Source organism: Salvelinus alpinus, chromosome 29 (assembly GCF_045679555.1).
Source record: "Salvelinus alpinus chromosome 29, SLU_Salpinus.1, whole genome shotgun sequence".
NCBI lineage: Eukaryota > Metazoa > Chordata > Actinopteri > Salmoniformes > Salmonidae > Salvelinus > Salvelinus alpinus.
The window spans coordinates 28,139,832-28,211,920 of record NC_092114.1 but is presented as its reverse complement, the minus strand read 5'-3'; the positions used below and the strand labels follow the sequence as shown (position 1 = coordinate 28,211,920).

The 72,089-nt window shown below is 42.2% G+C and overlaps 2 protein-coding genes and 1 long non-coding RNA gene across 6 annotated transcripts; 1 reads left to right on the top strand and 2 right to left on the bottom strand.

Annotated features, from left to right (window-relative positions):
* Window positions 1-29,457: 29,457 nt before the first annotated feature.
* LOC139559450 (sclerostin domain-containing protein 1-like) lies at window positions 29,458-32,262 on the bottom strand. The gene is made up of 2 exons (XM_071375496.1): window positions 31,935-32,262; window positions 29,458-31,319 (listed from the first exon to the last, which is right to left on the bottom strand). The coding sequence occupies exons 1-2, from the start codon at window positions 32,128-32,130 to the stop codon at window positions 30,829-30,831; spliced, it is 687 nt and encodes a 228-aa protein (XP_071231597.1). The 5' UTR covers window positions 32,131-32,262; the 3' UTR covers window positions 29,458-30,828.
* A 7,986-nt stretch (window positions 32,263-40,248) lies between these two features.
* Window positions 40,249-40,860, bottom strand: LOC139559449 (uncharacterized). Its single transcript, XR_011671760.1, has 2 exons — window positions 40,669-40,860; window positions 40,249-40,462 (listed from the first exon to the last, which is right to left on the bottom strand). It is a non-coding gene; the product is annotated as an uncharacterized lncRNA (long non-coding RNA).
* Window positions 40,861-40,913: 53 nt separating this feature from the next.
* Window positions 40,914-63,394, top strand: LOC139559448 (eIF5-mimic protein 1-like). Of its 4 annotated transcripts, XM_071375495.1 has the most exons (12): window positions 40,914-41,215; window positions 56,566-56,636; window positions 57,925-58,101; window positions 59,866-59,969; window positions 60,514-60,579; window positions 60,752-60,887; window positions 61,029-61,138; window positions 61,395-61,565; window positions 61,754-61,900; window positions 62,071-62,209; window positions 62,406-62,528; window positions 62,745-63,394. In XM_071375495.1, exons 1-12 carry the CDS (start codon window positions 41,097-41,099, stop codon window positions 62,771-62,773), a joined length of 1,392 nt encoding a protein of 463 aa, XP_071231596.1. In that variant the 5' UTR covers window positions 40,914-41,096; the 3' UTR covers window positions 62,774-63,394. The 4 variants fall into 4 exon arrangements, with proteins under 4 accessions (XP_071231596.1, XP_071231593.1, XP_071231595.1 ...); XM_071375492.1 differs by having other exon boundaries at window positions 40,920-41,215; window positions 60,752-61,138; XM_071375494.1 differs by lacking the exon at window positions 40,914-41,215 and adding an exon at window positions 41,369-41,447 and having other exon boundaries at window positions 60,752-61,138.
* The last annotated feature ends 8,695 nt before the right edge of the window (window positions 63,395-72,089 follow it).

The window sequence follows — 72,089 nt, the reverse complement described above, 5'->3', positions numbered from 1 at the left end:
CATGATTCCATATGTGTTATTTCATAGTTTATGTTTTATTCTATAATGTAGAAAATAGTACAAATAAAGAAAAACACTTGATTGAGTAGGTGTGTCCAAACTTTTGACTGTTACTGTATACACAGCACCTTCAGAAAGTATTCATAACCCTTGACTTCTTAGTTACAATGATGGCCATTTTAAAGTGTTGCCATAGATTTTCAAGCCGGATTAAGTAAAAACCGTAACTAGGCCACTCAGGAACATTCAATGTCATTTTGGTAAGCAACTCCAGTGTATATTTGGGCTTGTGTTTTAGGTTATTGTCTTGCTGAAAGGTGAATTTGTCTCCCAGTGTCTGTTGGAAAACAGACTGAACCATGTTTTTCTATAGGATTTTGCCTGTACTTAGCTCTATTACGTTTATTTTTATGCCCCAAAACTCCCTAGTCCTTGCCGATGACAAGCCTATCCATAATATGTTGCAGCCACCACCATGGTTGACAATATGAAAAGTGGTACTCAGTAATGTGATGTGTTGGATTTGCCCCCAAACGCTTTGTATTCAGGACATAAAGTTAATTTCTTCACCACATTTTTTTCAATTTTACTTTAGTGCCTTATTGCAAACAGTATGCATGTTTTGGAATACTTGATTCTGTACAGGCTTCCTTCTTTTCACTCTTTCATTTAGGTTAGTATTATGGGGTAACTACAGTGCTGTTGATCCGTCCTCAGTTTTCTCCTATCACAGCTATGGTGAAATCCCTGAGCAGTTTTCTTCCTCTCTGGCAACTGAGTTAGAAAGGACGCCTGTATCTTTGTAGTGACTGGGTGTACTGATCCACCATCCAAAGTGTAATTAATAACTTCACCATTTTCAAAGGGATATGCTTATTTTATTTTTACCCATCTACCAATAGGTGCCATTCTTTGCAAGGCATTGGAAAACCTCCCTGGTCTCTGTGGTTGAATCTGTGTTTGAAATTCACTGCTCGACTGAGGGACCTTAAAGATAATGTCACGGCCTGACCATAGAGAGCTGTTTATTCTCTATGTTGGTTGGGGCGTGACAGTGACGAGGGTGATTAATTATCTATGTTGGCCTGGTATGGTTCCCAATCAGAGGCAGCTGTTTATCGTTGTCTCTGATTGGGGATCATATTTAGGCAGCCATTTCCCCATTATGCTTTGTGGGATCTTGTCTAGGTATAGTTGCCTGTGAGCACTACTTTGAGCTTCACGTTTAGTTTTTTCGCTTTATTGTTTTTTCCTCTTCCAAATAAAAAGGATGGAAACATACCACGCTGCATCTTGGTCCTCTCCTTATAACGATCGTGACAGATAATTGTATGTGTGGGGTACAGAGGCGAGGTAGTCATTCAAAAATCATGTCTAACACTATTGCACTCAGAGTGAGTCCATGCAACTTATTATGTGACTTGTTAAGCACATTTTTACTCCTGAACTTATTTAGGCTTGACATAACAAAGGGAATAAATAATTATTGACTCAAGACATTTCAGCTTTTCATTTTTAACAAATTTGTAAAAAATATCTAAAAACATAATTACACTGACATTATGGGGTATTGTGTGTAAGCCGGTGACACACAATCTCAATGTAATTCACTTTATATTCAGGCTGTAATACCCCCCAAAAAATTAAATGTCAAGGGGTGTGAATACTTTCTGAAGGCACTGTGTGGTTCTTATAAATGTTATACAGTTTGTTTCAGTGTTATGCTATTCATCATTTCAAGCAGATTTCTATTCCCTTCTCACCATTTCATCAAAACAATTTCTACATAATGACCACTATAACAAAACTAGCACTTTAGATTTGAGAAATAAATGCACTCAAAATGGTGGTTACTTGGTAATAGTCTTTGTTTTGGGGACTTTGATTATGTCTATGATTCAATTCTTTCCAGACTATTCCCTACGATAATTCACTCAATCTCACTCAAACAAACTTTAGCATTTGAGTTAGAAATATTTCCTTTGCTGGTTTGCTTTTAAAAGCATCTACTGATATATATCTGCGTTCTGGCTATTTTAAACATATAGGCGACTGCGGTGCAGGAGAAACCACACACATGAAGCCGGGTATTGGGAGAGGAAATTAGATTCATTTTCAAGGAAATTGTTTTAACAGAAGGAGAGGGAGTGAGAGCCATCCCGCCATCCACTGTTGGAGTAGATCTCTCAGAGCTGTAGCGGTATACAATGAGTCTTAGGCTGCACCAGCACATCCGGTGGTCCTGTAGCTAGGGGTCCTGGAGAAAAATACTGTGTTTACTTTACAAATTAGGCCAATTAGTAGCTGTGTAAAGTAATCCGTGGGTTTAGGACCTCACTTATATGCTCATATGGTTTCGTTTTGGTCTGGGGTATGGAGGCCGGCTGTAGCATGGAGGTAGGTTTCCCCAGGGGTAGATGTTGCTCTCCAGCCCAGTCCGGGATGCACTTGCAGCCCCTCTCGCAGAACGACAGAGACCCCTAACCCTCCGTAACTGACACCCGGTTGATCATTTGACTGCTCCCTGGGGGAAAGGGATTTTCAACAGGTGAGTCCTTTGACTTTTTTCACACTGTGGGCTGTGGCAGGTGTGTGTCAATGTGTGTGTCTGTGCATGTGTGTGTGTTCCTGTGTGTGTTTATATAGCGTCTATAGTGAATATGATGTTAGACATTTAACTGCAGCTGTTGCTCACCCTGTAACCTGGCTTTGTCAATCAGTCTGGGTTTACACTTTGAGAAGGATAGCCTGTGGTATACCGCTAGCATACGATGCATTACAAACAGTTGCGCCTCACTAAACTTCATAGTTTAGTTTTGTTGTGATGATAATTAAAATATAAATATGAATAACAATTGTGCTTGTGATTTATTGTATCATTGTCAGATTTTACTGTCTTAAAATGTATCGTATTAAATAAAGTTAAACTGAAATAAAACATACATAATGAGTATACCGTTTTCTTGTGTGCTGTTAGGTTTCTATATTTTATACTGGGATTCCTCTGAACTTCAATTTCAATACTTTCAAAAGTCTGAAATTGCTACATATTAATTTAATGAGTTTTCAAACGACAACTTACCAAATGAAGAACCGTAATGAAAGCCTAACTTTGGTCTGTCCTATCCCTTTATTGTGGTGCTTTTAGTGTTGAGCCTCAAAGATAGTTTCCCTGGATAATTTCTCACAAAATTAGAAACTACTGTAACTCTGTTGTTTTGTGATAAAAGAAACGGAGTAGGCGTGTGTGTGTGTGTGTGTGTGTGTGTGTGTGTGTGTGTGTGTGTGTGTGTGTGTGTGTGTGTGTGTGTGTGTGTGTGTGTGTGTGTGTGTGTGTGTGTGTGTGTGTGTGTGTGTGTGTGTGTGTGTGTGTGTGTGTGTGTGTGTGTGTGTGTGTGTGACTAACTGTAAAACCCTCCGTCAGCCAACGTATCAGATAGATTCAACAGCCGTTGCGTCTTCCTTCTGCAGATGCCAGCTACTGCTTCACAGAGATACAACTATATCAAAGCATGTAAAGACATTTCACATTCTTTCTACAACAACATAATGATTAATAGTTGTCATGGTAATAGTCAATTAATCATAACAAAGGGATAATGTACTTTCAACGCATGCAAAAGCAATTCAGATGCTTTCTATATAACAATATACAGTATAATTTGGATGGGTTTTGATGTCATACACAAAGAATATCCCATACTCTTAAACCTGTTGTATTACTGTATAGCATGGTGTTAGAGGTTTTATTATAGGGTTTGAACTGTCAAACTGTACACTATGTGTCTGTTGAGTGAAAGGGAAAGTCTGAAAGTTAGTATGACATGGTGAAGAAAATGTAGATTACTATTCTATACTATAAGTACAATAATGAACTGCAATAGCTTTACAAATAATTTCCCTAGATTTGAAGAAAATGTGTCTTCATAAAATCAGCATAATTTGATTAGATCAAGGATGGGATGGGAGTTAGAATACACAAGGTGCAATTTCGAAATTTGTAAAAAATTTGTTCAGCAGTTTTTTTCTTGGCAGGTTTCCATTGACCAAGGTTTTTCCGACAAAAACAATGTTTAAAAAAAATGTAATGGGAGACATTTTCTAATGATCGACAACATTTTTATTTGTTCGACAGAGGTGGATTTTTCTTTTGTCAAACGTTCTTAATTGCGACAAATGATGATGGAAACAGTGTTTTTCTAATAAATGATGGTAACAATATCGCTCCACTTAACATTTAATTCTAAATGCCTACTGCATCCAAAATAAAATAATTAAACTATAACAATTATGTTTCTTTGCAGGACAAGGATTGTCCGGACTTTCAACAATGCCTGAATTGCTTCGCCTTGCTTTTCTGTTTGACTTGCAAGTTTCTCCATCAATTATTTCAGATCTACAGGAGTTCAAGTTTCACCATGGCACAAACCTTGACGATACGTTGGCTACCTGAGACAAGAAACAGACAAGTGGGAGGGCATACAGGCTGTCGGCAATTTATTAATACGCAATTTGCCTAAATGGGTAATGGAAACACTTCAAGCACTACATTTTTATTCAACAATGTAGGTATTTGCGTAATTGTGTTTTCCTTTAGGTGTGACGTCGTTATGTCCAGCTGTTATTATCGACACACACTGAACAAAAATATAAACGCAACATGTACTGTAGTGTTCGTCCCATGTTTCATGAGCTGAAATAAAAGATCCCTGAGAATTTTTCCACATGCACGAAAAACGTATTTCTCTCAAATTTGTTTACATCCGTTAGCGAGCATTTCTCCTTTTCCAAGATGATCCATCCACCTGACAGGTGTGGCAAAAAGCTGATTAAACAGCATGATCATAACACAGGTGGACCTTGTGCTGGAAACAATAAAAGGCCACTCTGAAATGTGCAGTTTTGTCACACAACAAAATGCAAAATGCAAACTGCAGGAATGTCCACCAGAGCTTTTGCCAGATAATTAATTTACCATAAGCCGCCTCCAACCGGCCTTACAACCACGTGTAACCACACCAGCTGGACAGCTGATGAAACTGTGGGATTGCACAACCGAAGAATTACTGCTCAAACTGACAGAAACTGTCTCAGGGAAGCTTATCTGCGTGCTTGTTGTCCTCACCAGGGTCGTGACCTGACTGCAGTTCAGCATCGTAACCGACTTCAGTGGGAAAACGCTCACCTTCGATGGCCACTGGCACGCTGGAGAAGTGTGCTCTTCACAGATGAATCCCGGTTTCAACTGTACCGGGCAGATGACAGACAGCGGGTATGGCGTCGTGTGGGCGAGCGGTTTGCTGATATCAACGTTGTGAACAGAATGCCCCATGGTGTGGGTGGGCATAAGATACAGAAAATGAACACAATTGCATGATGGCAATCTGAAAGCACAGAAATACCGTGGTGAGATCCTGAGGTCAATGTCGTGCCATTCATCCGCCGCCATCACCTCATGTTTAAGCATGATAACGCATGGCCCCATGTCGCAAGAATCTGTACACAATTCCTAGAAACTGAAAATGGCCTGCATACTCCCCAGTCATGTCATCCATTGAGCATGTTTTGGATGTTCTGGATCGACGTGTTCAACAGCGTGTTCCAGTTCCCGCCAATATCCAGCAACTTTGCACAGCTATTGACTGGTTTTCTGATCCACTCCCTACCTTTTTTAAGGTATCTGTGACCAACAGACGCAGATCTATCTGTATTTCCAGTCATGTGAAATCCATAAATGAAGGCTTAATGAATTTATTTAACTTGACTGATTTCCTGAACTGTAACTCAGTAAAATCTTTGAAATAGTTGCATGTTGCGTGTATATTTTTGTTCAGTCTAGTTAAATGGAAACGTACCCTAGCTGACAATTGTCTATTTTCTATGCAAACTTTCTAAATGTCAACAAAAACAACATTGCGCTTAGGGTCCCCAAAAGTCTAGGGCCAGCTCTGACTGCATGTGGGTATGGATGTGGGTACCCAGATCCGAGAACCACTGCAGCCCCTCATGATGATTTCAGATTTTTTTGGTGGCCCCCACTCCAAACAAAGTTGCCCATCCCTGGTTTAGATAGTGTAGTTGTGTTATATACATATTTATAGAAGCATGAAATTAAACACCATATTTTACTGGGGAGAATTTGCGGTGTATTATCAGTAATACAGCAAAAATCCAGCAGACATTTGACACTGTGCAGAGTGTGTATCTGTGAGACCATCTGACTCCAGTCGGTGACTCAGACTCTCTTCACCAATATCAGGAATAAAGTATTCCATGCTGTGTACATCACACTGTCAACCCTTCTTAAAAGTCAATTGGTTTCTAACAAACACAAAATCCACTGGCACTTTTCAGCAGTCACAATCCTGAATTACAGAGAAATCCTCTCTCTCTCTCTCTCTCCACATGTTGTTCTAATATTAGCTGTATTTCAGAAAAGTGAAGCTGACATGTCATGGTTTAATGGTTTCCTCTCCTTCCCTTCTAAAGGTCTTCGGGCTCTCTGGCCAACATCCTAACTGCTATTTCATTCTGCCAATGGCTTTGTACTGAGCAAATTCCCGCATAGATCTAAATGTATGACTAATGATCTTTAAATGTATGATTCATTCATCCAGCTGTTTTCCTCCTGCCACAGAATTTAACAAATGTATTTCTCCTAAATGTGTTGCACGCATTCACTGCATTTGTGATCAAGTCCAATGATTAATATGTTCCAATATGTCTCGCTGCCACTGCGGTTCAATGGAGACTGGTGACTAATCAGTGCCTATACTGTACATACCAGACCATGTACTCTGAGACTGGATCCCAATTTACTAAATGTTGGGGCGTCATGCCCATAGAAACTGAATGGGTCACATGTCCATTCAATTTCAACCCTACAGTGTATCCCGCTCAAGGGGTGCAGGCTACTGTTTGGACACACTTCCCTCTACTGTTCTGGAGTGATATTACACAATGAGGTCCAGATAATACAGGTGTGGGGTCTTACTTTGATCACCCTGTTGCAGAATAACCTTCCTACAATGCAAGACATGTTTTGTGTGTATTTGAGGTTTAAAAAGGCTTCTGAAGTTTGTAATTTCCACTTCGAAATTTCAAACTTGATCAAATCCTACAAAAATTAATTAATTATAATCCACATTATAATTCACATGTCCTGTTACTGCAGGATTATATTCCTGCTGTAGCAAACTGGCTCAAGTGAAGATCCTACATCTGTACAGTAACATCAGCTGGAGAGTATACGGTCTGAACCCCATCCATTGTCCTATAGGCTGATCCTTACATCAGGGGTGACCAACCGGGTCAACTGTGTCATGCAGGCTTTTGCTCCAGCCCTGCTCTAACACACCTGATTCCCATAACAAGATCCTGAGGAGCAGCTGATTAGTACAAGAGGTCAAGAACAAAAGCATTGCTCGGTTCACCCTCAAACCATCACAGAGTTTGACACAAAACCTACTGTAGAATCACTTCAGTTTATACATGAGGTGCTTCAATCAGCCTGTTTTAAACAACAAACCAGTCGAGGCTAAGCGTTTAATTCTGCCGGTAAATCACAGACCCACATTCTGGGCCACATGTTCACGCACATGCACATGTTCAGTCCTGGTTGTTCTCTAATCAGGGACACAGTTTCTGATTTTCCCCCAGAACCCTGATCCTGTTGGAGGATGAACTGTAAACAGAGGGAGCGCGCACACATACAAACACACACAGAGTCCTGTCTGCCATGCTTGCGTTGTGGTGTGGGTCGTAAATACAGCATGTACCGCTCCTTTAAAAAAGCCACAATTAAACGGGCTTGAATGCCGCATTTTCTTAGCTAATGGGCCATGTCACAGCGCTGAGCCATGTTTACATGGAGCCAGACTGGCCTCTTTACAGAGCTGATTAATCCCAAACACTGTAGGCCTAATTAAGGGAAAACCTTAAACGTTAGATAGCTACACTCTCTCTACTTCCCTGTTACAAGTGTACATGGGTAATACAGACATGGACACACACACGTATGCAAACAGACACAAAACAGACACAATTTTTCTCTCTCTCTCTCTCTCTCACACACACACACACACACACACACACACACACACACACACACACACACACACACACACACACACACACACACACACACACACACACACACACACACACACACACACACACACACACACACACACACACACACACACACACCCCAGACCCTGTCAAGGGTGTTTATCTGACAGAATTACTGACAGAATTGTAGGAGATAATCCTATTTATTGTGATGATGAAGGGTAAATAGTACATCTGTTGTGTTTCTGTGATCACACTGGCTGTCATAAACACTGTGATAAACAGATGTGTATAAACCATCAGGTGTTTTAGCCTGGCTCTGTTCTCTCAGTTCTGTCTGGAGGACAACACAATATGTGGATGTGTTCACCGTGTTCATGTCAATATCCTGGCAGTCCTATTTTCAGTATGACTGTAGTGATTGAGAGGGCAGAACCAGCACAGCTTGAGAGGGACTTGAACCAGTGACCCTTGTGCCATAAAGGTCAATACCTCTTCAACGACTATCTATCCCGCCCAGTCATACAGCAATGATAAAGAAGAGACAGACAGACAGACCCGTCTGAGAGAGAGAGAGAGAGAGAGAGAGAGAGAGAGAGAGAGAGAGAGAGAGAGAGAGAGAGAGAGAGAGAGAGAGAGAGAGAGAGAGAGAGAGAGAGAGAGAGAGAGAGAGAGAGAATCGCTGGCCATTATAACATTATATCTCTCATGGTGAGAGTCTAAACAACAAGAGAGAGAGAGAGAGAGAGAGAGAGAGAGAGAGAGAGAGAGAGAGAGAGAGAGAGAATCGCTGGCCATTATAACATTATATCTCTCATGGTGAGAGTCTAAACAACAATCCGATTAAATCTGACTGAAGGAATGAGATTATTTGGCAGGCTGTGATAGGAGCAAAGATCACTTTCACTAGTCCCGTAGTCTCTGGCCTTCATATGCTTGCCTCCATATAAGACAGAGTGGAAGAATATAAATCATGCTTCAAACCCTGAATCCAGCCGGTATAGTGCCAAACACTGCCTCTTTCTAAAGTCAGGATCCTGAGGCATATGGAACTAGAGGTTGACCACGGCTGAATCATCCACACGCAATCAGAGCTCTCTAATTGAAGACAAGACCAACGTGTCATGTAGGGCAGCCATTAAGCTGAAGGATGAAAGATACAGCTGCTCCCTCTCTCTGGGTGGAAAGTTCAGTAAGCAGGCAGTTCTCCTCCACCAAGAAAGCTGTTTTATTTATGGCCAGATGATGCCCTGTGGACGACCGACCTAAGGATATCACACACACACACACACACGCACGCACGCACGCACACACACACACACACGCGGAAACACACACACACAGTCACACGCAGAGATCACTGGTATTCCACAGGGCCTCAGACGAGTGACCAACATATCTATTATAGCCTGGCGCAGGCTCAGCACACCAATACAGCCAACGCTAACACAGGTTTGCAATTGGCTACGGTGGCTTATGTCTCCTACCTCATGATTGTCTGTTCAGGAACCCATCATCAACCCAGTCCTGATGGGTCCAGGATGGGCCCCAGAATGTCGCTACCGCCGGGTCGACCGCAGACTTCTGGTCATGTGAGCCACACAGTAAATCCAGAGCCCCCACATTAGTTCATGTCTACATCACACAAGGGATTTTGCCAGCATACTGTTTGGGTGAAGCTAGCCGCATGCCATCTAAACCACAAAGATGATTTCATTTCCTGCTTTTAGGAGGGCAAATATTGCTGTGCGATGCTGGAGAGGGGCTGAAGGGGGGCTGAAGGGGGACTGGTTCAGGGTGCAGGGTGAAGAGTGGTGGAGGGTAGAGAGAGGAGGGCTGAGGGTGGTGGAGTTGGCCCCAAAACATTATATTTAAGATGTTAGGAAAGAAAAGAGGCCCTGGAAGGGCATGGAGCCTCCATCTTCCATCTCGGGGGCTACCGGCACGAGACGAGAGCTTTTCCAACATGACTCACCACCACCACCTTACCACAAACTGAAAGGCAGCAACGTCTGAGCATGCTGAGGATGGGAGGAGGAGGAAGAGGGAGAGAAGGAGGGACAGAGAGAAAGAGAGAGAGAGAGATGATAAGAGATATGAGAGGTATGAGAGGATATGACACAAGCATTTCGCTACACTCACAATAACATCTGCTAACCATGTGTATGTGACCAATAAAATTTGACTCACAGTTTAATCTATAACCATGCAGAGAAAGCTGCTCTACACCTTGCACTCTACTCTTCTCTCTGTGTTGATCTGTTTATGGACCATTGGTTTGTGGTGGAAGTCATATAGGAGCATTTGGATTTAAGACATAGGCCTACAGATGTAGGATCTTAATTTGAGCCAGTTCGCTACCGCAGGATAATAATCCTGCAGCAACAGGAAATGTGAATAAATTATTTGGATTATAATGAACAGACATTTTTCTGTAGGGGTTGATACATTTTTCATAAACGAAAATCAAGTCTGACATTTCTAAGTGGAAATTGCAAGCTTCAGAAGCCTTTGTAAAACCTCAAATACACTAGAAGGTTCTCCTACAACAGTGTATTCAAATTAAGATCCTACATCTCTACAGTACATGGTATTTCAAACCCTGGGATATTCCATGTTTGATGACCAGAGAGTGTAGGTCATTCAGCACAATGCCATGCTATCAATCAAATGTATTTATAAAGCCCTTCTTACATCAGCTGATGTCACAAAGTGCTGTACAGAAACCCAGCCTAAAACCACAAACAGCAAGCAATGCAGGTGTGGAAGCACAGTGGCTAGGAAAAACTCCCTAGAAAGGCCAGAGCCTAGGAAGAAATATAGAGAGGAACCAGGCTATGAGGGGTGGCCAGTTCTCTTCTGGCTGTGCCGGGTGGAGATTTTACCAGAACATGGCCAAGATGTTCAAATGTTCATAGATGACCAGCAGGGTCAAATAATAATAATCACAGTGGTTGTCGAGGGGGCAACATGTCAGCACCTCAGGAGTAAATGTCAGTTGGCTTTTCATAGCCGATCACTCAGAGTATCTCTACTGCTCCTGCTGTCTCTAGAGAGTTGAAAACAGCAGGTCTGGGACAGGTAGCACGTCTGGTGAACAGGTCAGGGTTCCATAGCCACAGGCAGAACAGTTGAAACTGGAGCAGCAGCACGACCAGGTGGACTGGGGACAGCAAGGAGTCAGCAGGCCAGGTAGTCCTGAGGCATGGTCCTAGGGCTCAGCGCCTGAGAGAGAGAGAGAGAATTAGAGAGAGAGAGAGAGAGAGAGAGAGAGAGAGAATTAGAGAGAGCATACCTATATTCATACAGGACACCAGATAAGACAGGAGAAATACTCCAGTTATAACAGACTGACCATAGCCCCCCGACACATAAACTACTGCAGCATAAATTCTGGAGGCTGAGACAAGAGGGGTCGGGAGACACTGTGGCCCTGTCCGACGATACCCCCGGACAGGGCCAAACAGGCAGGATATAACCCCACCCACTTTGCCAGAGCACAGACCCCACACCACTAGAGGGATATCTTCAACCACTAACTTACCACTTACCCTCCTAGGGACGGCATGAAAGAGCACCAGTAAGCCAGTGACTCAGCCCCTGTAATAAGGTTTGAGGCAGAGAATCCCAGTGGAGAGAGGGGAACCGGCCAGGCAGAGACAGCAAAGGTGGTTCGTTGCTCCAGTGTCTTTCTGTTCACCTTCACACTCCTGGGTCAGACTACACTCAATCATAGAACCTACTGAAGAGATAAGTCTTCAATAAAGACTTGAAGGTTGAGCCCGAGTCTGCGTCTCTCACATGGATAGGTAGACCATTCCATAAAAATGGAGCTCTATAGGAGAAAGCCCTGCCTCCAGCTGTTTGCTTAAAAATTCTAGGGGCAGTAAGGAGGACTGCGTCTTGTGACCGTAGCGTACGTGTAGGTATGTACGGCAGGACCAAATCGGAAAGATAGGTATCAACAAGCCCATCTAATGCTTTGTAGGTTAGCAGTAAAACCTTGAAATCAGCCCTTGACTTAACAGGAAGCCAGTGTAGAGGCTAGCACTGGAGTAATATGTTAACTTTTGGGGGTTCTAGTCAAGATTCTAGCGGCTGTGTTTAGCACTAACTGTGTTAAAGGGCTTTATCCGGGTAGCCGGAAAGTAGAGCATTGCAGTAGTCTAACCTAGAAGTGACAAAAGCATGGATACATTTTTCTGCATCATTTTTGGACAGAAAGTTTCTGATTTTTGCAATGTTACGTAGATGGAAAAAAGCTGTCCTTGAAACAGTCTTGATATGTTCGTCAAAAGAGAGATCAGGGTCCAGAGTAACGCCGAGGTTCTTCACAGTTTTATTTGAGACGGCTGTACAACCATTAAGATTAATTGTCAGATTCAACAGAAGATCTCTTTGTTTCTTGGGACCTAGAACAAACATGCTACAGTATAGTTAAAGACAGATTTACACACTGCAAATCCATTTTTACAGATATCCTGCTGACAGGGTTTTGACGATGATGGAGTCTCTGGCACCATGTTTTCCATCTCAAAGAAAACTATTTTTGTCACAGACAGCAACGAAACGAGGAAACATTTGGTTTGAATTTTTTGACAACACAACATGTGTTTGTGTTGTCAAAGGCTGTAGCAGAATCACCACATGGATCATTCAGGGTCTATTCTGCTCTCTTGTGACCTGTCAGTTTATAAATATAATTAGAACACATTCTAGAGCTGTGTAGGTTTATAACATCAGCCACTCTAGTATAGTTTCTCTGGCCAGCCAAGGACCCATCTCACAGTGCAGTAAACTAAACTTGTCACCATGTTGGAGGTTTATATCCTGGGATGTCTCAATTACATAACTCAAACAACCTGTACCTGCCGGAAGTGGAAATGGCTGCAAATCTGATGTGGGGGGTTTTAGGCTCCCCCAAAAAGACTTTCACACAAATAAGTACAGTGAATTGCCATGGCTCTAGTTAGATTTATAAGGTGACAAGTGGTGTAAAGTACTGAAGTAAAAATACTTTGAAGTACTACTTAAGTCGTTTTTTGGGGTATCTGTACTTTACTATACTATTTATATTTTTGACAACTTTTACTTTTACTTCACTACATTCCTAAAGAAAATAATGTACTTTTTACTCCACACATTTTCCCTGACAACCAAAAGTACTTAGCAGGACAGGAAAATATTCACACACGTTTCAAGAGAACATCCCTGGTCTTTCTTACTGCCTCTGATCTGGCGGACTCACTAAACACAAATTCTTTGTTTATAAATTATGTCTAAGTGTTGGAGTGTGGCTATCAGTACATTTTTAAAAGAAGAAAATAGTGCCATCTGGTTTACGTAATATAAGGAATTTGAAATGATATATGCTTTATATTTATACTTTTGATACTTAAGTATGTTTTAGCAATTACATTTACTTTTGATACATAAATATATTTAAAACCAAATACTTTTAGACTTTTACTCAAGTAGTATTTTACTGGGTGATTTTCACTTGTACTTGAGTCATTTTCTATTAAGGTATCTTTACCTTTACTCAGGTATGACAACTGGGTACTTTTTCCAACACTGAAGGTGACGATAATACACAAATGCTGAGGTGTGTAGAGCTGTACATTGAGTAAAACAAGATTATTCTCCTTCGAGATTAAGGAAATGACAGCAAAACTAATGTACAACAAGGCAAATTATACTGCGTAGTATTCTGAGAGGCCATCAATATTCTCCTGCAGAACATTTCACCCCTTCATTCCCACTCTAATTATCAGTTCACATCAATAACTAACAATACAGAGAGTAAACACGCTGCATTTTCATTGACTAAAAGGGGTGTGGTATAGGGGGGAAATTGCAGTGGTAATGAGGGATTTCTTGGCCCATTTCACTTCATTCATTTTGGGTTTGTATATTTTGAGAATGCAAAGGACAGAACTGGCATTGGCATAAAATGTCCTTCTCCCTTGTGGCTAAAGGCCTATTTCTGTTTCTTTTCTAACCGGAAAGACAAACCACCACAGTGTTGTGATGTGGAAGGGCAGGTTTGATGTTTATTCTGTCCCAGAGTATGTCTGTTCACAGCTCTGTGGTCTTACTGTAGACGCTAGCCCTGTGAGACCCTTCCCTGATCCTGACCTCTCATCCCTAACCACAAACTACGGTCTTGTTCAAACCAAAAACAAGCCTTTCTTATTGGACAAGTTCAGGTAGTATAAACACCACATGTGACTCCACACTGCGAAAAGATTGCAGCTAAGTAAAAGCCCTCTGTCCTCACCAAGCAGTTGACATATGGTTAGAATTACTGCCACACACCACCAGGTGACACTGTCCTCTCATAATTCAGATGTAGTATTTAATTAGGATCACCATTAGCTGTTTCCAAGGTAGCTACTCTTCCTGGGGTACAAACATAGATAAAACATTACATCAAACAAAATATTGTGCATTATACAAATGTACATTGCGCCATTATCAAATTACAATATTACAGCACTACATGACATTACCAAGAATAATGTATGGGTGTGTGCGTAGAGTGGGTGTTTTAGAGTGGGTATTATAGAGAGAGTGTGTGTGTGTGTGTGTGTGTGTGTGTGTGTGTGTGTGTGTGTGTGTGTGTGTGTGTGTGTGTGTGTGTGTGTGTGTGTGTGTGTGTGTGTGTGTGTGTGTGTGTGTGTGTGTGTCTCTTCACAGTCCGCATTGTGCCGCTAAATAGAGGTTTTCATGAGTAAAATGTAGGTTTTCATGAGCCTGACAGAAGCAGTCAAATATACAGTGGCGTGCGAAAGTATTCACCCCTTTGGCATTTTTCCTATTTTGTTGCCTTACAACCTGGAATTAAAATAGATTTTTTGGGGGGGTTGTATCATTTGATTTACACAACATACCTACCACTTTGAAGATGCAAAATATTTTTTATTGTGAAACAAACAAGAAATAAGACAAAAAAAACAGAAAACTTGAGCGTGCATAACTATTCAACCCCCCGAAGTCAATACTTTGTAGAGCCACCTTTTGTAGCAATTAGAGTTGCAAGTCTCTTGGGGTATGTCTCTATAAGCTTGGCACATCTAGCCACTGGGATTTTTGCCCATTCTTCAAGGCAAAACTGCTCCAGCTCCTTCAAGTTGGATGGGTTCTGCTGGTGTACAGCAATCTTTAAGTCATAACACACATTCTCAATTGGATTGAGGTCTGGGCTTTGACTAGGCCATTCCAAGATATTTAAATGTTTCCCCTTAAACCATTTGAGTGTTTCTTTAGCAGTATGCTTAGGGTCATTGTCCTGCTGGAAGGTGAACCTCCGTCCCAGTCTCAAATCTCTGGAAGACAAACAAGTTTCCCTCAAGAATTTCCCTGTATTTAGCGCCATCCATCATTCCTTCAATTCTGACCAGTCCCTGCCGCTGAAAAACATCCCCACAGCATGATGCTGCCACCACCATGCTTCACTGTGGGGATGGTGTTCTCGGGGTGGTGAGAGGTGTTGGGTTTGCGCCAGACATAAGCATTTTCCTTGATGGCCAAAAGCTCAATTTTAGTCTCATCTGACCAGAGGACCTTCTTACATATGTTTGGGGAGTCTCCCACATGCCTTTTGGCAACACCAAATGTTTTTGCTTATTTTTTTCTTTAAGCAATGGCTTTTTTCTAGCCACTCTTCTGTTAAGCCCATGGACAGATACTCCAATCGCCGCTGTGGAGCTTTGCAGCTCCTTCAGGGTTATCTTTGGTGTCTTTGTTGCCTCTCCGATTAATGCCCTCCTTGCCTGGTCCGTAAGTTTTGGTGGGCGGCCCTCTCTTGGCAGGTTTGTTGTGGTGCCATATTCTTTCAATTTTTTAATAATGGATTTAATGGTGCTCTGTTGGATGTTCAAAGTTTCTGCTATTTTTTTAGAACCCAACCCTGATCTGTACTTCTCCACAACCTTGTCCCTGACCTGTTTGGAGAGCTCATTGGTCTTCATGGTGCCGCTTGCTTGGTGGTGCCCCTTGCTCAGTGGCGTTGCAGACTCAGTGGCCTTTGAGAACAGGTGTATATATACTGAGATCATGTTACAGATCAAGTGACACTTAAATTAAGTCCACCTGTGTGCAATCATGGGACTTTTGAAGGTAATTGGTTGCACCAGATCTTATTTAGGAGCTTCATAGCAAAGGGGGTGACAACATATGCACGCACCACTTTTCCGTTTTGTATTTTATGTCTTTTTTTTAAACAAGTAATTTTTTTCATTTCACTTCACCAATTTGGACTATTTTTTGTATGTCCATCACATGAAATCCAAATAAAAATCTATTTAAATTACAGGTTGTAATGCAACAAAATAGGAAAAATGCCAAGGGGGATGAATACTTTTGCAAGGCACTGTAATGAGTAAGTTTCAAAAGTTTTCCAATATAATAGTTTCCCCCCCAAAATTCCAAAAGCTGGGGAAACTATTTTTAATCAGTCTTAGTCCATTCATGATGCGTTGCATACCTCTCACAGCAAAACCCTTGGTGCTGCTTCACCAGGCCTACTACACAACAGCTTACCCTACAGTAACACAATGCAAACACTGGTGCATGGGGCTGGACTACCTGCTGTGGTAAGGCACCTCGTGCAATGAAGCTTAAACAAATGTTTGGTTGCTAAGAGACACTCTCTGACAATTATATGAATTACATAGCAACCCACTGTATGTCAACAGCTCCCTGTGGTACTGTCTAATGTCGCTATGGCTGAATGAACTTGTGTCAGGTAAAATGATGATCATAGTCATTCTCTCTCATAGTTATCTAAGTAAATGTGTCCAACTAGTGTCAGTACAAAGGGAAGTGATGGTCCTCTGCTAGAGGCGTCTCATATTTATGGAGCTATTGGCAACCGGACAGAGCACAGAGATATAGCTGATATCCCCAAGGGACAGAAACAGAGTCTGCAGCTCTTAGACAATCATAATCCTATCTCTTAATCCTGTACAGTATCTCAATAAGATAAAGTGCATTCGGAAAGTATTCAGACCCTTTGACTTTTTCCACATTTTGTTACGTTACAGCCATATTTTAAAATAGATTTTTTTTAATATAATCTTCATAAATCTACACACAATACCCCATAATGACAAAGCAAAAACAGGTTTTCAGAAATGTTTGCAAATTTATTACAAATAAAAAACTGGAATCACATTTACATAAGTATTCAGACCGTTTGCTCAGTACTCTGTTGAAGAACCTTTGGCAGCGATTACAACATCGAGTCTTCCTGGGTATGACACTACAAGCTTGGCACACTTGTATTTAGGGAGTTTCTCCCATTCTTCTCTGCAGATCCTCTCAAGCTCTGTCAGGTTGGATGGGGAGCGTTGCTGCACAGCTATTTTCAGGTCTCTCCAGAGATGTTCGATCGGGGTCAAGTCCGTGCTCTTGCTGGGCCACTCAAGGACGTTCAGAGACTTGTCCCGAAGCCACTCCTGCGTTGTCTTGGCTGTGTGCTTAGGGTCATTGTCCTGTTGGAAAGTGAACCTTCACCCCAGTCTGAGGTTCTGAGCGCTCTGGAGCAGGTTTTCATCAAGGATCTCTCTGTACTTTGCTCCGTTCATTTTTCCCTTGATCCCGACTAGTCTCCCAGTCCCTGCCGCTTTAGAACATCCCCACAGCATGATGCTGCCACCACCATTCTTCACTGTAGGGATGGCGCCAGGTTTCCTCTAAATGTGACACTGGTATTCAGGCCAAAGAGTTTAATCTTGGTTTCAACAGACCAGATAATCTTGTTTCTCATGGTCTGAGAGTTCTTTGGGTGCCTTTTGGCAAACTCCAAGTGGGCTATCATGTGCCTTTTACTGAGTGTCGGCTTCTGTCTGGCCACCCTACCATAAAGGCCTGATTGGTGGAGTGCTGGAGAGATGGTTGTCCTTCTGGAAGGTTCTCCCATCTCCACAGAGGAAATCTAGAGCTCTGTCAGAGTGACCATCGGGTTCTTGGTCACCTCCCTGACCAAGGCCCTTCTCCCCCGATTGCTCAGTTTGGCCAGGTGGCCAGCTCTAGGTAGAGTCTTAGTGGTTACAAACATCTTCCATTTAAGAATGATGGAAGCCACTGTTCTTGGGGACCTTCAATGCTGCAGAAAGGTTTTGCTACCCTTCCCCATATCTGTGCCTCAACACAATCCTGTCTCGGAGCTCTACGGACAATTCCTTTAACCTCATGGCTTGGTTTTTGCTCTGACATGCACTGTCAACTGTGGGACCTTATATAGACAGGTGTGTGCCTTTCTAAATCATGTCCAATCAATTGAATTTAACACAGGTGGACTCCAATCAAGTTGTAGAAACATCTCAAGGATGATTCATGGAAACAGGATGCACCTGAGCTCAATTTCGAGTCTCATAGCAAAGGGTCTTTGTCATTATGGGGTATTGTGTGTAGATTGATGAGGGGAAAAAATATGTAATCCCTTTTAGAATAAGGCTGTAACGTAACAAAATGTGGAATAAGTCAACGGGTCTGAATACTTTCCGAATGCACTGTATATTCCGATGTTGCAGACAAAACTGGGGAATCCATGAGTTCAGTGGGTGGGCCGGCAAAACTATTAGCACTGGTTTGGAGGGAGAAGGGATACATGTGTGTTCTAGAGTCTCAGACATATGTGAGGACATAATCATAATATGTCGATTTGCAACAACAATCTATTTGCATGTAATCCTTTGGAGTTTGGACTGGGAATGCACGTGGGGCAGAACTTCAGAACCATACATCGAGTCTATAAATGGAGAAATCCTTGACAAATAATACAAAACATGTGCTATTTCACTGCTGTAGGTCCTCTCTAGTCTAGAAGGCCTCGTAGTGACGGTAACAAATCTCCACCCACTCCAACAGACATCCTAATATCACATTGATCGTTAGCAGAATCTTACATCCAATAGTTTGACAAATGACTCGACGTTGGAAGTCCATCCATTGTGTCTGTATTTTACACAGACCTGGGATCACTTTTCGTTATCTTTCGAATACTTTGGCCGTGCTCAACTGAGCTTGCCTGGTACAATGGAACCAATGGAATAGGCCCAAAAGTGCAAAACCCTGCACATCTGGCACTCCAGGGCAGGCTCAATCAAACGCTCAAAGTATTTGAAAGAAAACAAATACTATTTGAACCCATGTCTGTATTCTGCATGATCCTAATTGGGATCTGATGCTCACTACCATAAGAGGCCAACTCTGTCAGCGGGGCTCACAACGCTATTTGGCAAAGCAGTAGCGCTTTCTCTGTAACTCGAAACAGATTTTTAGGATTTTAAAGCTGCAGTTATAATTTGTCATAGGAGAAGATATTCTATCCACAGCGATGTTCTTTTCCCATAATATTATTATTATTCACCATTCAACAGATTTATTTTTCCATTACCCTCCACTAAACCACTCACACTCCCCACTAAGCTCCTTTATACACATGGCCTCGGTCTGTGGAGCTTTGTCAATCACCCACAGATATATTGGGTTGCCATTTGTATGTTAGGCAAACGTTTTACCTTCTATTTGCCCAAATTATGAGGGCTTTAGTGTCTGTTCACCTCAATGGCATTTGCCTAGATCCCAAAAAGCTAGCAGAAACACAGTGACAAGGAAGAAACCTTCAGAGGAACCCATCTCTCAACAGGGGAGGCCCATTTTCCTTTGGCTATACTGGGTTAAGATTAGTGTACACTACAGTAGAGTGTACTTGAGTGCTACCAGTCCTTTACTCTGTCATTTCAGAGCATGGTGCAAACAGCAGCATGAAGTCCTCCACAGAGAAGCAGGAGTATCAGGTGGCTGTTGTATATTAATCTCCAGTCACACAATACTCAACCAGAAACAAACAACATCGCTCTTTCTATTTCCTGTCTTTCAGGATCAGGTGTCTGTCACAATAGCAGTCTTGTGTACGGGGATACCCGGTACTCTTAATGAGTGCAATATAGCACATTCCTAGTTTCATCGTCAGTGATTATGGGGCCTGAGCTCATGCCTAAAGTGGTCCTGCACAGTGACATCAACAGGTTTCACAGTAAAGCTGTGAGCAACGCTGATTACACAGACAGAGAGAGAGAGTGTGAGAGAGAGAGAGAGAGAGAGAGAGAGAGAGAGAGAGAGAGAGAGAGAGAGAGAGAGAGAGAGAGAGAGAGAGAGAGAGAAGCACTTAACCTTTTAAAGCGGATGAATATAAAGGCTTGTCACACTATATGATTAAAATGTATTCTGATACAATCACCATTATGGGTAGCTATTTCTCATCATCTCAGGCATTATTTCCTCCTACTTTATAGCTAGCAACTCTGTTTGAACCTGGGTTGATTGCCAATAGACTTTGTTAGCCCGCTGAGCTAAAGTCTAGGAGTTAGCTTGGGGAGCTATCGCAAGTCTTCAGATCTCAGACAAGATTACTCATCATGTGAGAGCAGCACACCGAACCACCTCTATGACATGTGCAGAAGCCAGTGGAGAAGTTCACTACTACTGCTTGGACAGGTAATTGTCATTCTACACTTGATCTCATTGCAAAATATTGAATTATAATAATTGAATAAAAATGTTACATACTGTACTTTCAGGAATCATAGCTTATGTTAGGTAGGGATGTGGATATGATGCATGTATATACATTAGGTAAATGAATATAAAATATACATTTTCCATAGGAGTACTAAAAGCCAATGTAACTCATCATGAATCATCAGGTTGCAGTTTTACAGTGCTACGTGAGCTAGTGAGTTTACCCTAAAGTTACCCTCTCTCTCTTTACCTGGGGCTATGAGCTGTCAATCTCCTGTAACTCTTCGTGTTACAGTCCTGTTGACTATGAGCCATGCTATGCTAATCTGTCATATTTCATCCAAGCTTGACTCTTAACAAAATAACTTGTTTAATCAGATTATGGTATACAACTTTTCCAGTGATTAGGAATAGTTCTTAAGGAGCAGTGTTGACTAAGAGCCAGGAAGCTGTTTTCCCTCTCTAACGCTTTGTTGTTCTTCTAACCAAACTTTTCCAGAGGGTGAAAAAGTTACTTTCGCATGTGGAGATAACACATTCTTTTATGTTCACTTCCTGTGTGTGTGTACAGTACTTTGGATCAATATGTATCATCACGAGATTAATAGATTTTCCACAGATCTTATTCAGTACAGATCAAGATCAGGTCAAGAGTTTGATTCAGAGGGAGAAAGAGTTCATTGAGTGAGTGAGTGAGTGAGTGAGTGAGTGAGTGAGTGAGTGAGTGAGTGAGTGAGTGAGTGAGTGAGTGAGTGAGTGAGTGAGTGAGTGAGTGAGTGAGTGAGTGAGTGAGTGAGTGAGTGAGTGAGTGAGTGAGTGAGTGAGTGAGTGAGTGAGTGAGAGTGAGAGGAAGAAAGAGAGAAGGAGTCCAGTGAGACTACCCCTCTTGGACTGGCTCAGTCTCAGTTATGTGACTCCCCAGCCAGCCCACCCAAGTAGAACCCAGTGATCTCTCCTGGCGATGACTGATGAGCACTCACCAGGAGGAAGAGAGGCTTATCATCGTCATCATCCCGGCAACAAAGCTTGGTGACACACACACTCTGACACACACACACTCTTTGCCTTCTGCAGCTGATGACCTGACAGGCTTGTTTTTCATGGCACACCTGGGACAACACAGACGAGCTCACCTGGGAAGACTCAGAGAGAGAGAGAGAGAGAAAGAGACAGAGAGAGAGAATGAGAACGAGAGAGAGAGAATGATAGAGAGAGAGGATCACAGGCTGAGAGTAAAATGCTGAATCACTCCTCCAAGTGGTATTTCAACAGCATAAATGTATACTACACAATATACAGCACAGCTATCCTAAACAACATTACAAGGTGACGATGTCTGCCATCAGCTCTAGCTAACAGTAGACTATTGACTCACATGAATCAAAGTAAACACCTACAATACAGCATGGCTGGAGAAACAACAGCACACGACATGTCTGCCTGTCTGTCTGACTGTCAAGATCTCTTAACAGCATTTTCACCACAATAATGATTATAAATATTTAGAGTGTTCAAGTATAGGAACGTTATTTATTTGTCCATCTGGTTTCTGCATTCTGAGTTGTAATCCAGGCTATATCACAACCGGCCCTGATTGGGAGTTCCATAGGCCGGCGCACAATCGGTCCAGCGTCGTCCCGGGTTTGGCCGGTGTAGGCCGTCATTGTAAATAAGAATTTGTTCTTAACTGACTTGCCTAGTTAAATACAGGTTAAATAAAATAAATAAATTGTATTTCTATGTCGTGGTGAGAGGCTGAACTATCACTAGAAATGTGACAATGTTGACCTGACTGGGAATGTCCATTCTATTGTGCTAGTCATCCTTGTAATGGTGTGCGTAACTGGCTGCAGGGAAGTCAGGCGCAGGAGAGCAGAAATGGGTAGCAAACGGAGCCCTTTATTGAGGCGAACAAAACACGGCACTCAGAAAACTAAACACACACGAGTTACAATAATCCGGCGCAAACCAGCCTGGAGTACACATACATTTACATATAACAATTCCACACACAGACATGGGGGGAAACAGAGGGTTATATGCAAGACAAATAATGAGGGAATGCAAACCAGGTGTGCGGGAAAACAAGACAAAACAAATGGAAAATGAAAGATGGATCGACGATGGCTAGAAGACCGGTGACGTCGACCGCCGAACGCCGCCCAAACAAGGAGAGGGACCGACCTCGGCGGAAGTCGTGACAATCCTGTTTCTTTGGAAACCTACCAACCGTCCGCTGGGATCAGGAGAATGTTACTGTATTCTTTAGCTTTAAATCAGTCTGTCATGTGACCCGATCAGGTGTCTCTTTGTAGTCCTGTCATCTCTGAGTTGAAAGGGTGTTAAGAGCATACTCAGTCTAGCACTCCCCAGACCACTCACTGTTGATATCTCTCTGTAGATGTCTGGAAGCGCTCCCCAAACTCTCGAGGGCCAGATATCTTACGCTCTCTGTCAGGTAAGAGGAATGAGCTGAAGATATGGACATGAGTACCCATGAAGGGCCTCTGTGCAAAGTACCCTCTCATGCAGGCACACACGTGTGCCCACACACACACACACACACACACAGACATGCATGCGCGCACACACACACACTTTCAATCTCATTCATCAGTTACACTGGGGCCAAAAGAACATAACTCTTCCTGCATGTGACATTTATTTCTCTGTGTCGCTGCCAGTTACTGTGCCACGTCATTACGGAACTAAAATGTCAGTTTCTTCAGATGAGGTGACAAAACCAACACTTCTCACTAATGAGGGAAAATCCTACAGGTGCCAATGAAGAGAAAAGGAAAAAGACTTGAACTAAAAGCATTTATAGATCTGTTAAGATCTAGACGTTTTGAAGTTGTGAGGATAATGATGAAAAAATGTCTTAGGAAAAGATCCCTGTGTTGCATTTTATAGACTGGGTTGAGGCTTGAACATACTCTATGTAAGGGAGAGTACATTCAGCATCACTCCGTCAAGGGAAATGCATGTATAGTATTCTTTCTAACAATTATGTCTACATATATTTCAGGATGTTGTGTATCTCTGGAGTTAATCGGAATTAGAGGTCGACCGATTATGATTTTTCAATGCCGATACCGGTACCGATTATTGGAGGACCAAAAAAGCCGATACCGATTAATCGGCCGATTTTTACATATATATTTGTAATAATGACAATTACAACAATACTGAATGAACCCTTTTATTTTAACTTAATATAATACATAAATAAAATCAATTTAGTCTCAAATAAATAATGAAACATGTTCAATTTGGTTTAAATAATGCAAAAACACAGTGTTGGAGAAGAAAGTAAAAGTGCAATATGTGCCATGTAAGAAAGCTAACGTTTCAGTTCCTTGCTCAGAACATGAGAACATATGAAAGCTGGTGGTTCCTTTTAACATGAGTCTTCAATGTTCCCAGGTAAGAAGTTTTAGGTTGTAGTTATTATAGGAATTATAGGACTATTTCTCTCTATACCATTTGTATTTCATATACATTTGACTATTAGATGTTCTTATAGGCACTATAGTATTGCCAGCCTAATCTTGGGAGTTGATAGGCTTGAAGTCATAAACAGCGCACTGCTTGAAGCATAGCGAAGAGCTGCTGGCAAACGCAGGAAAGTGCTGTTTGAATGAATGCTTACAATATAATATAATAAACACACAGAAATGCGAGCCTTAGGTCATTAATATGGTCAAATCCGGAAACTATAATTTCGAAAACAAAACCTTTACTCTTTCAGTGAAATACGGAATCGTTCCGTATTTTATCGAACGGGTGGCAACCCTAAGTCTAAATATTGCTGTTACATTGCACAACCTTCAATTGTTATGTCATAATTATGTAAAATTCAGGCAAATGAATTACGGTCTTTGTTAGTAAGAAATGGTCTTCACACAGTTCGCAACGAGCCAGGCGGCCCAAACTGCTGCATATACCCTGACTCTGCTTGCACAGAACACAAGAGAAGTGACACAATTTCCCTAGTTAAAATAAATTCATGTTAGCAGGCAATATTACCTAAATATGCAGGTTTAAAAAATATATACTTGTGTATTGATTTTAAGAAAGGCATTGATGTTTATGGTTAGGTACATTGGTGCAACGACAGTGCTTTTTTCGCGAATACGCTTGTTAAATCATCACCTGTTTGGCGAAGTAGGCTGTGATTCGATGATAAATTAACATGCACCGCATTGATTATATGCAACGCAGGACAAGCTAGATAAACTAGTAATATCATCAACCATGTGTAGTTAACTAGTGATTATGTTAAGATTGATTGTTTTTTATAAGATAAGTTTAATGCTAGCTAGCAACTTACCTTGGCTCCTTGCTGCACTCGCGTAACAAGTGGTCAGCCTGCCACGCAGTCTCCCTGTGGAGTGCAATGTAATCGGCGTCCAAAATGCTGATTACCGATTGTTATGAAAACTTGAAATCGGCCCTAATTAATCGGCCATGCACAATTCAACACAATCACAATCACTTTTTTGTCTTTTAATAATTTTAAGCAGATGCTCTGCTTTTATGACACCGCACTCCAAAAAGTAAGTCCTGCAGCTTTGTCTTTGTCTTATCTTGATTATTGTCCAGTTGTGTGGTCGAGTGCTGCAAGGAAAGACCTAGTTAAGCTGCAGCTGGCCCAGAACAGAGCAACACGTCCTGCTCTTCATTGTAATCAGACGACTGATATAAATACTATGCATGTCAGACTCTCTTGGCTAAGAGTTGAGGAGAGACTGACTGCATCACTTCTTTTAATAAGAAACATTGTGTTGAAAATCCCAAATTGTTTACATAGTCAACTTACACAACTCTGACACACACGCTTACCCCACCAGACATGTCACCAGGGTTATTTTTACAGTCCCCAAATGCAGAACAAATTCAAGAAAGCTCATCTCATGTTGCTCAAATAAACAGCAAAAAATATATATATGTTTCATAATTTCATAATTAATCAACTTTTTTTTTTTTACGTCAAAAATCCTGTGTTTCTATGTCAAACGGTTTTCTTATATTTCAGTCTTCTGTGATGTGTATAACATGTGATGTACTGTATACAAACTCAAAATGTAATACATTTCAACTCTATATCTGTCACGCCCTGACCTTAGAGATCCCTTTAATTCTCTATTTGGTTAGGTCAGGGTGTGACTAGGGTGGGCAATCTATGTTTTCTATTTCTTTGTTGGCCGGGTATGGTTCCCAATCAGAGGCAGCTGTCTATCGTTGTCTCTGATTGGGGATCATACTTATGCAGGCTTTTTCCACCTGTAGTTTGTGGGATCTTGTTTTTGGTACTGTGCTGTTTAGCCCTACTAGACGTTACGGTTCGTATTTGTTGTTTTTTCGTGTTCATTTAATAAATTAAAATGTACGCCTACCACGCTGCACCTTGGTCCGATCCTTCCATCGACGAACGTAACAATATCTGACATGGTACAGATGTCTTCTTTTTTGTAAGCCCATAACCATGTGTGTGAGGTGTATACTTTTGTTTCCAAGTAGAAAGACTACCAAGAAACACTGTTTGACCCTGATTTAGCCCACTGCAGTAAAATGTTAATTAATAAAATACTTGTTTAAGTGCATTTTTTATTATCCCAGTGTTAGGTGTTGGGCTTCTACTCAGACCCTCAAAAGGTTATATTGTAGTAGTTGTCCCAGTGAGGCAATGATGTCAGACTGAAGGGAGAAAATGTATATTTCATAATTCATATGAAACCTGAGAGACAAAGGGTGATGAGGGCATGGGATAGAGCCAGCTGTCACAGCATGGATAAACCACTCATATAATGTTAAAAAACAAAAAAAAATAAAACTGTCATTAGAACAGGGTGAAAACTAAATCTACACTGCACTTCTAAGCTCTGGCTTCAAGTCAATTTGGACACTGGATTTTCTCCTGAATTTACATATGAGGTCAACTGCCATTATATTCCACCAATTTCAGTTTTAAGATTTGATCTTTTAGAAACGTAAACACAGGGACCTCCACTGGGCTGTAGTCTACCAATCACAGACTGTCTTTGTCTAGCAGGGCAGATTCTGTACGGTCTGGATGAAGATATCCTTGTGTAACATCCTGCAGGAATTAGAATCAGGTGTGCATCCCAGAGATTAAACTCCTCTCTCTCTCTGAGAATTAGGCAGCCATTTCCTGACACCCTGGCTATTTGTTTCAGAATCAGAACACACATGGAGACCGCCCAGCTCGCCGTCCATCTACAAGGCTCTGGCCAAATGTTGTGTACTAAATACTTTAAACAGGGGTGCCATTCTGGAAGTAGTCATTTTATTTTGACTACGACCAATATGCTCTGTGCTGTGCAAAAGGGATACGATGTTTGGTTGCGATGAGATGGATTGATGGAGTGTTGCTGCTTGCTGTGACTGATCATCAAGCTGAAGCTGAACCTCGGCAAGACGGAGCTGCTCTTCCTCCAGGGGAAGGACTGCCCGTTCCATGATCTCGCCATCACGGTTGACAACTCCATTGTGTCTTCCTCCCAGAGTGCTAAGAACCTTGGCGTGATCCTGGACAACACCCTGTCGTTCTCAACTAACATCAAGGCGGTGACCCGTTCCTGTAGGTTCATGCTCTACAACATTCGCAGAGTACGACCCTGCCTCACGCAGGAAGCGGCGCAGGTCCTAATCCAGGCACTTGTCATCTCCCGTCTGGATTACTGCAACTCGCTGTTGGCTGGGCTCCCTGCCTGTGCCATTAAACCCCTACAACTCATCCAGAACGCCGCAGCCCGTCTGGTGTTCAACTTTCCCAAGTTCTCTCACGTCACCCCGCTCCTCCGCTCTCTCCACTGGCTTCCAGTTGAAGCTCGCATCCGCTACAAGACCATGGTGCTTGCCTACGGAGCTGTGAGGGGAACGGCACCTCCGTACCTTCAGGCTCTGATCAGGCCCTACACCCAAACAAGGGCACTGCGTTCATCCACCTCTGGCCTGCTCGCCTCCCTACCTCTGAGGAAGTACAGTTCCCGCTCAGCCCAGTCAAAACTGTTCGCTGCTCTGGCACCCCAATGGTGGAACAAACTCCCTCACGACGCCAGGTCAGCGGAGTCAATCACCACCTTCCGGAGACACCTGAAACCCCACCTCTTTAAGGAATACCTAGGATAGGATAAAGTAATCCTTCTAACCCCCCCCCCCCCCCTTAAAAGAGTTAGATGCACTATTGTAAAGTGGTTGTTCCACTGGATATCATAAGGTGAATGCACCAATTTGTAAGTCGCTCTGGATAAGAGCGTCTGCTAAATGACTTAAATGTAAATGTAATCATTTTTCCCATCAGTGTCAGATCATGGAAGCTGCTAGCCCATGTATCCTCATGTATACTATTGGTGATAGGGAGGATTAGCCTTGTAGTGGCATTGGCTCTAAATGAGACACTGGTTTGGCAGCCAGCCTGGTAATAGCAGATAACTATATCATAATTAATTGGGCCTCATTATAATGGATCGTTACCACATGGACCCAGCTCAGTTCATCTCCAACACCCACCTGCCCAGCACCCGGCTGGGGTGAGAAGGTCACCATCTACCCCCTATCATCATATCAACCACCTGGTTGAGTTCAGTTGGGCACACCATAGAAAAGGAAACCAAAAGATTGGAATAGTATGAAGTCCAAGTAGTCCGTCCCTGATTTAGTTTTTGTTTCTTCTGGCGCTAATGAACATGACCCTGGTTTCTCAGGTATAGGTTCTGGAGGTAGAAAGTAGAAAGGTGCGTCACACTTCCTGGGAAAGGATTCAATGCAGTTCTATCAGTGTGAGACATCAGACTACAACAGGATGTGGAATTCTGTACAAGTCAAGTATAACAAGATTACAAGGCTGAGCCTCAGAAGTGCTTCCATAAGCATGTAATTATGGTTCATAGTCCTACACAGAGCCAGGGTTGAACAGAGAGAGAGAGAGGAGAGAGAGAGAGAGAGAGAGAGGATGTGGTGGGGCCAGTAGTGTGGAGATTGAAACACTGGCAGGCTAGGATGTGATGAGAGGGTATAAGTTACAAATTGCATGCTTCAAGATTAAAGAGAGATAGAGGGAGAGCGAGAGAAAGAGAGAGGGGAGAGAGAGCGAGAGGGAGAGAAAGAGAGAGGAGAGAGAGAAGAAAGAATGAGTAAGTAATATGATTGCAGAGTGTCGGACAATGTCTATAATTTTTTAACAGCATCCTATTGACTTTGCAAATACGAGTTTATTGTAAGAGCATTTTTTTACAGCGTGTTTGTGGTAGTTACAATTCAAATTAAAGGTAGTAGTTACAATTCAAATGAAATGTAGATGGTCCTATAGCATCACTGCTACTCAGGAAGAGAATATGTTGTCAGGGATAATTACAGAGAGGAAGTTTTACAAGCCTTGTATTATTGTGTCAATAACACAAGCTCTGCACTGAGATTCACAGACATGATTTCCCTATGCTTCTTCCACCTTATGGTACGCACCACTCTGATGCTGTCAGTTTTAGAACCACTCTCCACACTCTACTTGCACTGCAAGTACTAAATACATAGCTTTCATGGTAATACAATGAAGGGGTATCTGATACAGTCATGTATGTTAACATGTAGCTCCTGACTGGAACATGCCCAGTAGCCTGAAGGAGAGAGGATTCCTGCACAGAGTACAGTTTCTATTACACTCAATCGGACATTTCATCACTGGCTAATGCTTCTGTTGTTACTGACTTCCTGTGAAGTTATAGCTCCTCTGTCTGTGGCCTCATGCTCAAGGCATTTAACTACTAATGATTAAAGCACAATTTATTGACAAGTAAATAAATTGTTATTATACAAATAATTAAAGAAAAGTCGTTTTTTATATTAAATCACTGATTTAATCATAGTAGACAATATTTATTTGATTATCCAAAGGCAAAACTTTTGAGACACAATTTGTCCGGAAAGTGATTACATGGAATGTAGCAAATAGGAAAAAAAAGATGACCTTATTTCTATTAAGTTTAGCTCCGTACAAAAATATATTACATTGTCATAGTAATCCGTTACATACTTTGAAAAGTAATTATAGACGTGGCCGATGTACCTAGTGTAACTTTATGAACAAATGCACAATCACCCTATTACGGGCAAGGTCATTAAGATTAAAGGCATCATTACGTGTTCCACAAAGAAATGGTGATATACCTGATCAAGTGTATTTGTGGCCTATGCTATGTAGGAAAAACAAAAACTTTGAAAACAAGGATAGCAGAATACAGGAGTAATACCAGGATACTTGACCAGAGAAACCCTGTGGCTGCGCATTTCACGGAGGCTCGTCACGACATCAGCTCTCTGAGATACATTGGTATTGAACATGTTAAGACTCCTAGGAGGGGGTGAGATACTGCTAATCTATTACTGAGAAGAGAATTGTATTGGATTCACCGTTTTTGTACCATGTCTCCTAAAGTTCTAAACCAAGAGTTTGATATCAGAACATTTCTTACATGAATTTGTCACTTTGATTTGTCATGCCTTCCAGGTCTCCTACTTGGTCATTTTGTTCATATATATTATTTTCTGGAACTACTATATGTGCGCGTCTCATTGATATCAAATGATTAGATATGCACAAATTGTTTTTGCACCCACCATGCGTCATGTGCTTATTTGGTCATGTGAGGTGAAATGTGTGTATTTTGGGAAGTGAGCACTCAGTCTGTTTGACCAGAAGAAGATCTGTTTGGGATGGAAACGTTGTCAGTAAAGCTGTGAAGTGGGCGCTTTAACAGTGTGAGGGCCTTCTTGTTCTAGACTAGCATACTTTGAAAAGTAACACAAAGAGTATAGAATCACTATTTATATACATACTATGCCATTTTATGTTATTATAAACATTACTATTTGGACAACATACTCAACTGTTGATAGGAACACTTCATCTCACGATGTCTAATGTGGTTCTTGTACTATTTAAACTAGTCTCATTCTATCACATACAAAAACACATACATTTACAAACACATCCACAGTGGTCAATATTTGGCAAACCAGTTGCACTGTCTGAAGAATCATTGCATAGCCTTCTCCATATAGCTACTTTAAACATAGCGAACACATTGGCTCCATCTAAACAAAACTAGTGTCTGTTGGTATTGCAGTTGTTTCTGAAGTGGGGGCCCAGAGAGGCCTTCCATCCCCTCAGAGGTGTACAGAGCCCCCCTGACCAGACGTCTCCGTTCAGTCATTTTTAGGCTGTTCTTCAGCCCAGTCCTCCTGCCCAGAACGTCCATTCTTCCCTTCCTTTCCCTTCCTCCTCTTGGGCACCTGGGGTGTGGAGCTCTGCCCCTGCCCCTGGGCCTGCCCAACCTCCACCTCTGACTTCCCATTCCCTGAGTCATTGTTCTGCCTGGAGTAGCGTTTACACTTGCAAGAAGTAACCACAGTGATCTTGTAGGTTCTGGAGCTTCCGTTCTGACACTGCAGTCTGATGCGCTGGGTCCGGGTCCGGTCGATGACGCAACGCCACTCCTGGGCCTCCCGCCGGCTCCAGAACTTTCCGGTGTAGCCGGGGCCGGAGCCAATCCAGTTGGGCAGAAGGTGGGAGGGGAGACACTCCCCAGCACACACCAGCTCCTTGACCGGGTTCAGGCTGGTGCACTGGCCGTCTGATATGTACTTGGTGGAGCGCAGCTCTCTGCAGCCCACCTGGCTCTGCGCCTGGCCCTGCTCTGTGACAGAGCGAGAGAGAGTGTTACCTTCTGTCAGATACATATTGTCAAAAACGAATCTTGCTGTCAAACTTTTAGGCAGAAAATTGAGTAATCCCAAAATTTTTAATATAAATCAAACGCTCCTCAAATGATAATGACATGCAAATACTTGAAATTATTTTAGGTGTGTTTGATTTATTTTGGAGTTGCATTTGGGATTATTCCATGTAATACTCTTAAAGATTCGTTTTGACAGTTCAACAATAACTGTGGCATGGTCAGGGTAATCTGATGTGCAGCATGAGTTAACAAGAGGTCCAACACAAGTTACAAATGCTTGAACTTTTAACTTTTCTCCCATTCAAACACTCAAGTCTCCCATTCAAGTCTGTGATTCAACTTTAGTTTATTTAACTCCCATTTTTGTCTGTGGAAAATGTGCCTATATACAGAATTATATAATTCCAATACTATATAATCAATACTTTAGCAATATACATATTGACCTTTTGCTAAATTACACTTGTAAACTGGTTTCCCCACAGTCAGGATCAGTGAATACAATGAATCTGTTTGGTCCACTATGAATTGTTGAATTAATCAATTTAGAATGTGCATAAAAATGCAACTCACCTTTCCTCGCATCGCTGGTCAAACGTCTTCCTCCGTTGCGTGCTTGATTCATTGATACATTACTACTCGGTGTATCCTGGACCGTACTTATCAACTGAGCGTTTAACGTTTCCGTGGCGCCGTTCTTGACAGCTTGACAGCTTCTTATCAGAAGGCAAAATAGCGCAAGCTGGTACCCACTCGTGGTAAGAAGCATCTCTGCACCTCCCCGTAGGCACTCGGCAGGCAGGTAGGTAGAGAGTGAGAGAATGTCTGTGCCGCGATCTAAAGGAGGAATTAGGTCGTTATGATGTTACTTTACCTGTTGTTCAGTCGCTTATATACCCGCCTCTTGTTTTGCCACAACATCTTAGTGCGTACATTTTCTGAATGACCTAGGCGTTTTCACTCATAGCCACGCCCACAAAAGCAAAGGGCAGTGCGTTTTTTTACAGTTTGTTTACTCCTCCAAGTACTGTGTACATAGGCTACCAGTCAGTTGAGTCAACACATAGACAGACAATCAATAGATGTTTCTGTCAATATAGTTTGATGAACGTTGCTGTCCTCTAAGGATAGGCCAGTGGATAAAACATGATCAACACCTATATAAAGGCTTATAATAAACTAGCAATAATACTGGTTTGTTGACCATCAGGTAACTGTGTGTAAATAATGTATTAATTATTGAATTAATGTATGCAAATCATAAGTAGAGAATCAAAGAGTGCCACATGCCAGAGGCATATCCTTTGATACTCTATTTCATGATGATTTGTAAGTTTATAGTTAACATTTTATTCCATTTCTGAACGGATTGATTTGGCTTAGCAAGGAAGCTCAGCTGGAGACCCTGCAGTCAGACTAGGTGAGTACTTAGCTCTGGTCCAGGGCGATAGTGTGCGTTCCTAGCGGATAGTGGACCAAAGCTAGTGATTACTGTAGTTCTCATGTTGTGTTCTCTCATCCAGTGATCTCTCCATCTCTGCAGTTCAGGTGCTTCAGGTAAGCTCACCAACATGATGTATGATGCATTACCCAAATCAGAGAATAAGACAAACGTTTAGATCTCCTCCTTCATCCCTCCATCCACCCATTCATCCTGCCGACTCCTTGCCCCTATGAACCAGAGTGTCTGTTTTCACTCCTTTCCCAGGCCTGCCCTGACAATGAATTCACCCAACGTCTCCTCAGCTATGTCCCCTCCTTTGATAAGAGTGAAAATAAATCCACTGTAAAACTGTCCAGGCTCATGCCATATTGTTAAACAAGTAGCTTTTCTTTTTCATATCTTATTTCTTCTTTCTTTTTAAAAGCCCCGCTGTCCAAACAATCTCCTATTACCCCCAAAAAGCAATGTTAGTCATACTGTCTGGAAGAAGGGGAGGGGATGGATGAGGCTGAGGGGAAACTGAGAAGAGGGAACCTGGGGGCTTAAAAGAGGACTATCAAAGTTATATGATACCATGACGCAGGCAGCATTCGCACATTTATACATCTCAAAAACCGGAAATTTGAGATCAATCCTTTTATGCTTCCGTGAGTGACATGACATATAGATGAGGAGAGAGGGATAATAGAGGGGGAAACAGGGGGATGGGGGGGATGGCGAAACAGGGGGGATGTGGAGGATGAGGAAACAGAGGGGATGTGGAGGATGAGGAAACAGAGGGGATGTGGAGGATGAGGAAACAGAGGGGATGTGGAGGATGAGGAAACAGATGGGATGTGGAGGATGAGGAAACAGGGGGAATGTGGAGGATGAGGAAACAGAGGGGATGTGGAGGATGAGGAAACAGAGGGGATGTGGAGGATGAGGAAACAGAGGGGATGTGGAGGATGAGGAAACAGAGGGGATGTGGAGGATGAGGAAACAGAGGGGATGTGGAGGATGAGGAAACAGAGGGGATGTGGAGGATGAGGAAACAGAGGGGATGTGGAGGATGAGGAAACAGAGGGGATGTGGAGGATGAGGAAACAGAGGGGATGTGGAGGATGAGGAAACAGAGGGGATGTGGAGGATGAGGAAACAGAGGGGATGTGGAGGATGGGGGACTAGTGAGTTATGGCTCTATTGACAGACAGGCAACATGACAGCACCATGCTCGTTAGTTAGCTGGCCCCTATGAGCAGCAGCCACACACACACACTATGAGCAGCAACCACACATACACACTATGAGCAGCAACCACACACACACTATGAGCAGCAGCCACACACACACACACTATGAGCAGCAACCACACATACACACTATGAGCAGCAGCCACACACACACACACACTATGAGCAGCAGCCACACACACACACACACACACTATGAGCAGCAACCACACACACATACTATGAGCAGCAACCACACACACACACTATGAGCAGCAGCCACACACACACTATGAGCAGCAACCACACATACACACTATGAGCAGCCACACACACACACACACACACTATGAGCAGCAGCCACACACACACTATGAGCAGCAGCCACACACACACACACACTATGAGCAGCAACCACACATACACACTATGAGCAGCAACCACACACACACTATGAGCAGCAACCACATACACACACTATGAGTAGCAACCACACACACACACACACACACTATGAGCAGCAACCACACACACACACTATGAGCAGCAACCACACACACACACACACTATGAGCAGCAACCACACACACACACTATGAGCAGCAACCACACACACACACTATGAGCAGCAGCCACACACACTATGAGCAGCAACCACACACACACACGATGAGCAGCAACCACACACACACACTGAGCAGCAACCACACACACTATGAGCAGCAACCACACACACACACGATGAGCAGCAGCCACACACACTATGAGCAGCAACCACACACATACACTATGAGCAGCAGCCACACACACACTATGAGCAGCAACCACACACACACACACTATGAGCAGCAACCACACACACACACACTATGAGCAGCAACCACACACACACACTATGAGCAGCAACCACACACACACACTATGAGCAGCAACCACACACACACACACACACTATGAGCAGCAGCAGCCATAAGAGGCAGGGGCCACTGTCTGTTCTCCCATGGGACCCTGGGCAGTGGAAGCTTGAGAACAATACTGACAGGAAGCGGAGACAGGGGTCTATAGAATTCTACAGCATGGCCGTAGGACTTAACTACCTTAAGTATCTGATGTTTGTGTGAGAAGATGGTCCAAGAGGGCTCCTTTCCTGCCCTTGGCCATGGGAAACTATAGTTATTATATAGATGGTGTTGAAGACCCACTCTGGCATAGCAACCAAGAGGAGGCCGCCAACAAAAAAAGGTCAACAATGGAGTTATTGAAATATTGGGAGATGTATTTGTTTATCAAGACCTTGTGTCTTTATGACTGGCTGACTCATGACTATGAATTAAAGGTTACTGTCTGCACTGTGAGAATTGGTCATTGGAATGATCTTTGTTTCATATAGAGAATGCTCACTCTCTGCAAAGAAAGTCTGACAGCATATTGTATAGAACTATAGATTCAGCCAAAACATCATCATGCTCCAGTACCCTTTGAACCCTGCCCACAGAGTGCAGTAGCTATATTACCAGTCATTAGAATCAGTGCAATGGATGGCATTAAAGGGGAAAGCTGCCATCTAGTGGCAAAACAAAAATATGGGAATGTCCCCATAACAACAAAATAGACAGTGAAGGACAAATATTAAGGCACTCTTTATTGTTGTGATTGAAAATGTAAAAGTGGAAACCAAAACAAATACCATTTGAGTGTAAAGGTTTGGCCAGCATTGAAGTCAGATCGTCATTGGGCCATCCGTGGATCATCTGTGACATGGACTGATATGGATACATCACTGGTAAGACATCCATGTGTCTCAAATTATAGCAGGAAATCACAAGTTTAGAGTAACACATAAATTAGCCCTTCGTATTGTGTGTTTTATCCACTGCCATAATGACATAACAATATGACACGTATTGTTCAGTAAGGTGGTCCTATTTACACATGAGTGCATTTTTCACATTACTACTGTAAGGGAAGGGAGGAAATTGTTATTTTAAGACATTACTTAAAGAATATTCAAGGCTCACATTTGAAATAAGAGAAGGAATTTGCTCAAAAGACATGCAAACAAGCAAAGCACATTAGAGCCAATACAGCTACACCTCAATGGCTGTGTTTACACTGGCAGTCCAATTCTGATCTTTTGCCCAATTTTTGGCAAAAGATCTGATCTGACTGGTCAAAGGACAATTTATTGGCAAAAGATCAGATTTGGGCTGCCTGTGTAATCGCACCCAATATGCTATTCTACATCATATACACACCCTGAATACTTCAGTCTCCCCTATTCTAAACAGAATAGACCTCATTGGGTCCATAGTAACAGTCCTTCCTTAAACTCCAGTCCAGCTGCTCGGTGAATAAAGCATTCATCCTCACTATCCCTGTTCTCTCAATCTGGACATCCTGGCCCATCAGTAATAATGCTGACTTTCTGATTTCCATCATTCCCCTTTAATCAGGGATTGATTCAGACCTCATACACCAAGTGAATGGAATCAATTCAGTTCAATATTCAATACAACTTCATTATTAATATCACTGAACTCTGGCCAATCAGTAACATTAATCAATGAATCAGTTAACTACCCGGTAGAAAAGAACACCAGCAGTCCTCCTCATTCCTGGTGGCAGGATGGTGGTCCCTCTGAGGATGTGGAGGGGCTGTTCAGCTGGTCTGTCGCTGAGGGACTGGGACACCCTAACGATGCCATGCCATTCACGGATGAAATCATTAAGTGTAACCAAAGTAATAGAGAGCGAAACGAATGAGAGAAACCATGTGCTTCTGTATCAGAGGTCGGAGGTGGTTTTCCTACCATGTTGCAGAGGGAACATCTCTTCTCTGCCCCCCTCTCTCCACACGTAGTGCAGAAATCAGCGTCTATGAAGGTCATCTTACCCGTGAGAGCCTGGGTTAACACTGAGAATGCTGTCGGGTCGTTACCCTGGAGATAAGAGAAGCAGTGGAACATGGAATGTTAAACATTGAAGAGTGAACATTGCCATACGGAAAGGCATTTGTAATAACATCAATCGTCAATATAATCTAAATTCATTGAGAATGAACATGTACTCCATAATATGGATATTACACATTTTAAATGTTTTGCATAATCCAATCAATCTTCAATTGATTAATTTCCGCAGGGACAAATTACATGAGTCCATAGGAGGAGCCTTACACCAAATCAAATCAAGTGTTATTTGTCACATGCACCGAATACAACAGGTGTAGACCTTAGTGAAATGCTTACTTACAAGCCCTTAACCAACAATGCAGTTTAAAAAAAAAAGGGGGATGAGACCTAAGGTTTGAATGGATGAATGAGTGGAAGTTCACTCACGATCTCCACTGGTGCGATGCTCATGACCTGCTGCTGTAGCAGTGCGGCTTCACAGAAACTTTCTGATGCAGTCTCGAATGAACTTCTCCTGGTACTGAGGAAACCATCTCCATCCCTCCCCTTCAACAGGCTGAGAGAAGAGACTTACAAAAAATGTATTTTAAAGACAATGAAACATGGAAATTGTCTAGGGAACTATCTATACAGTTTACATAAAGTATGCATGTAAATATAAAGCACTATAAAACACAACAATTAGTACCCAATGGTTAGTCTGGAAATGTTAACAACAGAAATAATTAAATTGGATGGGTACAGGTTAGAATGCTAGCAATGCAATCAATCACATCAACTACTGTCAAGAGAAACAAGATGATGCATGGAGAGTGACAACACACACACACACACACACACACACACACACACACACACACACACACACACACACACACACACACACACACACACACACACACACACACACACACACACACACACACACATACACACACACACACACACACCTCTAGCTTGTCATCACAGTCCAGAAGAAAGGCCATGCATTTCTGCAGAACATATCTAATGTAGTGCATCTTCATGGCCAGCACCTCGTTCATATCCTGCTGCTTCACACACTGCTCACACAGCAGGTCCATGACGTGGTAACACTTCTCTAATGCTCCCACGTCCACCAGCAGAGGGCATTCCCTGATCAGAAGCACCAGCTGGGGGGGTGGGGGGGGGGGGTAGAAAATGTTACAGAGAATGTTAGAAAAAGAGAGACGGAGCGAGAGAGAAAGAGAGAGAATTATAAAGAACGAGGGAGAGAGCGAACGAGAGAGAAAGAGTTATAAAGAGCGAGGGAGAGAGAGAGAACAAGAGAGAGAGAGAGTTATAAAGAGCGAGGGAGAGAGAGAACGAGAGAGAAAGAGTTATAAAGAGCGAGGGAGAGAGAGAACGAGAGGAAGAAGAGTACAAAACTAATACTTAATGATCCCACAATCTGAAAAGAAGTGAGAAAAAGATGGACAGAGACAGAGAGAATAAGAAAGGCCTGGTTGCTCCTTACCACACGCACCATTCCATTTAGCACGTAACAATCCATCGTATTCGTAGTACTCTATTATATAAACACTCTATAACGTACTGTATATCCTGCTGAGCTCCAATAGTGGAAGCTACTCTGCACTCTTAGAAAAATGATTCCAAAAGGGTTATTCAGCTGTCCCCATATGAGAGCCCTTTGAGGAACCCTTTTGGGTTCCATGTAGAACCCTCAGTGGAAAGGGTTCTATCTGGAATAAAAGGGTTTTACCTGAAACCAAAAAGGGTTCTCCAAAGGGTTCTCATATGGGGACAGCCGAAGAACCCGTTTAGGTTCTAGAGAGCACCTTTTTTCTAAGAGTGTGTGAGAGTGAAGCCGTCACAGCTCATGTTCTAGAGAGGAGATTCCCCATGTCAAACAAAGCTGTTCAAGAGAAACAAATGAACACTTTCCAATGTTTCAACAAACTGAAGTCCTATTACGTAAAGAAGCACTAACCTTCACAGAGACACTGTGGCAGAAACCACAAGCTGAGTACTGACTGGTCACTTGGTATGCTACTGAATAAACACACTCTCCTATGACTTCATAACTGACTCAGAAAAACACTTGTAAATAACTAGGTTTTCTCATCTAGCCTACAAATGACAGCCACCAGGTGTATGCACCAGGTGTATGGTTGGTTAGACAGTCGTGTATGGTTAGACAGTCAAAACAGATAAGACTATTCTTGTACATTGGTGCACTGCCCTGACCGTAACATGACTTTAAGTAAACATTTCATTGGACGATGTATACCATGTGTATCCTGCACATACAACTAATAAAATGTGAAACTTGAAACATGACTTTAGCCAGCAGGCTTATATAGCAGAGGTCTGCGAGTGTTACAGTAGTACCTCTCTCTGTGTCCTGCGTTCACGTCCAGACAGATAGATATCTTTAGACAGATCTAAAGTGGGCAGCGGCACCAAAGTATATACTGTCATCTCTGCTTTCCCATCTGATTCTGACAGACTGGACACAACACATACACACACACAAAGACGTGGTCTGAAGTAGTCTGTGGGTTACATCTAGTGGCAGCGTGATGCTATTATGGAACGTCCTGGAGTACTGCATCCTGCCCTTAAGAGTCTTAGCCATATGTCTACAAAACAATGGGAAACATATGCTGCAGGCCTACACCCACATGTTATACATGTCTCTATGGCTACATCATCCCAATTACATCACTCTATTTGTTTGTGTCACTAACTATGTCAAAACTATTAGTGTGTATGTGTAGAGGATTTTAGTGAAATTCACTTTTAAATGACAGTTATGGTTTATAATATTCTAAACATCTCAAGGGTATTTATGGCTAGCATCTGGATCTGGTACAAGGACATCTTGTGGAAATGAATGACAAATCTCATCTCAGCATTGTCAAAAGACACAAACAACACAGGTAACCTTGTCAGAGTTTTCCACAAGACTCCCTAGCCCCATCCATACATCAGAGAGTTGACTCTGACGTCCTTGGAGCCCAGCAGCTCTACAACATCTTGCACATCACCTGAGAGAGATTTTAGATATAGATTGAAACATGCAATACCTCGATCTCATACATTCTCTCTTATAAATGATCTGTGCAAACTCTCATTCTCTCCCCATAGGTATACTCTACAATTTGGCAAGAAATAGCGATTGTGAAAACAGCTGCACTCCAGCAGTTTGGTATTAAAATATTTAATTTGTCATAATGATATTGCGACTACTATGGGAAGTAACCTAGGCTATTGAAATGATTACTATAAAATTATTACAGCTGTAACGAGTGTGCTGAGAGTCGGGAAGCAAGTACAGGGAGTGAGTGTTTTAATAAACAACCCAATCAACACGAAACACAAACAACGCACCGACATGAAAACAGAGTCAATAACACCTGATGAAATAACCAAGGGGAGTGACAGATATAGGGAAGATAATCAAGGAGGTGATGGAGTCCAGGTGAGTGTCATGTGACGCTGGTGCGCTTGACGATGGTGACAGGTGTGCGGGATAATCAGCAGCCTGATGACCTAGAGGCCGGATGAGGGAGTATACATGACAACAGCAAAAATGTAGCCTACTGAAAATGCAAGAAGAAAAAATGCCTGTGGATAATTGTTTTAATCATATTGGTGTGACAACGCAAGACAACATTGTGGCAAAATGCACTGAAAAATGAAAATAACAGAAAAGCGTGTTTATAAAGTCAGGCAAAAAAAATCTACAAGCAATTTACCTGCAGCAATAACCTTAAATATATCCCGCTCGTGTGCTGAAAGATCGCCTTTCTTGGGAGCAGCCATTCTCTTTGTTGTTAACATGTAATTAATATTCTCTGAGTTCACAAGTGTTGACAAACAATATATTGCTGTGGATATGTATTTATCCCAAACTCGTCACTCCATTTGACATGACGACAGTAAAAGGTGATTTACTTCACCAAATTTCTAAAACAAATAAACCATCCTTGGACTACACCACAATGTGAAGAAAGCGGTGACAGAATGTTCATAACTTAAAATGCGTTAATGTCATGCATGTATATCGAACATATATTATTATTCTTTATAATCAAAATCGTTTGTAATAAATGTATTTGAAGTACAAAGATCGCTGTATGTTAATGTAATCGTTTGGTATATTTAATTCTGTCTGGATTCCACTATGCTGGCGTCTTTGGTTTATCCCGGCTGTATTTCAAGTGGTCAGTCCAACGCTGCGATAAGTGACTATTCTTCTTCTCGTCGGTTATCTCAACTTGTTGTAGAGTCAACCACTGCAGGGTAAGTCCCTCAAGTATTGCACATCGTGAGATGTAATATTATTTCAGGTTTAACTGTTAAACTTGATGAGCTTGGCGAGATTTTGTGACAAGTTTAGTCATGTAACGGAATTGAAATCATGCCTTACACTCTCCTAAAAATGTTTTTGTTGCTCGTCGTAAGTACTTCTTACAGAAGTTGTTTTATTCGACAAATATCAAGCTGGTTCTGCCCACCATGAGGTGCGCTACAGGTGAGCGCAGGGGTTGGGCAGTTTTGGAGATAACTACGGGCATGGGCTACTTACTGTACAATGTAGCTACTACCTATTATGTATCATTTTAAAGAAGCTTTATAAACATTATTTGTGACATGATAGTGCCCACGTCCTCCAAATACCTAATAGCCTACTGGAGAACGAGACTGGCATTTGGAATTGGATACCCTCGGGGCTCCCGAAAGGCGCAGAGGTCTAAGGCACTGCATCTCAGAGCTAGAGGCGTCACTACATACCCTGGTTCAATTCCAGGCTTTATCACAACCGGCCGTGATTGGGCGGCCCACAATTTAGCCCAGCATCTTCCGGGTTAGGATTTGGCCGTCATTGTAAATAATAATTTGTTCTTAACTGACTTGCCTAGTTAAATGTATAAAATAATCATGTACACATTATCAGTGATCCAAGAATAACGATCGAGGTAACCGCTCTGCCGCTGAGCTCTTTGGGATTGCATTGGCTAAATGCTGCTCACTTGACTGTAGGATCTTCATTTGAGACAGTTTGCTACAGCAGCAACAGGAAATTTGAATTATTATGTGGATTATAATTCATTTACGTTTTTGTAGTGGTTGATACCTTATCCGTAAGGGAAAATCAAGTCTGAATCATGAGGCTTGTCCTTGAGGAAGAACTGAGCTATTTCCCCTTAGATAGGCCAGCTGCAAAGTCAAAATAGTCTGTATTGTAAAATTTCATGAAACACAAATTAGGTTTTGAGTCTTATTTTAGGGTTAGCAGTGCGGTTAAGGTTCGGGCTAGGTTTAAAATCAGATTTTATGTGGTTATGCTAGCTAGTTCCTCCAGAACAATCATGACAAAATGCTAACCTACAATATGATAGGGCACAGGCATTAATTCATGGAGGTGAAGTGTGTCTTTCTCACTCACTTATTGAGGTGCATTATTTTATACCAACCTAATCTCAGAGCATTTCGTATTATTCTGAATATAAATCGTATGATATGATATAAATCGTATGATATGTTAAAAATTACAATTTGCATTAAATGTTACGAATTTACAAAATTCTAACTAGGTGGTTAATGTTAGCTAGGCTAGGGGTTAGCGGTTTGGGTTAATGTTAGGGTTAGGAGAAGGTTTAGCTAAAAGGGTTACGGTTAGGGTTAGCTAACATGCTAAGTAGCTAAAATATAGTAAGTAGTTGAAAAATGCTAAAGTTGTCCCTGATGATATTCAAACTCAACCTTTGGGTTGCTAGACGTTGGCGTTATACACCTAGCCATCCAGCCTGACCAACCACTCTACTTTTGTTTTAACCATCTTTTAACCACTGTCTTATTTAACCATACCAAATGTAACATATCATATGTTTACTATGTTATGTCTAATCTATGAGACCAGTCTGTTTATTATGTAGTCACGTTTCACTGTCATCCTCTCATACAAACACACACTTTCTGTTGTTCTTATCAGAAACATTGAGCTCCACAGAGGCTCTTGCGTCTCCCCGTCAGCATTCTCTGGCAACTGTTGCCTGTTTCCAGGAATTGTATTTTGGTCATTGAATGTCAGTTGTACAGGCCTACAAAGCCTGTGCGTACAACCTCTCCCAGTCCGAGTCTGTAATACCAACATGTTTTAAGCAGACCACCATAGTCCCTGTGCCCAAGAACACTAAGGTAACCTGCCTAAAGGACTCATGTAGCACTCACATCTGTAGCCATAAAGTGCTTTTAAAGGTTGGTAATGGCTCACATCAACACCATCATCCCAGAAACCCTAGACCCACTTCAATTTGCATACCACCCTAACAGATCCACAGATGATGCAATCTCTATTGCATTCAACACTGCCCTTTCCCACCTGGAGAAAAGGAACACATATGTGAGAATGCTATTAATTTACTACAGCTCAACACCATAGTGCCCTCAAAGCTCATCAATAAGCTAAGGACCCTGGGACTAAACACCTCCCTCTGCATTTGGATCCTGGACTTCCTGACGGGCCGCCCCCAGGTGGTAAGGATGGGTAACAACACATCTGCCACGCAGATCTTCAACACGGGGGCCCCTCAGGGGTGCATGCTCAGTCCCCTCCTGTACTTCGTGTTCACTCATGACTGCACGGCCAGGCACGACTCCAACACCATGTTTGCTGATGAGACAACATTGGTAGGCCTGATCACCAGCAATGACAAGACAGCCTATAGGGACAAGGTCAGACCTGGCCGTTTCGTGCCAGGACAACAACCTCTCCCTCTACGTGATCAAGACAAAGGAGATGATTGTGGACTACAGTAAAAGAGGACAGAGTACACCCCCCATTCTCATCAACGGGGCTGTAGTGGAGCAGGTTGAGAGCTTCAAGTTCCTTGGTGTCCACATCATCAACAAACTATCATGGTCCAAGCACACCAAGACAGTCGTGAAGAGTGCTCAACAAAACCTATTCCCCATCAGGAGATTGAAAAGATTTGTAATGGGTCCTCAGATCCTCAAAAGATTCTACAGCTGCACCATCGAGAGCATTCTGACTGGTTGCATCACTGCCTGGTATGGCAACTGCTCGGCCTTCGACCGCAAGGCACTACAGAGGGTAGTGCATACGGCCCAGTACATCGCTTGGGCCAAGCTTCCTGCCATCCAGGACCTCTACACCAGGCGGTGTCAGAGGAAGGCCACCCTAGTAATAGACTGTTCTCTCTGCTACCACACGGCATGCGCTACCGTAGTGACCAGTCCGAGAGGCTTCTAAACAGCTTCTACTCCCAAGCCATAAGACTCCTGAACATCTAATCAAATGGCTACCCAGACTATTTGCATTGCCGCTGCCCCCCCCCCCCCCCTTTTACACCGCTGCTACTCTCTTTTGTTATCATCTATGCATAGTCACTTTAATAACTCTACCTACACGTACATATTACCTCAGCTAACCGGTGCCCCCGCACATTGACTCTGTACCGGTACCCCCCCGTGTATAGTCTCGCTATTGTTATTTAACTGCTGCTCTTTAATTACTTGTTACCTTTATTTCTTACTCATTTTTAAAACTGCATTGTTGGTTAGGGGCTCATACATTTCACTGTGAAGTGTATTTGGTGCATGTGACTAATAAAGTTTGATATGTGTCCATGTGTGCATGTTGGTGGCAGGTAGACGTGTGTTGGTGGTGACAATGCACATGGTTTGACGTGAAATCATGAGGGGTGTGTTGTTTTTGAAAACACTGGTTGTGACTTGAGTTGCACATTTTGGGGAATATTCACAGGTGGAAACTTTCCGTTGGAATTAACGGGAATATATGGGAATTATCGGAAATGTATGCAAATTAATATTAATACCATTTAAATCTAGATTTTTTTTTGCATTGGATATATTAACCATATCATATGGAGACAAACAAACCTTTCACCTTATCATACGTAGACATAATTGCAAATGATTAAATCCTTCCAATATAAATATATTTTTTTTAACTATTTAGTTATGAATTGAACTTTAATTAAATTAGTTGACTCTTCACATGGGATGATTTCACTGAACAACAAAAGAAAGGGAATATTGAATGATCCATCACATTTCCCAAAAAGGTTTTCAACATGCATCTGTAAAATGATAGCTTTAGTTTCTTGACTTTGGTTGACTTCCTCTCAGGCTTCCATGTCTTCTCCCTGGACCTCAATGTTCACCTCCTTGAACATCAGACTCTGAGACCTCATCTTCACTGTCACTTTCCAACCTTGTTGAGGATGGCTCGTTGTGAGGCTCAAAAAGCCTCAAATTTGCCCGGATGGCCACCAATTTTTCAACCGTTGTATTGGTCAGCCTGTGTGTTCCCAAACAAGGACCAGTTGTGCTCTGAGGCGGCTGACGTTGGCAGGATTTGGAGGATGATGGAGGCAACAGGGGAAACCACCTCGGATCTACAGTCCCTTCCACCAGGTGGCTGATGAGATATGTTGGCATGACAGCCATATTGCATCTCCATCCCAAAGCCCTTGCTTGGAAGTGTACTTTGCCAGACTGCCAAAAACCTTACCTTCATCCAGGCCAAGGTTGTGAGACACGGTAGTGATGACACCATAGGCCTTGTTGATCTCTGCACCAGACAGGATGCTCTTGCCAGCATACTTGGGTCCAACATGTACGCTGCAGCGTGTATGGGCTTTAGGCAGAAGTCTTCACTCTTTGATGTATTTCAGAATTTCCTCTGCTTGGCGCAATCTGCAAGTAGAGTCTGAACATTAGACAGGATGGCATTGTCTCCCTCAATCTGTGAAATGGCTACTGCTATAGGTTTCAGGCTGCTTACCACTCTCTCCCAAAATGCATCATCCCGGAGGATCCTGTTGACGGGGCTGTCTATATCGGCCGACTGTGATATGGCCATTTCTTGGAGAGACTCCTTCCCCTCCAGGAGACTGTCAAACATGATGACAATACCACCCCAACGGGTGTTGCTGGGCAGCTTCAATGTGGTGCTCTTATTCTTCTCACTTTGCTTGGTGAGGTAGATTGCTGCTATAACTTGATGACCCTTCACATACCTAACCATTTCCTTGGCTGTCTTGTAGAGTGTATACATTTTTTTCAGTACCACGATGTCCTTGATGAGCAGATTCAATGCATGAGCAGCACAGCCAATGGGCATTCATGTTCGCAGCATTGTCTGTCACCAGTGCAAATACCTTCTGTGGTCCAAGGTCATTGACTGCCTTCAGCTCATCTGCAATGTAGAGAACAGTGTGTCTGTTGTCCCTTGTGTCTGTGCTCTTGTAGAATACTGGTTGAGATGATGTAGTTAATTATTTCTTGCCCACGAACATTCGACCACCCATCAGCGATGATTGCAACAGTCTGCTTTCTCTGATTTGCTTGACCTTCACTTGAACTCTGTTGAACTGCATCCAGCAAATTAGTAGATAAAGCATGTCTGGTGGGAGGTGTGTGTATTCTGGGAGAAAAACATTAAAATCTCTTCCAATACACATTGCCTGTGAGAATCAGAGGTGAACCAGTTGCATACACAGCTCGAGCAAGACATTCATCAGCATTTCTCTGACTATGTTCCTCCATTGAGTAAAGAAAAACGTATAATTCCAGTGTGACCATAAACTGCTGCTATCAATAAGGTGTCTTTTTCACCTCGAATAGAAGTAGAGGGACTTTTGTCAGAGTTTGCTTGTTGTGAGCGCTGAGGGAACTTTATGCACTTGGCAAGATGATTCTGCGTCTTTGCATTCTTCACATATGATTTGGCACAGTATTTGCATATGTACACAACTCCTTTTTGTAAGATAAATGATTTAAAATGAAACCTGTATGGAAACGGGTGAAGCAGTTAGCAGGCTCAAGCTAGCTAAAACCCACATGGTAGCAAAAACTAACTAGCAGATATTGTTAACAAGTTAGAAATGATTTAAACACACGTTGCTGTAGGCTACTATTTACTAGTTAATAAAAAATCAGGTGTCATATAAAATTATATTCACCCCACCCAGTATTGTAATCAAAACTTACCAGAAAGCATGTAGTCCTTGGCTCAGACAGTATAGTAGTGTGGGCTCAATAGCATCTCATTAGTGTGCAAGATCTTGAGAATCAGCTGTACGTGTGATGGAAGAGTGCACTGTGCATGCAATTGCGGATAGTTTAACCAAAATATGCCGCAAGACCTAGAATTTCCTCATGTGTATCCCACAAAAAAGGTTCACTGTTATAAGCTAACTTTTTTTTAAATTAATTTTAGCAAAATTCCCCTAATTCCAGGGCTTAACGTCTCATGGATCATTTCTGGAAATTTACTGGAAAATGTCCTACCCTTTGCAACCCTAGTAGTTGTGACTGACCATATCTACGTGTGGTTATGAAACTGGTCAGCGACGTTACTAGCGCAGCCATCCACATCAAATTGGTCCTCTGTCATGGAATCAATGGAGTAGAGAAGAGGTCCACTAACAGAGGAGTCTCTCGTGACAGAGCCAAATCTCAGGGTAACAGTCTATGTGCCTAAATGAACAGAGGAGTAATATTGTGAAAGGAGGGTTGATTTGTATTCCCCCCCCCCCCCATTTCTTGTGATAAAACAGAGTAATAGGCCTTTTCACAGACAACCTGGTATTGAAAAGGGACATTATTCAGATTGAATGCCTCATCACAGACAATTTCAGATTTTCTTCTCCTTTTCACAATGTTACCTCTGAGGTGACGCATAACTGTGTGGAGGTTTACATCAGGTGAGCCCTGTTTACATCTTCCACACTGATAATTGCCTTGGGACCACTTCCACCATCCCCCAGGGCGGACTACCGGTCCTTAGCCCAGCTCTCTGTGCTCTCACTGGGGTAAAAAGACTGAAGCCGTGGGTATTGTCTGGTGCTCTCGAGGTCTTTTTACAGAATAAACAGTGTGCAGAGCTGTAGGGAGACAAGAGGCTCACTCTAACCTTAAGTAACCCCTAAACATCAAATATGATTTGTTGGTAACACTTGCACCTGCATCTATAATGCTTTATAGATTGTAATAAGCATGTATGAGCCTGTATAATGTCTTAAGGCTTATAATATGTCTCATTGTTGTAAAGAAGGCTTCCAGATGTTGTGAAAGCATCATTCATATCAGTGATTTGCATAATGCTTTTGAATAATCAGTTGTCAGACTATTCCAATGCTGCATAAGTGGCAGTAATGGTGTTGATGACAGGTGCTTGATGGGTTTTTGTGAGGGATGCGAGGTTCCATTTTAGTCGCCTACAATGTCAAATAAGAAGTGCTAAATGTGATTTGTCTTTTGGAAATATTTTCTGCTTCGTTATATAAATGACAACCATTTTATCACTGAGTTAAGTTTTGATGATATCTTTTCTAACCGGAGGCTAGTCAGTAAATTACATTTCACTATGACTGATGGTGCCAGTGGCATGACAGAATCTCCCCTCTGGAGTCAGAGTCCTCGGCAGGCACATCCGTGACGACCTGAAATGGCCCCTTCACACAGACAGTGTGGTCAAGAAGGCGCAACAGCGCCTCTTCAACCTCAAGAGGCTGAAGAAATTCAGCTTGTCCTCTAAGACCCTCACAAACTTCTACAGATGCATTGAGAACATCCTGTCGGGCTGTACCAAGATCTTTCCAACCGCTCCGCTAAAAACCGATCCACGCTCACATGGGAAAAAAACTGCCGCTCCAAATTCGCTCCATTCAAATCTCAATTTAACCAATGCTAATTCTCTGTAAACAAATGAGCACACTTTCAGCATGCTTATAAAGAAGATAGAACTTTTTGGCCTCCATTTCAAGCGTCACGTCTGGAGGAACCCTGGCACCCTCCCTATGGTGGAGGCGGCATCATGCTGTGGGAATGTTTTTCAGCTGCAGGGACTGGGAGACTAGTCAGGATCGAGGGAAAGATGAACGGTACAGAGATCCTTGATGAAAACCTGCTCCAGAGCACTCAGGACCTCAGACTGGGGCAAAGGTTCACCTTCCAACAGGGCAATGACCCTAAGCACACAGGCAAGACAGCACAGGAGTGGCTTCGGGACATGTCTCTGAACGTCCTTGAGTGGCCCAGACAGAGCCTGAACCAGATCAAAAGAGACCTGAAAATAGCTGTGCAGCGACGCTCCCCATCCAACCTGACAGCGCTTGAGAGGATCTGCAGAAAAGAATGGGAGCAACTCCTTAAATATAGGTTTGCCAAGCTTATAGAGTCATGCCCAAGAAGACTCAAGGCTGAAATCGCTGCCAAAGGCGCTTCAACAAAGTACTGAGTAAAGGGTCTGAAATAATTATGTAGATGTGATATCCCTGCTCATCTGCGTGAACGTGCCTTAGGCATACTGCAAGGAGACATGAGGACTGCAGATGTGGCCAGGGCAATAAATTGCCATGTCTGTACTGTGAGACGCCTAAGACAGCGCTACAGGGAGACAGGACGGACAGCTGATCGTTTGGATTGGCACATCCGAACATCACACCTGCGGGACAGGTACAGGATGGCAACAACTGCCCGAGTTGCACCAGGAACGCACACTCCCTCCACCAGTGCTCAGACCAACTGTCCGAGGCTGGACTGAGGGCTTGTAGGCCTGTTGTAAGGCAGGTCCTCACTGGCAACACCGTCGCCAATGGGCACAAACCCACCGTCGCTGGACCAAACAGGCAAAAAGTGCTCTTCACTGACGAGTCGCGGTTTTGTCTCACCAGGGGTGATGGTCGGATTCGCCTTTAAAGTCGAATGAATGAGCGTTACACCGAGGCCTGTACTCTGGAAAGGGATCGATTTGGAGGTGGAGGGTCCGTCATGATCTGGGGCGGTGTGTCACAGCATCATCAGACTGAGCTTGTTGTCATTGCAGGCCATCTCAACGCTGTGCGTTACAGGGAAGACATCCTCTCTCATGTGGTGCTGTTCCTGCAGGCTCATCCTGACATGACCCTCCAGCATGACAATGCCACCAGCCATACTGCTCCTTCTGTGCGCGATTAGCTGCAAGACTGTCTGTGTTCTGCCATGGCCAGCGATGAGCCCGGATCTCAATCTCATTGAGCACATCTGGGACCTGTTGGATCGGAGGGTGAGGGCTAGGGCCATTCCACCTCAGAAATGTCCGGGAACTTGCAGGTGCCTTGGTGGAAGAGTGGGGTAACATCTCACAGCAAGAACTGGCAAATCTGGTGCAGTCCATGAGGAGGAGATGCACTGCAGTACTTAATGCAGCTGGTGGCAACACCAAATACTGACCTACTTTTGATTTTGACCCACCCCCCCCCACCCCCTTTGATCAGACACATTATTCAATTTCTGTTAGTCACATGTCTGTGGAACTTGTTCAGTTTATGTCTGAATCTTTTTTTTTTATCTTTATTTAACCAGGAAGGGCTCATTGAGTGTCACGTTCTGACCTTTATTTCCTTTGTTTTTGTCTTTAGTTAGTTGGTCAGGGCGTGAGTTGGGGTGGGCAGTCTGTTCTGTGTTTCTATGTTTAGGTTTGTCATTTGGCCTGATATGGTTCTCAATCAGAGGCAGGTGTTTTTCATTGTCTCTGATTGGGAACCATATTTAGGTAGCCTGTTTTCACTGTTGGTTTGTGGGTGTTTGTTTCCTGTGTCAGTGTTTGTGCCACACGGGACTGTTTTCGGTTAGGTTACTTTGTTATTTTGTATTTGTGTCTTCAGTTGTTTATATTAAAACATGGACACTTACTACGCTGCGTCTTGGTCCGATCCCTGCTACACCTCCTCTTCAGACGAAGAGGAGGAAATCTGCCGTTACATTGAGATTTAAAATCTCTTTTTCAAGAGCGTCCTGGCCAAGATGGGCAGCACCAAGTCATTACAAAAATTACTTGTAGTTTTTCATGTTGTTCGTCTGTAATCTAGTAAAAACCATAGAATTCACAAGAGTATAAAAAAAATCAAAAACAGCAAATTAAAAACATTGACAGTTCAGGGAATCAGTCATCAGTGATTTTAAAAATACCAATCGGGACAAGTTCTTCCAGTTTAAAAGTATTTTGTTAGGTGTTCCAAGACGATGGCGCAGAGTACATAAAAGCCCTTTTACCAAATTCAGTTCCGACATTTGGAACAGTTAGCAGGATAAAGTCCAGCGAATGAAGAGAGTACCCACCACATTTCTGAACAATAAAAATGCCCAAATAAAAAGGTAGTAAACCCAAAATGGCTTTATAAATAAAAGTATACCAGTGACTGGGCCTACGAGTGACTAGAGAAGGACAGCCAACCCTGGTATACAAAGTGCAGTGGTGCGTAAGGGTTTTGCAGTTTAAAATACATCTCAGTGCCATGGTAAAGGGTGTCAATTGATCTCAAACAATGAGCGGAAGCATTCATATATAAAATATCCCCATAGTCTAGTAAAGGCATAAATGTAGCTGATACTAGCCTCCTTCTGGCTTCAAAAGAAAAACAGACCTTATTCCTAAAATAAAATCCCAATTTCAGCTTCAATTTTTTTGTAATTTGTTGAATATGCAATTTAAAATAGAGGCCGTCATCAATTAAAATTCCAATATATTTATATGAGGTTACAACCTCAATCTCCTTGCCCTGACAGGTAGTAATAGGTGAAAGGTTCCGAGGTCTATTTCTTGCTTTAGAAAACACCATTTAGTTTTGTCAGTATTGAGGATAAGCTTCAAGTGACACAAGGTATGTTGAACAGTATAAAAAGCAGTTTGCAAGTTCTGGAAAGCTTTTGTAAGAGACGAGGCTCAACAGTAAATAATAGTATCATCAGCATAAAAATGAAGTTGCGCATTTTGGACATTTTTGTCTAAATCATTTATATAAATAGTGAAAAAGAGAGGACCAAGTACAGAGCCTTGGGGCACACCATTCAGGACAGACAATTTAACAGACATAAGCCCATCAAATTGAGTGCACTGAGTTCTATCAGACAGATAGTTAGCAAACCATGCAACTGCATGCTCTGAAAGACCTACACTCGACAATCTCTGCCTTAGTATAGCATGATCAACTGTATCAAAAGCCTTAGAGAGATCAATAAAAAGTGAGACAGACATCTTATGTTCATACAAATATTTACACATTAATTTTGCTGAAAATAAACGCAGTTGAAAGTGAGAGGACTTTTTTTTTTTTTGCTGAGTTTATATATACACACACTCACTCTCAGTACCAGTCAAAAGTATACAGAAGATAGCCCTATTTGGTAAAAGGCCAAGTCCATTTTTATGGAACTAACAGCTCAAATAAGCAAAGAGATATGACAGGCTATCATTACTTTAAGACATGGAGGTCAGTCAATATGGAACATTTCAAGGAATTTCAATGTTTCTTCAAGTGCAGTTCCAAAAACCATCGAGCTCTGATGAAACTGGCTCTCATGAGGACCGCCACAGGAATGGAAGACCCAGAGTTACCTCTGCTGCAGAGGATAAGTTCATTAGTTACCATCCTCAGAAATTGCAGCCCAAGTAAGACACATCTCAACATCAACTGTTCAGAGGAGACCGTGTGAATCAGGCCTTCATGGTCGAATTGCTGCAAAGGAACCACTGCTAAAGGACACCAATAATAAGAACTTGCTTGGGCCAGGAAACACGAGCAATGGACATTAGACCGGTGGAAATGTGTTCTTTTAGTCTGGAGTCTAAATTGGAGAGTTTTGGTTCCAAGCGCTGTGTCCTTGTGAGATGCGGTGTGGGTGAACAGATGATCTCCGCACATTTATTTCCCACCGTAAAGCATGGAGGAGGAGGTGTTATAGTGTAGGGGGCTTTGCTCTTGACACTGTCAGTGATTTTATTTACAATTCAAGGCACACTAAACCAGTATGGCTACCACAGCATTTTGCAGCGATATGCCATCTCCTCTGGTTTGGGCTTAGTCCCACTATCATTTTGTTTTTCAACAGGACACTGACTCAAACACATCTCCAGGCTGTGTAAGGGCTATTTGACCAAGAAGCAGAGGGATGGAGTGCTGCATCAGATGACCTGGCTGCCACAATCCCCCAACCTCAACCCAATTTTGATGGTTTGGGATGAGTCTGACTGCTGATTTGGAAAAGCAAGTGCTCAGTATATGTGGTAACTCCTTCAAGACTGTTGGAAAAGCATTCCAGGTGAAGCTGGTTGAGAGAATGGCAAGAGTGTGCAAAGCTCTCATCAAGGCAAAGGGTGGCTATTTGAAGAATCTCCAATATAAAATATTTTATTTAACTTTTTTTGGTTACTACATGATTCCATATGTGTTGTCATAGTTTTGATGTCTTCACTATCATTCTACAGTGTAGAAAATAGTAAAAATTAACAAAAACAATTGAATGAGTAGGTTTTCTAAAACATTTAATGATCGGTTGTGTGTGTGGAGACGCCCCTTATGAGCTGTTTTAGCCACACCCTTTGCTGACAGGTGTATAAAATCGAGCACACAGCCATGCAATCTCCATAGACCAACATTGGCAGTAGAATGGCCTTACTGAAGATCTGTTTCTTTCAATGTGGCACTATCATAGGTTTCCAACAAGTCGGTTCATCAAATTTCTGCTCTGCTTGAGCTGCCCCGGTCAACTGTAAGTGCTGTTATTGTGAAGTGGAAATGTCTATGACCAACAATGGCTCTATGACCAACAATGGTAGGACACACAAGCACACAGAACGGGACCGTAACAATTCTGTCCTCGGTTGCAACACTCACTACCGAGTTCCAAACTGCCTCTGGAAGGAACATCAGCTCAAGAACTGTTCGTCGGGAGCTTCATGAAATGGGTTTCCATAGCCGAGCAGCCACGCAAGCATAAAATAACCATACGCAATGCCAGGTGTCGGCTGGAGAGGCGTAAAACTCGCCGCCATTGGACTTTAGTGCAGTGGAAACGGTGAAGAGTGATTTATCAGCATCTGGCAGTCCGACGGACGGATCGGGATTTGGTTGATGCCAGGAGAATGCTACCTGCCCCAATGCATAGTGCCAACTAAAGTTTGGTGGAGGAGGAATAATGGTCTGAGGCTGTTTTTCATGGTTCAGGCTAGGCCCTTTTACTTCCAGTGAAGGAACATCTTAGCGTTACAGCATACAATGACATTCTAGATGATTCTGTGCTTCCAACTTTTCTGGCAGCAGTTTCTGGTCATCGCCCTTTCCTGTTTCAACATGACAATGCCCCGTGCAAAAAGCGAAGTCCTTACAGAAATGGTTTGTCGATCAGTGTGGAAGAACTTGACTGGCCTGCACAAAGCCCTGACCTCAACTCCATCGAACACCTTTGGGATGATTTGGAACGCCGACTGCGAGCCAGGCTTAATCGCCCAACATCTGTGCCCAGCCTCACTATTGCTGTTGTGGCTGAATGCTGGGGGGACTTGCTTCCAATGTTCCAACATCTAGTGGAAAGCCTTCCCAGAAGAGTGGAGGCTGTTGTAGCAGCAAAGGGGGGACCAACTCCATATTAATGCCCATGATTTTGGAATGTATATTTAAGCAATAAGGCCCGAGGGGGTCTGGTATTTGGCCAATATACCACAGCTAAGGGCTGTTCTTACGTACAATGCAGGGCTCCCGAGTGGCGCAGCGGTCTAAGGCACTGCCTCTCAGTGCAAGAGGCAACACTACAATCCCTGGTTCAAATCCGGTAGTGATTGTGAGTCCCATAGGGTGACGTACAATTTTAAGGGCACAAGGGGAGACCCAGATGCAGACACAGGAGGCAGATGCTTAGAGTCCAAGATGTTTATTAACAATCCAAAAGGGGAAGGCAAGAGAATTGCCTGTCCACGACCAAAGGTCAAAACCAGTTCAGAGTTCTAGAGGTACAGAATGGCAGGCAGGCTCGAGGTCAGGGCAGGCAGAATGGTCAGGCAGGCGGGAATGGGGTCCAGAAAAACAGGCAAAGGTTAAAACCGAAAGGACTCAGGAGCACGTGAAAAAAAAAAAAAGCAGGAGCACGTGAAAAACATGCTGGTTGACTTGAACATACAAGACGAACTGGCACAGAGAGACAGGAAACACAGGGAAGGACTACATGATTCCAATTGTGTCATTTCATCGTGTTGATGTCTTCATTATTATTCTACATTGTAGAAAATAGTCAAAATAAATGCTGGAATGAGTAGGGGTGTCCAGACTTTTGACTGGTACTGTATTTAATTAAGGTCTCTGACATTGCTAGTTCTGATAAATACATATTTTTACTTTGGTTTATTTGCACATTGTTTTCTATCTATTATTACTGCACTGTTGGAGCAACTGCGATAACTTCTCCAAATCTGTGTACGCGACCAATACACCTTTTATTTTATTTCAGATACAGACAGCCTAAACCCATCTGTAGAATTCAGACAAGTCCTCTCTGCTATGCTCATTCCTTGTCATGCCAAACATGATATTAGATATTTCTTTGTCTGAATTTTTGCTTTAGGTACAAGAGAATGCACTGAGAAATGGTGAGCGAGATGGCATGTCCCTATTGTTCTCCTTATTTGTTCATCAGGATCAGTTTGTGTGGCACACATGGGAGTCTGTAGTGCTTCCTGGACGGCAGGAGCGCAAACTCTGAGTTGAACCCAAATGGGAGGGGTCCTCAGCTATTTTATTTGCCATCCTCAGCATGTTTGTGTAGTAGCTGTCCAGAAATGTTTTGTTGATGGGTTGCCGTGTGTATATATATATATATATAATATTTTATTTTTAATTCAGCAGACTTGTCACCCTGGCTTTTGCCTGTACCCTGACACTGTTGTACCAATTACGACATGTCACCCATAGTCAGAAGTTGGCTAAAGCACATCCAGGTCTGGGACAAGGTTACTACAGTGTGCTCTGTGGAATCCCCTCCAGACAACATGTCTTGGTGTGGTAAAGTAGATTATAAGGTTCCTTAATCCCTTGACCCTCTAGTACTGGCCTGTCTCAGACTGTATATGTCTGTCCTAAGGAGGACTGTGCCCTCAAAGAACCTTTGTGTGTGTGTGTACTGTGGTCAGACATGTCCTTGTTGTAATTTGACACGTGTCTAAGAGAAAGAGCGAGGGGGAAAAAGAGGGGGGCGATTCAGAGGGAAATTGATTGAGCGAATCAGGGAGAGACTAGTTTACGCTGCAGGGACATGGACTGGGATGAGCCTGCAATATACAGTATATAGCACAGGGCACAAGGTTGACAGGCAGGACAAGTCTTAGACATTGACAGGGAATTCAGTGAAACTCTCTAAATAACTCACTGTCACTGCTAAGAGGGACTCACAGCTGGTAAGCATAGAGCTTTCACCTGTTCCTTTAGCCTTCTGGACTCTGGTTGAGCATGCAGACATCTGACTTTTAGTTGTGGAAGCCTGTAGAAAATAAATGGCTGCTCAGTGACATTTTGAAGGTGTGTTGAAGGTCTGAGATTTACTGAAGCGCTTAAACTATTTATTAAATGGTTTGTTGACTGTTAGTAAATTGTCAGACATTGTATATTTTGGGCATATTAACACATAAATAATGTTACAGGCCTTTAAATATGTTGTGTTTACAGACTGCTGTTGCAATAGGCCTGACAGAAACGAAGATATTCTGTCATTAAATGGAATGGTACTATTGTATGTTGTAGTGCTAATGGTCTGCTCATTTCCTGATTCTGTGTGTGTGTTCTCTTCCTCAGGACTTTTATGAATACCGGTAAGCAACAGAAGCCAGTGCTAACAGGCCAGCGGTTCAAGACCAGGAAAAGGGGTGAGTTGAGTTACAGCCACAGACAGCTGTCAACGCCCAATGTCAATGCCTAATGTTTACCACATACAGTATGTTGGCAAGACAACATGCATGGTGTGAAATTGCAATACCAATATGTTGTCAAGACAGCAGACAGTGTTACGTTGCAGTACCAAATAATTGAACCCGTTTCTTAAATCAACTGCCTCTTTAAGACTGTGTGAGATGTCTTGATTATCTTTTGAGTCTCACGACCTCCAGAGTGTCAATGCACACTTTTAGCTTAGATTTCTCCTATTAAGATCTGCTTCCTAGTAAGGGACCAGCAAAGGTTTAGCAGGGTTCTCCTGTCCTCTCCACACATAAACAGACTATAAATACTCTTTGCTTCTAGGGTTCTGTTTCATCTCTCTTTTGCAGCTTTGGATTGTTGTGGCTTGACATTCCCTCTTACACAACACCTACTGCGATCCAGGCTGGCTCCCAGTCAATAAGATGTTTAAGTTCCTAGAATGTCAGCTCTCTTGTTTGTGCTCTCTTGGCAACTCCCAGACATGACCGCGCAAACAGATCTGGGACCAGGCTATAGCTGAACTTCCTGCCAGTCCAGAAGCAGTGGGTGTCGTTTTATATATATACATATATATATATATATATATATATATTACTCACAGAGCAGAAGAACGTGTAGTGTCGTAAAAACATTGGGTTCATACTTCGTGGGGCACCTTGTTGATTCTCTTGAGCCGTGTGTTGATACCCAGTGATCTGTTAATGAAGGGGATATCGTTTGGACACTGTTCTTTGTGAAAAACACAGGGGATTAATCGGGGAGGCTAACGCTCCCCCAGGCTAAGTAGTGTCCCATCAGGGCAGGGTCCCTTGTCCTCATCACAGCTTGGCTGGGGAACTGAAGGGCTGTCTTATTTGGCCCGACAAGTTTTCTGAGCACATTTTTATTTTATTTGTATTGTAAAAGATTGTGAAAATAAGCTTCAAGTGATTTTTATTTAGGAAAATCTGTATACAAATATAAGCGTGATTGTTTTAGTCAAATATTATATCTGTTTAGGCTTCTTGCGGTCAATTTGCAGTCTACCAATTATTTGTAATTATTGTTCCGGCCCCCTGACCAACCGCTCAATAAAGAAATCAGCCTGCAGGTGAATCTAGTTGATAATCCCTGGCATAAGGTATCTACTGTATTATGCATGGTTTACCATACCTCACTTTCTGATGTTAAAGGTTTAACACACATTAGTGTACATGCAGCAAGGATGTTCTCCTCTGCCCTTTCCTCCCCACCCAGATGAAAAGGAGAAGTTTGAGCCCACAGTTTTTAGAGACACAATTATTCTGGGCCTCAACGAAGCAGGAGGGGACCTCGATGCTGTAGCCAAGTTCCTGGACGTGACCGGGTCCCGACTCGACTACCGTCGCTATGCCGACACACTCTTCGACATCCTCATCGCGGGGAGCATGCTCGGTGAGTGGATTGCGCTGAATTTAGCAGGCAGCCCGCCCGGGACTTGAATCCAGGTCCCAGGACTGTCGGTACATAATCTTAACCATTACACCAAGAGGTCTGCCCTGCTTGATGAGGTTGCTAGGTGTTGTACTAAGGTAGCTATAGTATCATGGTCATCTGCACCTGGTTTCAGCTCACTGCTCAGTAATGGGACATCCTGGTCCCTTCGTATCAGTATTCGCACTAGGACACCAAGCATGACCATGTCCACTCAGGCAAGGACAAACGGATCACTGCTGGCTTTGTCAGATTACCAGGGTCATTTCCCATTAGGCCAGGATGTCTTTGATATCAGAGAACCGAATACATTGTTCCTCCTGTATGTGTCAGTGGACTGCTCATTGTATTCACTTGTTCTAACTCCCAATTCCTCAGTAATAGATGAGGGTACTTGAACACAGTTTTTTGTATTTGTGGACATATTTGTGTTCATTGAGGTGGGGGATGGGGCATTGATTAATATGCTGAACCCTTTGTCTGGTGGTCAGTGTGACCCTGCAGACCTAAGCTGGTAGATTTACCCTATAATCACTGTCTTTCTCCCCACATACTCATTGTGTACATGGCATGGAGTTCTCACAAAGAGTATGTCTTTGACCACACTCACAAACACATGCTCATTCACATCCTGCCGTGTGTAATCTTTATAGAATTAATTGAATGTACAGTCTGTCAGTCTGTCTCCGTCTCACACACACACACACACAGGATGGGGCCTGTGTCAGTCTCTGCATACTGCATGTCAAGCCCATTAGAGATAACAGGTTTACCCTGCTCCTATAGTAAGAGCCTGGCAGTGTCAGGGGAGAGACAGCAGCTCAGATGGAAACCAGGGATACATGAAAGGAGCCAGCCTCTCAGGGAACCACATTAGCCTTTAGTAACATGAAGGCTAGGTACCTGGTTCATGCAGGCACACTATTAATACTGACGGTATGATATTTGCATGAATACATACAGTAAGTTATGTTTTTTTTAATCCACCACAGTCCTATGAAGCAGTTATGAAGTCAACAGGGATAGTAGACATTAGATCCAGATCGAACAGGTCGGCCTCTATGACTTCAGATAGTGTAGTAGTTAAGCCCTCATATATACATCCTCATTTATCCCAACCAGATACAACAATCCTATGTCAACAGCCACCTCGGGTGGAACAGATAAAGGGGGAAAATGGGAGAGATGTTAGTAAATAGATGATTGACTAGGCGGAAACAAAGCGCTCTCTCTCTCTCTCCTTCCTGTGAATGGGTAGTGTCTCCCTTTTAGGGGTAGTGAAGGATGTAGTAATGTTTTGTAATAATCCAGTTACCGTGTGATTACTAATTTACTGTACATCAGGGTCTGATCTCTCCCATCCTTATGCTCCACTATCTCCATGATATCCACAACTTCTTGTTACATCAATCAATCATGGACATAGAGTAGATAGGTAGGTCTCTCTCTGATTATTCTACAGTTATAGCCATACCCATGCTGCTAGCTAATGGGGCTAAAGCTTTAACCCTTGACCCTGATGACTTGCCACGTCTTTCTGTCTATGTCCGTCCGTCGTTCTGTTCGTCCGTCTCTTCTTTCTAATCGCTTTATGGCTGGGCAGGATAGATGGTCATTGAAGTGGTGTGTTGACCTTTATGGCACCAGGGTCACTACCCTCTCTGGCTGTGCTGGTTCTGCCCCCTCAATCACTACAATCGTAATGTAAATAACTGTCTGTCTCAGCTCCCGGCGGGACGCGCATTGACGAGGGGGACAAGACCAAGGTGACAGAACACTGTGTGTTTACCACCAAGGAGAACCATGCCAACCTCCGCCACTATGCTCAGGTTGGTACACACACACACAATCAAATACAGCAGCCTTTAAGGTGCATGGTAGAGTAACCGGGTGGTAGTCGACTAGTGACAGTGACTAAGTTTAGGGTACTGGGTGGAGGCTGGCTAGTGATGGCCATTTAACAGGCCGATGGCCTTGAGATGGAATCTGTTCTTCAGTCTCTCTGTCCCAGCTTTGATGCACCTGTACTGACCTTGCTTTCCAGATGATAGTGGGGTGAACAGGCCATGGCTGTTCATGAATGCGTGAGCACACATGCATACACATACTCTTTCTCTGTTTTACCATTGACTGGGGTAGAAGGGAATGTCGGAGGGAGACACCCGCAGTGAAGTGGTATTAGATCTGCTAATACCCACCAATCCCCTGGGAGTATCCAGTGTGTCCACGACAACATAATTTTTATATAATCCTCCTGGATTAAAGTCACTGCAGTTTTTCACGATCCGTTTGTCTCTCTCTTTCTCCCTCTCTCTCTGTTCCAGCTCTCTGTGTCTGTCACTGAATCTCATGTCCCTCTGTGTGTTTCTGTAGGTTTTTAACAAGCTTATCAGGAGGTACAAGTACCTGCAGAATGCCTTCGAGGAGGAAATCAAAAAGGTAAAGTATTCACAGGAAACAGGCTCGTATGAAGTCACTACAGCAGTTCTACTTCAGTTTTGGACTATCCTATGTACTTGTGTTTAGACTTTATATCTTCAGCTGTGTAGATATTTTTTACCCTATTGTCTTTAGTTTACATAATTTCCTGTCCTGATGTTTTATCCCGTAGCTTCTGCTGTTCCTGAAGGCATTCAGCGAATCAGAGCAGACCAAGCTGGCTATGTTGACTGGTATCCTATTGGCTAACGGCACTCTGCCCCCACCCATCCTCACCAGCCTCTTCAGTGACAATGTTGTCAAGGAAGGTGTGTGTGTGTGGGGGGGGTTGTTCTTGAGGCATATATTCTTGCCATATATTTATAGCTCTGGCTTTCTTCCAAGTTGCTCTCTTGTCTGTAATTGGTATCTTGCAGGTATTACTCTTGTCTGTTATTGGTATCTTGCAGGTATCTCTGCATCCTTTGCGGTGAAGATGTTCAAGGCATGGATATCTGAGAAAGATGCCAATGCAGTCACCTCAGCCCTGAGGAAGGCTAACCTGGATAAGAAACTCCTGGTAAGAAACACTTTTTAGGCAGGTAGCCTACAGCAGTGGTTTTGAACCTTATGTCAAAAAATTCAGTGACTCCTCAAATGGTGGTTCTCGAGCTTTTGGTGGTCCCTGGAACTGAAAAGGTTGGGAACCTCTGGCCTAGAGGTTAGAGAGACTCTTTTACAGTGCTTCAGCCACAAGAGGGAACTGTTGTAGTGAATTTGTAGGGTTGAAGCTCATTGGAAGTTGTTTGAGCCTAGACTTCTTGTTGTTTCTCTAGGAGTTGTTTCCTGCCAACAAGCAGAACATGGAGCACTTCTCCAAGTACTTCAATGAGGCGGGGCTGAAGGAGCTGTCAGACTTTATGCGTGTGCAGCAGTCTCAGGGAACACGAAAGGAGCTGCAGAAAGAACTGCAGGAGCGCCTCTCTCAGGACTGCCCCATACGAGAGGTGTAATACCAGATACCATGTCCTGCCTTTGTGCCCTTGAACAAGCTCCAAGAGCGCTGCATTGCGTCCCCCTCTGCTTTCAACCCCTCATTGGGGTGTGTTTGTCTCTGGGTTGGGTTGTAGAAGCAAAAATGATAAATTCCATTCTCCAACATGATGGACAGTAAAGAATTATTCTGTGGTTCTAGATGGTGGTGTACGTGAAGGAGGAGATGAAGAGGAGTGACCTCCAGGAGCAGGCTGTGATTGGTCTGCTGTGGAACATTCTCATGAACGCTGTGGAGTGGAACAAGAAGGAGGAGTTGGTCACAGAGCAAGCCCTCAAACACCTTAAAGTACATCATAACATCAACCATTAATAATTTAACTCACTCCTAACACAACCACTCTATAATATGAGAGCTGGTCACTGTGGAGGCTCTCAAACACCTCAAAGTACTGCACAACACTAACATCAACCATGAATGAATGACAGTTGATGGGGTGTGTATCCTCTCCCCTCCAGCACTATGCCCCCCTGCTAGCAGCGTTCAGCACCCAGGGCCAGTCAGAGCTGGTGCTGCTACTGAGGATCCAGGAGTACTGCTATGACCATATCCACTTCATGAAGTCCTTCTCCAAGATAGTGGTGCTCTTCTACAAAGGTCAGTGTTATCATTTTATACAGGACAATGTTTCACAGTTTCTATGTAAAAAAAACAAAGGTATCTCATTCATTTGTCTTAGTAGTCAGGGTTGGGGTCAGTTTCAATTTAGGAAGTAAACTGAAATTCCAATTTCACATAACTTCTCCTTGTGGTGCTATGCTAAATGTTCCTGTTCTGTCTTCTCTCCACCCAGCTGACGTGTTGAGTGAGGAGGCCATTCTGAGGTGGTACAAAGACACTCACACCACCAAAGGGAAAGGTGTCTTTGTCGAGCAGATGAAGAAGTTTGTTGAGTGGCTGCAAAATGCAGAAGAAGGTAACATTTACAGGTTAAATACAGGTTACAGTTACAGGTAACCTAATCAATAACTGAAAAGAAGGCCATTGCATTTTCAGAAAATCATTGTTGAATCAATCAAACTGAACGATACACATTCTGTAGACTTGGGCTGTGATGAGCACTCACCTGTAATTCCTATTTTCACCACTAAGAAGAGCTGTTTAATAATAATCTGTTTATTTTCTCATGTAGAGTCCGAGTCTGAGGGAGAGGAGGACTAGCAGACCAACCCAACAAGGAGTCTAACTCTGAAGTCTGCTGCATCCTGTGGCCTGTATATGTCAATCAGCCTGTAGTCCCCATCTCGTATAGGACACGTTCCTGGTCGTCTTTAAAGCAGTCATGCTACCTATTTTAGAAGATTTGCCAGACTATCATATTAATGTGGTTCCTGATACATTCAAGATAAATACTTATCCAGGCATTGTAAGAAGTATGAGATAATGTGTGCAGTGTGACTGCAATAAAAACGACCTGGAACACGCCCATCCATATTGCCTAACCGACCAGGGGTCGTAGACTCCTCAATCAAAGCGCAACCCTCAGTGAAAAACCACGGGACCTCCCGACTCAACTTCAGGAGGATAGGAGACTAGATGTCATCTATCAAGACCACCAATCTGTGATATTTAAGCTTTATTTTTTATTATTCTTTTTTCAATTTAAGGATTGGATTAATTAGAGGTCGGTCAGAGCGAACTCCCTTTACCAACGTTGTTCAGGTTTAGAGAGGAAGTCAAGACCTCAATCTGCAGTAGATTGTCATCCTCGTTTTATGAAAACTCAACTTTGTAACTTGGCAATGCTTTAATCTTTTTATTAATAAAGTGTTTTTATATGTATTCACTTGTTTAGTATTGTTTCTGTGTTGTATTCTTAAATAAGTTGGCAAGTAAATAAGGCTTCTGTTCATATGTCTGATGGAGGTTAAGAGAGTTTATTGAAAGACTTCCTAATTAGTTAGGTGCTCAGTAACTCAGAACTGAATGAAAAAGTGGGTGATTGTGATGGCTATTAAAGAGAGGTGAAGTCAAGCCAATCATTGTGTAACTTTCATGCACCTGCTTCTGCACCTGCGTATACACAGGCCAGGTGAAGGAATGCTGTTGACACTACTGTGACCTCTGTCCTGTGCTTCAAGGGAAAAGGCCCAGAGTTCTAATGGACCTTAGGTAAACAAACTGGGTTTACATCCCAAATGACACCCTAATCCCTATCTAGTGCACTGCTTTTGACCAGGACCCATAGGGAAGAGGTTGCCATTTGGGACATAGACTCCAGGGAGTTAATGAGCAACAGGGACCTCCACTGTAGATCTAGAGAAGTACATCAACGCCATACTACTGCATTTACTGTAGGTCTGTTTCTCAGAGCAGCATGTTGCCTCTTTTTTTTGCTTTTTTTCTTGCTTTGGTACTATTTCACAACTCTTAGGACAACTCCAAACAGATGATCAAAAAGGCTGTTTTTTCAAAACTTTAAGCACCTTTTCAATTGACTAAGTCCAACACATGAACTCACACAGTAACTTTTTCATCAAACCTGATCAGTGTTTCATCTAGAAATACCTTTCATATAAAGTCATTGTCTTTCACAATGCAACGCTCACAATAATGTTCACATGATTCTCTTCTCATTTGTTTAAATATATTTGACCATCACATAATCCAACTGCACTTAATGGTTAATCACGAAACTAACCGTTTGGTAAACCTATAGATTTGTAACTATTTTGTCTACTATATACAGATTTTGAGAACTACAGAAATGTGTGTGAAGTATAAACACCTAAATGACATGTAGGATACATGATAAGCATACATAATGACTACTCATTATTGCTAAATGATTTCACATAGTGGTAACCACAGTTGGTCACCATATAGATGCTAAAGGGGATGTGAACACTTGCAATTTCCATCAACATGAAGCAGGATAGACAGCTAGGGAGAGGAAGAAATGAAAGAGCTTGTGGACAAGGGGCCCGTCAAAGGTGGGCATGGGCCCCATTAAAGAGGACAGAGAGAGGGAGGCAGACGGCAGGGAACTGTTGTGTCTAATGAAGTCCGGGCCATCTTCGTGGGCCATCTTTGTTGACCATGTGGTAAACAGAGGCCTTACCATGGACAAATCTGCCAGATTAAAAGATCAACTGTCAATTTGATCATGATAACGTTTCGCCAAGAACACCAGTGAGTCTGCAGGAAATTCACTATGCTTTACCATTACATTTATAGCAAATGACATATTATAATGCATGTAAATTCACAAAACATGTTCCAGTATTCTTCCAGTAGGATCTATTGACAGTATACTCTGTTCTACCCTCAGAATTGACAGAACAACCCATATTGTTGGCCGTGGCCGTGTGCTGACCGACCAGCAGGAGTGGGCTGTGGTGGAAATGGTGAGGGCCAGGAATGACAGACGGTTGTCTGAAATACATCAGGCCGTTGAGGAAAACGATGACACCTTTGCCAATGTGGCATCCCTCAGCCTACCAACAATCGGAAACCTTTTGAAGTGGCTCCAGGTATCTATGAAACACATCGGCCAAATGCTCAAGACAGGCTTGATGCAAATGAATGCGTGCTAAGCGTTATGTTTTATTTTCATTTATTTAATTTTTTCATTTAATTTCTTATATTTGATTAGAGACCGTTGCAATTATATCAGGATTTGTTAACATTTTTTGCATGAAAGATTGTAGAGGATGTCTTCATTGAGCACACCTTTGATTGGTATAGATTTGTGACAATTCTTTTGCATAATGTAAGTGTATTGCCTAATGTGAAAACTGTGTAATCTACTGTAATCTACAGTACTGTAGCATATTACTTTCAGCACTTCTAAGGGCATTGTTTGCTATTGGATTAACTAGTAGTTAAAATGACTAAATTGAAAAGATATCAATATGTTGTGTTTTGGTGATTAAACCAGTGTTCTCATTACATTTCACAATAAACATATATGTTGAATCAATAGTTGTGTGGTGAGAGATGTTTACAATCCAAATGAATGCACAACGACAGGTTTGGAATGAAAGACTGACTGCGTTACACATGTGACCAGTTTTGTGCTAAGTGTTGTGAAAATGTACCACAAACTTGTGAAAATAGTTCCAAAGCAATAAAAAAAAACTGTAATATTCACTAGAGCCATAACCTGATTTCAGACTGTTTTTACATCGTCCAGGGCCTGAGAGTCCACTCTCTTAGGTGGTTTCAGCTTATTGGTGCATGTAGGTCAAGTAAATGCCTGAACAGCTTTCACTCTGACATAGATATTGTGTGTGTGTCATTTCTGGGTATCTGGATGTCCCCATACCCCAACCTGTCTGTCTGTATTTGTTTTCCTGTCTCTGTCTGTCTGTGTTTAGGTTCAGGTGAGTATGGAGATCCCAGCCATGCAGGGCCTGATTGACCCACAGAGGATGATGAATTATTCATGAACTAGGCCTTCCTATATCTGTAATGTGACTCTGGCCTTACATGCACTTCCACACATGCACTCTCACTGAGAACCTCAACTAATTAGCCAGCTCCAATTCTCATGAGGGTGTTCAGATATAGAGGAGGCTGTCATGTGTCCTGAGAAATGAGGTTAGTTGGAGTACAGTTGGATTTGGAACTTTAGATGATGGCAGACTAAAGGGGAGGGATTGGGTAAGTTCCAGACACATGCTGGACATTCTGCACTGGCAAAGGAACCACATAAATATGGGCTATCTATCTGGAACGCACCCTAAACATGCACCAGTTGTAGCTGTCTGGCGGTGAGACAATAGTCTGAAACCCTCTACCATCATCACTGCCACCGCATCACCGCAATTATTTATATATAAATTACAAACGTGATCCTTTAACCAATCAGAGCACTGGGGAAGCTCCGGAGCAACCCCCCTTTTAGGCATGTCATCTCGCATTACCGTTCTCCTAGCAGCAGGATATTATGCTGGCAGCACGATGCAGACACATTTTTATTTGAATAGTCCCCCTGCAAAGACATGCTAAATGTTGTGAATGTCGATGTATTTTATGACTCTAGTGCAGAACAACTGTTTTACACAGCATTGCAACCACCTTTGAAAAATAAATGGATAATTTGAAGTATTTTATTTGTAATATTGTATTATTTATACCAGCATTTCTTTTGAAAGTTTACACAAAAACTGGTATGTTGAAAACGTTTGTGTAGGCTATATTTAAAGAAATACATGTTTAATTAACAACAAATATACACTACTGTTCAAAAGTTTGGGGTCACTTAGAAATGTCCTTGTTTTTGAAAGAAAAGCACAGAGTTCCTCTGTCCAGTGTCTGTGTTATTTTGCCCATCTTAATCTTTTGTTTTTATTGGCCAGTCTGCGATATGGCTTTTTCTTTGCAACTCTGCCTAGAAGGCCAGCCTCCCGGAGTCGCCTCTTCACTGTTGACGTTGAGACTGGTGTTTTGTGGGTACTAGTTAATGAAGATGCCAGTTGAGGACTTGTGAGGCATCTGTTTATCAAACTAGACACTCTAATGTACTTGTCCTCTTGCTCAGTTGTGCACCGGGGCCTCCCACTCCTCTTTCTATTCTGGTTAGTGCCAGTTTGCGCTGTTCTGTGAAGGGAGTCGTACACAGCGTTGTATGAGATCTTCAGTTTCTTTGCAATTTCTCGCATGGAATAGCCTTCATTTCTCAGAACAAGAATAGAAAGAAAGTTATTTGTTTCTGGACATTTTGAGCCTGTAATCGAACCCATAAATGCAGATGCTCCAGATACTCAACTAGTCTAAAGAAGGCCAGTTTTATTGCTTCTTTAATCAGAACGACAGTTTTCAGCTGTGCCAACATAATTGCAAAAGGGTTTTCTAATGATCAATTATCCTTTTAAAATGATAAACTTGGATTAGCTAACACAACGTGCCATTGGAACACAGGAGTGATGGTTGCTGATAATGGGCCTCTGTACGCCTACGTAGATATTCCATTAAAAATCAGCCTTTTCCAGCTACAATAGTCATTTACAACATTAACAATGTCTACACTGTATTTCTGATCAATTTGATATTATTTTAATGGACAAAAAGTGTGCTTTTCTTTCAAAGACAAGGACATTTCTAAGTACCCCAAACTTTTGAACGGTAGTGTATGTAATTGGAATTACTCAATATATCAAATCAAATCAAATATATTTATATAGCCCTTCTTACATCAGCTGATATCTCAAAGTGCTGTACAGAAACCCAGCCTAAAACCCCAAACAGCAAGCAATGCAGGTGTAGAAGCACCAAAACTTACGGGTTTAATACAGAGTACTGGTTACTCCTTACTCCACCTGCTCCATTCACTGCAATGCATTAAATGGTATATGGATACTTATTGGCTTGGAGAGAAAAAGCTTTTTCTACCTGTCTCAGCTAAAGTGGGGTGGGAAATACTCAGTAGTGTATCTACTAACCAAATATGATTCGTTTTGGAGGGGGACTGTGTCATTCATATCCAGCAACACAGTTTTTTATTAACCTGGTCCTGAAATCAATACACACTCCCCCGTAAAAAATAAAAAACACAAAAGCAAAACTTTAATCAAAAGGAAATCTAATTTATTTACATGTTAACTGTAATGAATATTAACCAAGCTATAATCATTATATCACACTTTCTGAACAGCAGTGGAGAAATTATTTACAAGTTGTAGGCCGATATGTGCTTCTTACCTATCAAGGTTTGCAGTACAGTATACGCTAAAGGCCTATTACCTAGTTTAAAAGAATAATAACAGAGTCAAGATTATTTACAAGCTATATAGTCATGATTATGGATCAAGGTCAGCAAAGGCACTTTCTGTAGAGTTTAAAATGTATTACAAGAAACAACAAGTCTACAAGCAAAACAGTACACAGTATAATCAAGCTTTCAGAATAACAATGGAGAACATTATTTACAAGTTATGTGTTGCTTTTCTATCAAGGTTAGCAGTATACTGTAAAGGCCTATTAATCAAGTTTTCAAAACCAATAACATGATAAGATTGAAAGATAATGCCTAATACAGAGATGTGTTAAATATCTATCAAAGTCAGCAAAGGCATTTTCTGTAGAGTTTAAAATGTATTACGTAGTAATTTCCTCTCTGACAACTCATATAAAACATACTCTCGCATGCCATTGTGACAAAGCATAATCACATTGCCCTCTAATAAGACTGATTTAGAAAATAAGCACACATAAACACCACAGCTACTATCTTCTGACTGTTTTCTAAAATGGGGGTGAGCCATTCTTACGAAACTGTCCAAAAAAACTAAACAATTCTCAAGCGTCATTTTTCACAAAATGTCCTCTTGAATCACTGAGATTAGGATCTGTAGTTATCTATTTCATAATTATTATTATGTTTTTTGATCCGATATTATGCATTTTACCAGCATTTTCACTAAATTCTCATTACTGTAACATTTTTCATTGTCCAAAAAAAACAATATTTCAAATATTTTTTAACATTGCTTCCCTAATGAAAAGGCCTGAGTTAAACATAACACTGAAAAAAATATATATTTCAGATGAAATTATACAGTTATTATAAAATTAATTTAGACTTTTCCCCAAACTGAGCTCTTTAGCCGTTTCGGTAATGTGAAGGCCAAGTGGGGTAAAGGGGGTGTTAGAGAATAAGAACCTTTTTCTGAAGTCATTTAGGTGAATAAATGTACTTAACTTGTGCTCATCTAAGGACTACTCTTCTAGATGATGCATCATGGATGAATAAAACTATCTTTAAAAACTGATTAGAGTTTTCACAGGATTTAAAAAAAAGTGTTATGATAATGAGACATACAGTACCAGTCAAAAGTTTGGGCACACCTACCCATTCAAGGGTTTTTCTTTATTTTACTTTTTTCTACATTGTAGAATAATAATGAGACATCAAACTATGAAATAACACATATGGAATAATGTAGTAACCAAAAAGTGTTAAACAAATCAAAATATATTTTATATTTGAGATTCTTCAAAGTAGCCACCCTTTGCCTTGATGACAGCTTTTCACACTTTTGGCATTCTCTCAACCAGCTTCATGATGTAGTCACCTGAAATGCATTTCAATTAACAGGTGTGCCTTGTTAAAAGTTAATTTGTCGAATGTATTTCCTTCTTAATGCATTTGAGCCAATCAGTTGTGTTGTGACAAAGTAGGGGAGGATACAGAAAATAGCCCTATTTGGTAAAAGACCAAGTCCATATTATGGCAAGAACAGCTCAAATAAGCAAAGAGAAACAACAGCCCATCATTACTTTAAGACATGAAGGTCAGTCAATGCAGAACATTTCAAGTAATTTGAAAGTTTCTTGAAGTGCAGTCGCAAAAACCATCAAGCGCTATGATGACTGGCTCTCATGAGGACCGCTACAGGAAAGGAAGACCCAGAGTTACCTCTGCTGCAGAGGATAAGTTCATTCGAGTTACCAGCCTCAGAAATGGCAGCCCAAATAAATGCTTCACAGAGTTCAAGTTACAGACACATATCAACATCAACTTTCAGAGGAGACTACATGAATCAGGCCTTCATGGTCGAATTGCTGCAAGGAAACCACTACTAAAGGGCATCAATAATAAGAAGAGATATGCTTGGGCCAAGAAACACGAGCAATGGACATTAGACAGGTGGAAATCTGTCCTTTGGTCTGATGAGTCCAAATTTGAGATTTTTGGTTCCAACCGCCGTGTCTGTGTGAGACGCAGAGTAGGTGAATGGATGACCTCTGCATGTGTGTTTCCCACCGTGAAGCATGGAGGAGGAGGAGTGATGGTGTGGGATTGCTTTGCTGGTGACACTGTCTGTGATTTTTTTTTAATTCAAGGCACACTTAACCAGCATGGCTACCACAGCATTCTGCAGTGATACGCCATCCCATCTGGTTTTCGCTTAGTGGGACTATCATTTGTTTTTCAACAGGACAATGACCCAACACACCTCCAGGCTGTGTAAGGGCTATTTGATCAAGAAAGAGAGTGATAGAGTGCTGCATCAGATGACCTGGCCTCCACAATCACCTGACCTCAACCCAATTGAGATGGTTTGGGATGAGTTGGACCACAGAGTGAAGGAAAAGCAGCCAACAAGTGCTCAGCACATGTGGGAACTCCTTCAAGACTGTTGGAAAAGCATTCCAGGTGAAGCTGGTTGAGAGAATGCCAAGAGTGTGCAAAGCTGACATCAAGGGAAAGGGTGGCTACTTGGAAGAATCTCAAATATAAATATATTTAGATTTGTTTAACACTTTTTTGCTTACTACATGATTCCATATTTGTTATTTCATAGTTCTGATGTCTTCACAATTATTCTACAATGTAGAAAATAGTTACAATAAACAAAAACCCTTGAATGAGTAGGTGTGTCCAAACTTTTGACTGGTACTGTATGTCCTCAGACACTGTGTTAGTACGTAATAAATATTGTAGTTTAATGCAAACTTCAACTATTATACCATTTTTATGATTTATAGACAAACTACAGCAACAGATTTTGTGTTTTATTCAAATAAGTTAGGTTTTTCAAAATAAATGTTTTCATAAAATGACCCGAATATTTAATTTGAATTTCGCTAATGGGAATTTTGAGTGAAAATGTACAAAATACAGGCGAAAATGTACAATTAAAAAAAATAAGACAGATGCATCTAAGATTTGTAGCATCATGGTATTGTAACTCAATTTACTACAGACATTTTAAAACTGGTGAAAGTAGGGTATGCTTTAAGACTCTTTCATACTGGTTGAGGGATATGCCACCCCTCCCCTTTAACAGATAGGCCTATCAAATGATAGATTTCTGTAGGAAATGCTACCCAGCAATTGGAAGCGAGGTTGAAGGAGCACAAGTTAAAACAACCATTATTTTATCAAATATAAAACAGGTGAAAGGTATTTCATCCTGGTATTGTGCTTGCTTAGGACTTTAAATAAGACAGGTCTTCTAATAAGACAAAGGCCAAGTAATAATCATTTGTATTTTCTCACAAATTACAATTTGGATTGTACAAGAGGCCAACCTTTGGATTGATTGCGACAAAGGTGGGTTTAAGAAAATTGTTGGAAGGCTAAACCTATAGCAACATGGGTTTACTAGGATAAGGCCTAGAAAATGACCTGATGCATTTTTTTGGCACACATCAATGCTGGCCTTGGGCTGATTTAAATCTGTGAAGGTGCAGCCACTACCATCACCATTAGGCTAATCTAGGCTGTTAACAGGTATGCCATTCCACTATTGTTTACATTTTATTTCACACTGGAAGCAAACAGACTGTTAAAGTGTTTTGTCTTTACAACTGATATTAAACACAACAACAGTACATTAATTTATTGTTTTGGAATTAATATACATGCAGGACTAAATGCTTATGGATAATGGTGCCGGAGGAGATGGCTGCCGTTTTACAATCCCCTAACCAAATGTGCCATTGTGTGTGGTTTTTTGCGTTATTTGTAACTTATTTTGTACATAATGTTTCTGCCACCGTGTCTTATGACCGAAAATAGCTTCTA

Coding starts and splice junctions, on each gene's coding strand:
- LOC139559450 (XM_071375496.1), bottom strand. CDS start 32,130: ATGCTTCTTACCACGAGTGGGTACCAGCTTGCGCTATTTTGCCTTCTG. Junction 31,320..31,934: donor GACCAGCGATGCGAGGAAAG/GTGAGTTGCATT, acceptor GCTCTGTCACAG/AGCAGGGCCAGGCGCAGAGC.
- LOC139559448 (XM_071375492.1), top strand. CDS start 41,097: ATGCTGGCGTCTTTGGTTTATCCCGGCTGTATTTCAAGTGGTCAGTCC. Junction 60,580..60,751: donor TCGAGGAGGAAATCAAAAAG/GTAAAGTATTCA, acceptor TTTATCCCGTAG/CTTCTGCTGTTCCTGAAGGC. Junction 61,901..62,070: donor AAGCCCTCAAACACCTTAAA/GTACATCATAAC, acceptor TCTCCCCTCCAG/CACTATGCCCCCCTGCTAGC.